We start from the raw sequence: 72,089 nt of genomic DNA, 5'->3' as shown, positions 1-72,089 counted from the left end.
TAACTCATAATATTCATAGTACATACAGAAGGACTGTTGCCCTCCTGGAACATAAATGCCTCCAGCTGGAACTGGATCTTGTCAACCTGGGACCGAGGCATGAAGCGGGAGCTGGAAGCTGTAGTTTTGGCATCCACAAAGCACCTGACGACAAATCACAACGAGCAACTCATGAATGTCAACTGCAGAGCATCAAGCAACTAGACTTTACCCATGATTCTGTGACAAAGTGGTTACAAAAAGCAATTTAAACAGTCCTACCGCATCAAGGGCCATGACCTTACCCATTATTCTCAATGAAGGAAAATCTCGGAAGAGCGTTCACATCAGGTACTTGAGTGGCCACACAGTGGTCCACAAACACACGCAGAGGCACATGATTGTACTGCTTCACAGATGCCTCGATGTTAATAACGCCACCCAGGAAATAGGTGTATGAAGGCCTCTGATAGGACCAGTCATCTACACACACAAAAAAAAAAAAAACATTTTAGGCACAGCCACAATAGCAAGGGTAAAGGTTCATTTTATTGAAAGAAAAAACCTGTACCAACCCATCATGATCTTCAGGTAGAAAAGCAAGACTTCTCCACCAGCCTCTGTTGAGGCATAAGGGACCCATGCTGGCCTCAAGGCATCACTGCTTACATTTTGGAGCCTGCAGTTCATGAAAGTACCCATTAAATTGTCTCCCAGTTTCACGAGAAAGTGCAGAAAGTCACAGAGATCACTTACCTTTGATAATGGCATTGAACACCAACAATTGCACCATCAACCCGGGTAATCGGAGTACCAGCAAGCGCCTCAGGGGTGTAGATAAGAGAGAAAGTGTAGACAAGCTCATCCTCATTCATCTGTAAAAAGATTGTGGTTACCAAGAGGGTCATCCCAAAGACTTTACATACACCAAGATAGTGCACTCATATTGCCATGAATGGGAGAAGGTGCACTCTGCAATATGGTGGAATTCCTAAACAGCAAAATCACCAATTAGTAAATTCTTCACATCAACACAGCTTCCCTCAGAAGCTCCAGTGTTGCCAAAGATAGTCAGTGTTTTGGAGACATGCACTTAGGATTGAATATGCATATTGACTGTTCCAGGGTAAAAAACTAGCTTGAACTATTAAGGCACAAGATTTATTGTTCTTGCTTCATACCATTTATGGGATGGTTTACATCAGATGTTGGTTTGAAGGGTTACGGCAAGTAGCTCTAAAATTCAGGACTTACCCATTCAAACAGATAGAACTTGGTCTTATCTGCCCTGGCATTGTAAAACCAAGTGAACTGACATTCATTGAAAGGTTCTCTGCCACAACAAATAACCCATTAAAATGTATGTGTTCTTACCATCAGCACACTGTTGCAGTCCTGTAATTCATACTCAAAGATGAGCACTCTTGACTCAGGATCCTGACCAACAACAGGACATCCACCTAAAGACAGACCCGTTGGCTGGATCAACTGACCATTGCTGAAGAGGTCCTGTTGGACCTCTACAAGAACCCGGTTCTCACCACATTGAACCGCTGCGCTGCTGGGAGTCACGGGTTGCCTCAACTGGAAGTCCACCGCCAACTCGCTCTGCACCTCGGGAGCGATGGGAAACCTCCAATCCAAAGGCTTCACTGGACCCTGCAACAGCTGCTTCTCCTGAGTGCCAAAAGGATCCTGTGCAAGGCTATTGGAGACGGGACCCAAAGGACTCTGAAACTGAGAAGCCACTTGCAAAGGGTTCCAGAGCTCTAGAGGAGAAAGGGCAGGACTTCTGGAAGCTGGATTTAATTTTGGCCCCATGCTTCTTGGACTTTGACCGGACCTCAAACTTCCCAAGACATCAGGCATATCAAATGTACAAATCACAACCACCACTAAGACAACTTTCAGGAACACCATTCTAACAAACTTTGTCACAAGCACCACAACACACACCAGTGCTTGGCTTTGCCATTTTGTACAGCTTTGAGTTAAGGTGGCTCCACCCCTTTTACCTTAATTGATTATCCTAGATTCTCCTCTGGACCTGTAAAGTGTATGCATCTTGGGGACGCACCACTCTGCACATTTTTAATGGGCCTGTCCAAATAACCGCACTTGACGTCTTTGTACTCAACCACTTGTCTACTTACATGACCTACAGTATTTCCGGTCTTTGATCAAAGTGTTCAAGGGGGCTTGAAGACCATAAGTGTGTGTAGAACTTTTGATTACCCAATGGGACACACTTTTAGTGTTGCAAAAATGCAAGTTTAGATAGCTTTATTTACACATTTTGATTTCAAGTACTTTCCATTTTAAAATAAACTTATACATGTCTGTTCAGTAATCCCTATGTTACAAAATACACCATTTAAAAATTGTGCTGCTTGTATTAAGTGAGGAAATGCAGTTGCAAATATTGTACAAAATATACTCTCACATCTTTGCACCAATAACATGTACTGCACTTTGTTTACTACCAAATGATGTGTCATTTCTCACTAATTTAACTTACAGTGGAATGTTTTCAGTTTCACTTTTTTTTTATGGTCCCTTTAACACATTCTGTTGACTCTATGTAACCCCATACAGAAAAAAAATATATTGAAAATATATTTCAAATATATTTCTTTTGTGTATGGGACGTTACACCTACATGGCTACTAACTCTCATTAGAGTGTTAGTACAGTATTCGTAGACAGGTAGGGTTATGGTTAGAATAAGTTGACATGTACTTGCAAAGTTACTTATAGTCATGCAAGTTCCCAAACACGATGCATGATGGGATACGCTTAGCCTCAAATACCACTCCGAAGCGGTATGGTGTGAGTTTAGTGTACGTTAAGGGCACTGAGCTTTGGCATTTTTAAGACGTGGGACAGTCTTGCGCACTTACTTGCTGTCACATGCACGTGTCGTCAAGACATCAAGTGTGGATTTTTGCACAGGCACTTTGTCTCTCTTATTACATTGAGGGGGCATTTACATTACACAATTTTCAACTAAAAACGTATGCATTGTTCTTTTATGTGACAAGAGCGTATACTTTTCAAAAACTTGTACTTTGAAATTTATTTTCAAAAGTTTGCTTATTGTCTCCGTGTACTCAGCAAAAACGTGAATTTGTGAAAAATGACGTAATGCGCATACATATTATGTGTTCAGACCAAGTCGCTGCTGGTTCCTTCAGGATTTTCCTATGATACTTTTCCGTTCTGTTCTTCAACATACACTACACAGACCACAAAAGGTGTTCTCTTGTTATTAAAAACATACATTGTCTAAACTGAACATGCTGCATCAATTTGCGCTAATAGGTGTGTAGAACAAAATGTCAAATTGAAAAACCCCAAAGGAAATTGTCAACTGAACCAGCAGCAAATTAGTCTTGAAAACGTGATCAAAGTTGATGTAAACATGTATCAAAATATGCACAGACAAGAGAACAGGAATATTGAAAGACAGACTCAATAACATCACAGTGCTTCATGGGACAAGGCGTTCCCTGCAGAGCTCATTGGAATGATGTATTTGCCAAATTAAGAGCACTGTCCTTCGGATGAGACGTTAAACTGAGGTCCTGACTCTCTGTGGTAATTAAAAATCCCATGGCACTTCTCGTAAAGAGTTGAGGTGTAACCCCGGTGTCCTGGCCAAATTCCCTCCATTGGCCCTTGCCAATCATGGCCTCCTAATAATCCCCTTCCATTGAATTGGCTCTATCACTTTCTTTCCTCTCCACCTATAGCTGGTGTGTGGTGAGTGCACTGTCTCCACCTATAGCTGGTGTGTGGTGAGAGCTCTGTCTCCACCTATAGCTGGTGTGTGGTGAGAGCACTGTCTCCACCTATAGCTGGTGTGTGGTGAGAGCTCTGTCTCCATCTATAGCTGGTGTGTGGTGAGAGCACTGTCTCCATCTATAGCTGGTGTGTGGTGAGAGCTCTGTCTCCATCTATAGCTGGTGTGTGGTGAGAGCACTGTCTCCACCTATAGCTGGTGTGTGGTGAGAGCACTGTCTCCATCTATAGCTGATGTGTGGTGAGAGCACTGTCTCCATCTATAGCTGGTGTGTGGTGAGAGCACTGTCTCCATCTATAGCTGGTGTGTGGTGAGAGCACTGTCTCCATCTATAGCTGATGTGTGGTGAGAGCACTGTCTCCACCTATAGCTGGTGTGTGGTGAGAGCACTGTCTCCATCTATAGCTGATGTGTGGTGAGAGCTCTGTCTCCACCTATAGCTGGTGTGTGGTGAGAGCACTGTCTCCATCTATAGCTGGTGTGTGGTGAGAGCTCTGTCTCCATCTATAGCTGGTGTGTGGTGAGAGCACTGTCTCCACCTATAGCTGGTGTGTGGTGAGAGCACTGTCTCCATCTATAGCTGGTGTGTGGTGAGAGCTCTGTCTCCATCTATAGCTGGTGTGTGGTGAGAGCACTGTCTCCACCTATAGCTGGTGTGTGGTGAGAGCACTGTCTCCACCTATAGCTGGTGTGTGGTGAGAGCTCTGTCTCCTCCTATAGCTGGTGTGTGGTGAGAGCACTGTCTCCTCCTATAGCTGGTGTGTCGTGAGAGCACTGTCTCCTCCTATAGCTGATGTGTGGTGAGCACACTGTGTCCACCTATAGCTGGTGTGTGGTGATCGCTCTGTCTCCACCTATAGCTGGTGTGTGGTGAGAGCACTGTCTCCTCCTATAGCTGATGTGTGGTGATCGCTCTGTCTCCACCTATAGCTGGTGTGCGGTGAGAGCACGGTCTCCACCTATAGCTAGTGTGTGGTGAGCGCTCTGTCTCCACCTATAGCTGGTGTGTGGTGAGAGCACTGTCTCCACCTATAGCTGGTGTGTGGTGAGAGCACTGTCTCCACCTATTGCTGGTGTGTGGTGAGAGCTCTGTCTCCACCTATAGCTGATGTGTGGTGAGAGCAGTGTCTCCACCTATAGCTGGTGTGTGGTGAGAGCAGTGTCTCCACCTATAGCTGATGTGTGGTGAGCGCTCTGTCTCCACCTATAGCTGGTGTGTGGTGAGAGCAGTGTCTCCACCTATAGCTGGTGTGTGGTGAACGCTCTGTCTCCACCTATAGCTGGTTTGTGGTGAGAGCACTGTCTCCACCTATAGCTGGTGTGTGGTGAGAGCTCTGTCTCCACCTATAGCTGGTGTGTGGTGAGAGCTCTGTCTCCACCTATAGCTGGTGTGTGGTGAGAGCACTGTCTCCACCTATAGCTGGTGTGTGGTGAGCGCTCTGTCTCCACCTATAGCTGGTGTGTGGTGAGAGCTCTGTCTCCTCCTATAGCTGATGTGTGGTGAGAGCACTGTCTCCACCTATAGCTGATGTGTGGTGAGAGCACTGTCTCCACCTATAGCTGGTGTGTGGTGAGAGCTCTGTCTCCACCTATAGCTGGTGTGTGGTGAGAGCTCTGTCTCCACCTATAGCTGGTGTGTGGTGAGAGCACTGTCTCCACCTATAGCTGGTGTGTGGTGATCGCTCTGTCTCCACCTATAGCTGGTGTGTGGTGAGAGCTCTGTCTCCACCTATAGCTGGTGTGTAGTGAGAGCTCGGTCTCCACCTATAACTGGTGTGTGGTGAGAGCTCTGTCTCCTCCTATAGCTGGTGTGTGGTGAGAGCACTGTCTCCTCCTATAGCTGATGTGTGGTGAGAGCACTGTCTCCACCTATAGCTGGTGTGTGGTGAGAGCTCTGTCTCCACCTATAGCTGGTGTGTGGTGAGAGCTCTGTCTCCACCTATAGCTGGTGTGTGGTGAGAGCACTGTCTCCACCTATAGCTGGTGTGTGGTGAGAGCTCTGTCTCCACCTATAGCTGGTGTGTGGTGAGAGCTCTGTCTCCTCCTATAGCTGGTTTGTGGTGAGAGCACTGTCTCCACCTATAGCTGGTGTGTGGTGAGAGCTCTGTCTCCACCTATAGCTGGTGTGTGGTGAGAGCTCTGTCTCCACCTATAGCTGGTGTGTGGTGAGAGCACTGTCTCCACCTATAGCTGGTGTGTGGTGAGCGCTCTGTCTCCACCTATAGCTGGTGTGTGGTGAGAGCTCTGTCTCCTCCTATAGCTGATGTGTGGTGAGAGCACTGTCTCCACCTATAGCTGATGTGTGGTGAGAGCACTGTCTCCACCTATAGCTGGTGTGTGGTGAGAGCTCTGTCTCCACCTATAGCTGGTGTGTGGTGAGAGCACTGTCTCCACCTATAGCTGGTGTGTGGTGATCGCTCTGTCTCCACCTATAGCTGGTGTGTGGTGAGAGCTCTGTCTCCACCTATAGCTGGTGTGTGGTGAGAGCTCTGTCTCCACCTATAACTGGTGTGTGGTGAGAGCTCTGTCTCCTCCTATAGCTAGTGTGTGGTGAGAGCACTGTCTCCTCCTATAGCTGGTGTGTGGTGAGAGCACTGTCTCCACCTATAGCTGGTGTGTGGTGAGCATTCTGTCTCCATCTATAGCTGGTGTGTGGTGAGCGCACTGTCTCCACCTATAGCTGGTGTGTGGTGAGAGCACTGTCTCCACCTATAGCTGATGTGTGGTGAGAGCACTGTCTCCACCTATAGCTGGTGTGTGGTGAGCGCTCTGTCTCCACCTACAGCTGGTGTGTGGTGAGAGCTCTGTCTCCACCTATAGCTGGTGTGTGGTGAGAGCTCTGTCTCCACCTATAGCTGATGTGTGGTGAGAGCTCTGTCTCCAGCTATAGCTGGTGTGTGGTGAGCGCACTGTCTCCACCTATAGCTGGTGTGTGTTATGAGAGCACTGTCTCCACCTATAGCTGGTGTGTGGTGAGAGCACTGTCTCCACCTATAGCTGGTGTGTGGTGAGAGCTCTGTCTCCACCTATAGCTGATGTATGGTGAGAGCAGTGTCTCCACCTATAGCTGGTGTGTGGTGAGAGCAGTGTCTCCACCTATAGCTGATGTGTGGTGAGCGCTCTGTCTCCACCTATAGCTGGTGTGTGGTGAGAGCAGTGTCTCCACCTATAGCTGGTGTGTGGTGAGCGCTCTGTCTCCACCTATAGCTGGTTTGTGGTGAGAGCACTGTCTCCACCTATAGCTGGTGTGTGGTGAGAGCTCTGTCTCCACCTATAGCTGGTGTGTGGTGAGAGCACTGTCTCCACCTATAGCTGGTGTGTGGTGAGAGCTCTGTCTCCACCTATAGCTGGTGTGTGGTGAGAGCTCTGTCTCCACCTATAGCTGGTGTGTGGTGAGAGCACTGTCTCCACCTATAGCTGGTGTGTGGTGATCGCTCTGTCTCCACCTATAGCTGGTGTGTGGTGAGAGCACTGTCTCCACCTATAGCTGATGTGTGGTGAGAGCACTGTCTCCACCTATAGCTGGTGTGTGGTGAGCGCTCTGTCTCCACCTATAGCTGGTGTGTGGTGATCGCTCTGTCTCCACCTATAGCTGGTGTGTGGTGAGAGCACTGTCTCCACCTATAGCTGGTGTGTGGTGAGAGCTCTGTCTCCTCCTATAGCTGGTGTGTGGTGAGAGCACTGTCTCCACCTATAGCTGATGTGTGGTGAGAGCACTGTCTCCACCTATAGCTGGTGTGTGGTGAGCGCTCTGTCTCCACCTATAGCTGGTGTGTGTTGAGAGCTCTGTCTCCACCTATAGCTGGTGTGTGGTGAGAGCACTGTCTCCACCTATAGCTGGTGTGTGGTGATCGCTCTGTCTCCACCTATAGCTGATGTGTGGTGAGAGCTCTGTCTCCACCTATAGCTGGTGTGTGGTGAGAGCTCTGTCTCCACCTATAGCTGATGTGTGGTGAGAGCACTGTCTCCACCTATAGCTAGTGTGTGGTGAGCGCTTTGTCTCCACCTATAGCTGGTGTGTGGTGAGAGCACTAGCTGGTGTGTGGTGAGAGCACTGTCTCCACCTATAGCTGGTGTGTGGTGAGCATTCTGTCTCCACCTATAGCTGGTGTGTGGTGAGAGCTCTGTCTCCACCTATAGCTGATGTGTGGTGAGAGCAGTGTCTCCACCTATAGCTGGTGTGTGGTGAGAGCAGTGTCTCCACCTATAGCTGATGTTTGGTGAGCGCTCTGTCTCCACCTATAGCTGGTTTGTGGTGAGAGCACTGTCTCCACCTATAGCTGGTGTGTGGTGAGAGCTCTGTCTCCACCTATAGCTGGTGTGTGGTGAGAGCTCTGTCTCCACCTATAGCTGGTGTGTGGTGAGAGCACTGTCTCCACCTATAGCTGGTGTGTGGTGATCGCTCTGTCTCCACCTATAGCTGGTGTGTGGTGAGAGAACTGTCTCCACCTATAGCTGATGTGTGGTGAGAGCACTGTCTCCACCTATAGCTGGTGTGTGGTGAGCGCTCTGTCTCCACCTATAGCTGGTGTGTGGTGATCGCTCTGTCTCCACCTATAGCTGGTGTGTGGTGAGAGCACTGTCTCCACCTATAGCTGGTGTGTGGTGAGAGCTCTGTCTCCTCCTATAGCTGATGTGTGGTGAGAGCACTGTCTCCACCTATAGCTGATGTGTGGTGAGAGCACTGTCTCCACCTATAGCTGGTGTGTGGTGAGAGCTCTGTCTCCTCCTATAGCTGATGTGTGGTGAGAGCACTGTCTCCACCTATAGCTGATGTGTGGTGAGAGCACTGTCTCCACCTATAGCTGGTGTGTGGTGAGAGCTCTGTCTCCACCTATAGCTGGTGTGTGGTGAGAGCTCTGTCTCCACCTATAGCTGGTGTGTGGTGAGAGCACTGTCTCCACCTATAGCTGGTGTGTGGTGAGAGCTCTGTCTCCACCTATAGCTGGTGTGTGGTGAGAGCTCTGTCTCCACCTATAGCTGGTGTGTGGTGAGAGCTCTGTCTCCTCCTATAGCTGGTGTGTGGTGAGAGCACTATCTCCTCCTATAGCTGGTGTGTGGTGAGAGCACTGTCTCCACCTATAGCTGGTGTGTGGTGAGCATTCTGTCTCCATCTATAGCTGGTGTGTGGTGAGCGCACTGTCTCCACCTATAGCTGGTGTGTGGTGAGAGCACTGTCTCCACCTATAGCTGATGTGTGGTGAGAGCACTGTCTCCACCTATAGCTGGTGTGTGGTGAGCGCTCTGTCTCCACCTATAGCTGGTGTGTGTTGAGAGCTCTGTCTCCACCTATAGCTGGTGTGTGGTGAGAGCTCTGTCTCCACCTATAGCTGGTGTGTGGTGAGAGCACTGTCTCCTCCTATAGCTGGTGTGTGGTGAGAGCACTGTCTCCACCTATAGCTGGTGTGTGGTGAGCATTCTGTCTCCATCTATAGCTGGTGTGTGGTGAGCGCACTGTCTCCACCTATAGCTGGTGTGTGTTATGAGAGCACTGTCTCCACCTATAGCTGGTGTGTGGTGAGAGCACTGTCTACACCTATAGCTGGTGTGTGGTGAGAGCTCTGTCTCCACCTATAGCTGATGTGTGGTGAGAGCAGTGTCTCCACCTATAGCTGGTGTGTGGTGAGAGCAGTGTCTCCACCTATAGCTGATGTGTGGTGAGCGCTCTGTCTCCACCTATAACTGGTGTGTGGTGAGAGCAGTGTCTCCACCTATAGCTGGTGTGTGGTGAGCGCTCTGTCTCCACCTATAGCTGGTTTGTGGTGAGAGCACTGTCTCCACCTATAGCTGGTGTGTGGTGAGAGCTCTGTCTCCACCTATAGCTGGTGTGTGGTGAGAGCTCTATCTCCACCTATAGCTGGTGTGTGGTGAGAGCACTGTCTCCACCTATAGCTGGTGTGTGGTGAGAGCACTGTCTCCACCTATAGCTGATGTGTGGTGAGAGCACTGTCTCCACCTATAGCTGGTGTGTGGTGAGCGCTCTGTCTCCACCTATAGCTGGTGTGTGGTGATCGCTCTGTCTCCACCTATAGCTGGTGTGTGGTGAGAGCACTGTCTCCACCTATAGCTGGTGTGTGGTGAGCGCTCTGTCTCCACCTATAGCTGGTGTGTGTTGAGAGCTCTGTCTCCACCTATAGCTGGTGTGTGGTGAGAGCACTGTCTCCACCTATAGCTGGTGTGTGTTGATCGCTCTGTCTCCACCTATAGCTGATGTGTGGTGAGAGCTCTGTCTCCACCTATAGCTGGTGTGTGGTGAGAGCTCTGTCTCCACCTATAGCTGATGTGTGGTGAGAGCTCTGTCTCCACCTATAGCTGATGTGTGGTGAGAGCACTGTCTCCACCTATAGCTGGTGTGTGGTGAGAGCTCTGTCTCCACCTATAGCTGGTGTGTGGTGAGAGCTCTGTCTCCACCTATAGCTGATGTGTGGTGAGAGCTCTGTCTCCACCTATAGCTGGTGTGTGGTGAGAGCACTGTCTCCACCTATAGCTGGTGTGTGGGGATCGCTCTGTCTCCACCTATAGCTGGTGTGTGGTGAGAGCACTGTCTCCACCTATAGCTGGTGTGTGGTGAGAGCACTGTCTCCACCTATAGCTGGTGTGTGGTGAGAGCTCTGTCTCCTCCTATAGCTGGTGTGTGGTGAGAGCTCTGTCTCCATCTATAGCTGGTGTGTGGTGAGAGCTCTGTCTCCTCCTATAGCTGGTGTGTGGTGATCGCTCTGTCTCCACCTATAGCTGGTGTGTGGTGAGAGCACTGTCTCCACCTATAGCTGATGTGTGGTGATCGCTCTGTCTCCACCTATAGCTGGTGTGTGGTGATCGCTCTGTCTCCACCTATAGCTGGTGTGTGGTGATCGCTCTGTCTCCACCTATAGCTGGTGTGTGGTGAGAGCACTGTCTCCACCTATAGCTGATGTGTGGTGAGAGCACTGTCTCCACCTATAGCTGGTGTGTGGTGAGCGCTCTGTCTCCACCTATAGCTGGTGTGTGGTGATCGCTCTGTCTCCACCTATAGCTGGTGTGTGGTGAGAGCACTGTCTTCACCTATAGCTGGTGTGTGGTGAGAGCTCTGTCTCCTCCTATAGCTGGTGTGTGGTTATCGCTCTGTCTCCACCTATAGCTGGTGTGTGGTGATCGCTCTGTCTCCACCTATAGCTGGTGTGTGGTGAGAGCACTGTCTCCACCTATAGCTGGTGTGTGGTGATCGCTCTGTCTCCACCTATAGCTGGTGTGTGGTGATCGCTCTGTCTCCACCTATAGCTGGTGTGTGGTGAGAGCACTGTCTCCACCTATAGCTGGTGTGTGGTGAGAGCACTGTCTCCACCTATAGCTGGTGTGTGGTGAGAGCACTGTCTCCACCTATAGCTGGTGTGTGGTGATCGCTCTGTCTCCACCTATAGCTGGTGTGTGGTGAGAGCACTGTCTCCACCTATAGCTGGTGTGTGGTGATCGCTCTGTCTCCACCTATAGCTGGTGTGTGGTGATCGCTCTGTCTCCACCTATAGCTGGTGTGTGGTGAGAGCACTGTCTCCACCTATAGCTGGTGTGTGGTGATCGCTCTGTCTCCACCTATAGCTGGTGTGTGGTGATCGCTCTGTCTCCACCTATAGCTGGTGTGTGGTGATCGCTATGTCTCCACCTATAGCTAGTGTGTGGTGAGAGCTCTGTCTTCACCTATCGCTGGTGTGTGGTTAGTCGCGTTTAAGGCCGTGCGATCCAGTTTGTTTCAGAAAATCCATTAACAATGAAAACAAATTTTTATTTATGCTGTAATATAATTGTCCCATAGCCTACACAAGGCATCTTAAAGGGTTAGTTCACCCAAAAATGAAAATTCTGTCAGTAATTACTCGCCTACATGTTGTTCCAACCCCGTAAGACTTTTTTTCATCTTCGGAACATAAATTAAGATATTTTTGATGAAATCTGAGAGCTGGCTCACTCCATAGGCTGCTAGGTAATCGATATCTGCGTTCTGACGTACAACCCAGAAGCGCTGCACTGTTACACATCCGAAGATGAACGAAGGTCTTACGGGGTTGGAACAACATGAGGGTGAGTAATTACTGACAGAATTTTCATTTTTGGGTTAACTAACCCTTTAAACAAAGCTCTTTGACTATGAGGGCTCCCCGTAACTTACTGTTGGGCCTTATGTGAATATGAAGACCCCAAAACCTCTTATAGAACTATTGTCCCATCCTGTTTAAAATTATATTTATTTGAACCACTTTTTGAGCTTCTTTCTTTGCATGAAAGGTATCTGAAAATATAAGAGCTCAAACCCCTGTTTAGTGTGCAAATGAAAAAAGAGTAAAAAGTCTTGTACCTGGATTTTAGTGGACTCAAACCTCTTTTTAGTTGTAATATAGTGTATCCATTACATCTACACTAGTTTTAGGAATCAAAGTATTTACAAGTATTTCTGAATGTCCCTGCACAGCCAGATCGAGGCGGCTGGTATAGTGGTGTTTGGCATCTCATAAACATAGAAAACACACAGCCAGGCTAAACATTATTAAAGGACTCACAAACAGAAACAGTTTAATTGCTTTCTTATTATGTGAATGAAAAATCTTGAAAATCTTGAAAAGTCTTTATATATATATATATATATATATATATATATATATATATATATATATATATATATATATATATATATATGTATATATATATATATATATATATATATATATATATATATATATATATATATATATATGTATATATATATATATATATATATATATATATATATATATATATATATATATATATATATATATATATATATATATATATATAAATAAACTTTCTCACTATATATGAAATTTGGGGGAATTTTCTTTTATTAATAATAATGTATTCTTTCCTTTTATTTGATATTAGTAAAACTAAATATAACATTTTCTAAGCCCAAAGAAAAGGTGGTGGAGTCAATGTTATCAATTACAAATAGTCAAATCTTTCCAAAATTTCCTAACATGAGCAAAATGAATGAAACAAGGTTTCAGCCAATGTATTGCAAAAAGAACAGTTCAAATCAATATCATTTTTAAATTTAACAAGAAATGTATTTACTGGGTAGTCTCTGTGTGATATGTTAAAACTTATTTCCTTAACTTTATTTACCAATAAATATTTGTTTGGTAAAGTCCAGGTGGCCTTCCATTATAAACCTTCCACCAGTCTATTCCAATAAACAACGCAGTTTGGCCTGGTAACAATGTCTTTTTGAGATAAAGAACGAATAGTTTTATTAACATTTAAAAATCTGGGACAATCAGCAGGTGGTGTAGTTTACAGCAGTGTTGACCAGACATGATACAAAATATGTATTTATTTTTATTTTATTTTTTATTGAGAAATAGACAAATTTACATACAAAATAGGCATTGTACAAACAATATTAACCGTTTTTAAAATGTATTTATTATGTCCACGGTGTTGACAGCTCTGCGTCTTTCAAAATGCGACAACCACGTGATCTGGCGTCATACATGTGCGCCAAGCAAGCGGCTCAGCCATCTTGTATTTTTATTTTATTAATAAACAGCTTTTTAAACCGCGATCGATTGGTCCGCTTGAAGGTGTGATATGATCTTTATAGACTCTAGTGTGTATCGAGAGAACGGGCAGAGATTTGACTGCGGTACATCCACACCATCTGTTTGTGGCAGGTCAGTAGGTATGTCTTTGTGTATTAAACTGGTTATTACCTTATCAAAATCACCATGGTAACCATAGTTTACACTGAAATGCCATAGTTATTGATCCTACTGTAAAATAAATGTATTAATTTTAAATGAACTGTAAGAAGCTTTCACAATCTTTAATTAAATTACAATTGGATAGTCTTTGGTGTTTGCTATTAATTCTATTTTATATGTATATATTTTAGGCTCTGGAAGTAAATAGTCATGACAGGTGAGTGTAATGCATTTAATAAAAACTTCTATAATAAGATGATGGTTCACAAGATTGACTGTAATTTTATTCAGATTCAAAACATGTATTATGAAGCTCTTATGTTTGTATTACTTTAGCAAAGGATGAGTATGCAATGCATATGAAGTATGTGTGTGTATATAGACTTCAAATGAGTTTGTTAATTTTGTAGTCCTAAAACTGAAGAAAATTTTCCATTGGCTCTCTCAAAAATTTCCTAATCTGGTTAACATTACTTTAGTAAACCGCAGTCTTGCCTCAAACATGAATTTTAAAGCTACTGCTGCACTGTTTTAAAAAGATAAGTTAATTTGGATGGTAAATGAGGAAACGGCAGCAAAAAGAAATATACATATTATTAATGCAACACAGTTTATTTTTTATCTTAAGCAACTTGTGGGAAACTTGATCCATATGCAGTTCTTAAAAGCTTGCATTTCATGTTGTTTTTGGCACTCTTTTTGTTCACAGAGAGAATATTTGTGTTTGTTGATGAAGAGGAGCTTTTCAGTGTGATGAAGGACCTCGACTGTCTCTACTGCAGGAATCCAGTTACTGCATCTAAACATCACCTCAAAAAAAGACATCTCAGATTTGCTATATACTATAAAGATTCTGGCATTGGTAATTGAGCATTTCCTCAGTAGTTGTGTTGCGCAGAGATGATGTTCTGCAGCTCTAACGCTGTCTGTTGTGTGTGACAGGGAAGTTCTCCATCCCCTGTTACTGTGCTGATGGAGGCCATGGCCGGAGCCACTGGCATTGCCCAATGTGCATGAAAATACTGCAAAGGACAAAGGATTACAAAATCCATATTACCAACCATGGTTTGTGCCTATTTAAATACATTTCGTATTGAATTATGCTATGAGAGTGGAATTACTGCCATTTTACTCGATATATTGTATGATTGAAAATCAAAACAAATGTTTCTATTTTGTTTTCATAAGTTTATCTGCTTGTTTATCATTACTGGTGTTGTCCCTATTATAGAATAAAAGCAAACTGTTTAAAATTTAAGTTTATCAACTACACTGGCCATCTCTGTCTAGATTCCAGCTCTGTTTGCTGTTGCTATCATTGCATTCTGGGATGGGTTTAAACATTATTGAATTGAGTTCAAATGGACACTGAAAGGATATTTTTCCTTCAATATACAGTCAAACCAACATGTATTCAGACATTTCTCACATTATCACAGTTTATTCGCTATAGTTTAGAAAATGGTAATAAAACATGACGAGATCAGTTGATATTTCACTGGTTTTGTCCATCCTTCTGTTAGACTGTCTCACAGATGAATTATGTTGAATATCTGTCAGCTGTTAAATTTAACTACACAATTAGATAATACCAATTTAGGTCAAACAATTACCAAGCATACTTCATTTTGTTCAGTCTCTGTGTGTAAAAAGGTTGAATTAGCAATTAAAGAAAAAACACTTCAGCAAAACATGGTCAAATCAAAGTGTCTGAATCATTTTTGGTCCCAAATTTTTATAAATGTTACTGGTAGTCACTGTATGAAGAATTTTTGGGTATAATATGTCACAGTTTACTTTATTTTGCTCTCCCTGCTTACATAGATGAACTATAGTGTCCTGCGCCCACTAGTAAAAAGCTAAAAAAAATTATACCTGGTGTCTGAATAATTTTTGGTTTGACTGTGTATAACTATAACTCCCTTGATTGTGACTGAGCTTTGTTTTTGTCATTTCTTTGTTCTGAGTAATAAGTGTGCAATTATTAACATCCTTCAATTCTAATCTGTTTCATGCAATTGCAGGTGTTGAGATGACAGACAAATCCACAGGTGAGAAATGGCATTTAATCATTTTCAGTGACGTTTATCCATTATTGAATTAATGGCTGTTTCCAAAACCACAGCAGCTGCTACTGTCGTTCAGTAGTGACTAAAAGTCGGCATTGAGCGGAAGTCTTTTCTTCTTAATTGACCCTTCGCAGGGAGTTTGATTGACAGGCGATCTGACCAATCATAATCCGCCATCTGCCGAATCCGCCATTTTTGTCCGACAAATCGGTCAGTAGAGTTAGTAGATTAACGTTGGAGGATTTGAACTTGTAAAACGGTGTGTACTGACGCCTTTCCACGGTTAAAACAACATTCCTTCTGATGTTCATTCATGTTTATTTGATGCTATAAATGAACTAGAAGGAAGAGATGATCGGTTCACGAGCAGCTTTAACTGAGGCACATTTTCTCGACACATTAAAGAGCCACAAAACGGTATTTATTGTTTAAATTTTGTTAAAAATTAACCAAATTTGTAAAAGTTGAGACTTTGTTTCATATAAAAAGTAACCCAAAAGTAACCTGGTCTGTCCTGTCTGTCGGCGCGTTGTCAGTGTCCTCTCTCCTCCGCGATGTGTGTTTCACTGCGTGAGAACATGTGTGTCAGGAGAGCGCTGTGGCTTGTCGGACATAGCAACAGTAACTAAAGGGGGCGGGTCTTTGCGAACGGTCAATTGTGCCATATATCCTTGAAACGGCTTCTGGAAGAAGAACAAATGTGGGCGGGGCTTGATTTTGTCCGTGGGGAATTGTTTGGACTGTTGTGGTTTGCTATTGGCTAATCTGATGTGAGTGACAGGTTGCCCCGCCCTCGTCATCAGAGAAGAGAAGAGATGCAAGAGGAAGTTATTTAGATTAGAGATTACAAGTCACATGAATTTTTCCCACACAGATTCAGGTTTAATAGATAGATTCATGCAAATTCAGTGCGTTGAGCAGAGGTGGACGAAGTGCACAACTTCCTTACTTGAGTTAAAGTATAGATACTACTGGTCAAATATTACTCCGTTACAAGTAAAAGTTGTAAAGACCTATTTTTACTTAAGTAAAAGTACAGAAGTACTTGTTTTTAAAAATACTTAAGTATCAAAAGTAAAAAGTAAATGTCAATGCATTGTTTTATTATTGTTGCATTGTTGTATGTAATACTTTAAGTACCGTATGCCTCTGAATCTATGCCTGCCTGCCCTCATATCAATATCAGATGTATTTCTAGAACACAGTTCCAGTAGTGGGATTGAATGTGAGATTGAATAAGTCACTCAATAACGCCCACAATGGTTTCGGACACCCAAATGGCTGTTCCCTCAAATATTGCCCTATTTAAAGTTTTTTGGCTTTTAGTATGAATATGTTAGCCTTACTGTTATCTATAAGCTGATGTGCTCCAAAAAAGTGACAAAAGTCACATATAGAAGACCAAACCCAACGTTGAAAATGAAAATCAGGTTTATGTCAGAATCCAATGTCAGATTGACGTTGATCTCCAACGTTGGACAGACGTTGTATTGTGGTTGAAAATGAAAATCGGGTTGACGTCAGAAACCAACATCAGTCGGGTTCTGACTAGGGATGTCAATTTTCACAAATTCCCATGATCGATCGTCGTTTAAATTAACGATCAATTAATCGATTAATCGTTAGCCTTAATACTGCGATATGCGTCAACTGCAGTGGCATATGGCCAACAGCATGACAGGGTCTGCAAATGCTAATGTTCCTCACCAAATCGATTAGAATGGTTTTAAATAAAAGGGCTAGTAGGATTGTAAAATGTTTCGATGTGATTTGATAATTAAATAAATTATTTAATAATCAAATATAACTACTAATACAACGCGTCACCAGTGCCGCCTCATATGCGCTAGAATGTGTGACTGTTGTGGACGCGCTCTTCCTGGAACAACTGCACGCGCTGAATGAATCTGCAACCGCTGGAGCACTTTGCTAGCACGTTATTTATCTAAAAGAAACGCATCCTATATGAGATTAATCATATATATTTAAAATAAACAATATTACAAATTATATCTGCACAAAATGACGCAAATTCATGCACAAGTGAACTTGAACTAAGTTACGTGCCATTCATTCAGAACTACTCCTTTTGTGGACGCGCTCTTCCTGAAGCAACGCGACACGGCAACTAAACCCAAATAATTCACAATGTTTTATTACAGTATTGTTCTCTTTATAATGTTATGTAATATTACAGTCCCAATAGTCATTATTAGTCGTGCACTGCCGTTTGAGCTGCGCGCGCTGAAGCTGACGCTTTACTACAGAGTTCTTTACCAAATGCATCCAATATGAGATAAATCAGATATAGATAGGCATACACAAAATAAACAGTATTACAACTTACATTTGAACAAAACAAAAGGCTGCGAATGCACACGCAAACTTACATGATGATGAAGGTGTAAAATGGTCCCAAACATAACTCCGGCGCGCGCGCTTTACATGTTTCGCGGTTGAGCAGCACGCCGCGAACCCGCATGAAGACCTGCTTAATCGATGATCGATAAGTTCTATCGATTAAATGTATTATCGACAATTAATCGATCGTCGATTAATAGTTGACATCCCTAGTTCTGACGTCAACCCGACTTTTATTTTCAATCAACATCCAACGTCAATCTGACGTCGGGTTCTGATGTCAATCGGATGCAGGGATCTGACATCAACCCGACTTTCATTTCCAACCAAAATGCAACCCCTGCAACCAAAATCATCCACTGACTGATGTTACTTTCTACCCAAGGACCTTGACAGAATTGTAGTGGAGTAAAAAGTACGATATTTGTCTTTCAAATGTAGTGAAGTTAATGTAAAAAGTTTCCAGAAAAAATTATACTCAAGTAAAGTACAGATACTCAAAAAGTGTACTTAAGTACAGTACTCAAGTAAATGTACTTTGTTACTGTCCACCTCTGGCGTTGAGCAACAGAAAGCTGCTGTCACAGAAAGTGACTTCTTGTGCTTCATACATTGCCACAATGGACCTTTTATTGCCTGTGACATTTGGCTAATGTGAATGACCGCAGCTTACACAGTGTCCACCACACCGGACGCGAGTGGTGCGATCTGACAAGACAACTGAACCCATTATAATCAGTGATGCTGTGCGGCAAGACAAATCCCCAACAGTAAACTAATGATCCGCTCTATTTCTGATGAACTTCAAGTGCTCAAGCAGCTTCTGAACAAATGGATTAGCAACGGCTTCCTTGTGGCGTCCAGTGTAGAGACTCGAGCTGTTGCTGCGCGGCCGCTTCCGGTGGGAGACACGCGTGGTTAAAGGCACACTATGTAAGATTTTTGGATCAAAATATCCAAAAACCACTACAACAGTGTTATATATTTGTGTACTTATATTATCCCAAATGTTTCCAAGAATGTTTAAATGTTTAAAAACAAGAAAACTAATCATTGTTATAAACTCAACACAGTTAGTTATATTGTTTAAATCTCATTCCCTGGATTTACCGCGAGTGCCATATTTACCAGGCCGGCGTCTGCACATCATACAAGCTCCACTGCTCTCGGCCTCGTTTCGCTCCAGGAGCTTCGTAACGTTAAACAAATCTCGAATACATTACCAGTCATCCATGAATATGATTTAGTTTTATCGTACTCTCCACAGGCTTTAGAGGTGAAGAAAACAACTCCCATGATCCCGCCAAATCACGGCGTCATCAAGCCTCGCCTTTGTTTTGAATAAACGACCTCTAGTGGTGAAAAGTTACACCGTGTGCCTTTAACCCCCTGGGGTTGACGGTATCGCCGGCGATACCAGCTCGCTTTTTTTCAGTTCAGTTCAAAAGAAATTAATTTTGCTCTGTGGACTTTGATATTACAAGCAAGTTTCATACATCAATCGATTCTGTTAAATGTGTATTATTTTTGTGTATACTCACAATAAAAACAATGTGTTGTGCTTTTTGCCAAATAAAGAAAAATAAACGTGATGCGAGTTCTGCCTTCTATCTGTCAGTGTAGTCCATTCTGAAACGCGTTCGAAAATGAACAATAACTCAGCGAATACTCAGTCAAACAGGCAAACAGACATACAGGCATGAAGCTTGAATTCTCTTCTCTTAAATGAAGTAATTTATATAAAAAAACAAATATTCTCATCTTGTGAAATCTGTATTAAAAGAGAGCGATTCCAGTCGACCTCATTACAACTAATTCAAATGTAATGTGACTCCGCCTACGGAGAGCGCGCGCTATTCAAACGCAAATGAATGAGGCAATCCGCGCAATCCTGTGAACGCCCCCATATCAGCACGAGAAACACAAGTTTATTCAGATCATTACTTTAACACCGTCTCGTAGCGCTGTGAGGAATAACAATAATGAAAAAAGTACCTCAGAAGTGCGGGTATATCGAGGAGCGAGCTGAGGAATACTGTAAGTTTTTTTTTTCTTCTCACATGAATCGGGTTTCTGTTTATGAATGAACGAACGGCAGAGATGCGCGCTGTTTACCACAGCTCGCAAAAAGACAGTTTAAATTTAAATTGCGTCTCTGTGTGAATGAATGATGATGTTTTAGCAAACTGTATTGCCGTACTGAGTTGAGTAAAAATCGACAGAAATATGTTGAAATAAAATGTAGGCTATTTGTATAAGCAACGTTTTAAACTGAAAATTAACATTTTTATGCCCTAATATTTCATAAAAACAACGTTACAGTCAGGCGTTTCTGTTTGTGTATGAATGTTTCGGTTTTAGCAAACTGTATTGCTACACTCAGTAAATATCAACTAAAATATGTTGAAATAAAATGTATTTGTATAAGCAACGTATTAAACTGCAAATTAACATTTATATTTCTTATAATAAAAATGAAAGACCTATGTTACAGACATATGAAAGACAACATTTCGTTGATTAGTTTTGGATAGATTATACATTTTTAATGTAAAATATCTGCCACCTCAAATAAGCTTCCAAATAAGTTTGCCAATATTTGCTTATGTTAAATATAATATGTTTTGTCAAAAATAAAGTTATCAAATAATCAATCAAATCCTTAACTTTGAAATATGTATGATAAAATGTATACTAGTTTTTACAAAGAAAGATTACACTTGAATTGTTGTAATTGTAACCTTTTTAATAAAAAAATATATTTATAAGGTAGATGTAAACAAACTATTAAAAGGTAAATATAAGCCTTTTCTTTAAATAACTTTTATTGTGTTTTATTATTGACAAATTTGGGGAGAGGATAAATATTCCAAAACTGAAAATACAGTATGAGAATTAACTGCACAATTACTAGACATGTTTTCCTTGGATATTATAGGCCAAATTGCAAGCTCAATTTGTGGAAAAATAAAAAAGAATTGAGATGCTTCCAACTGTTGCTCTTGCATTCTTGTGGCTCAGTGACTCACCTGAATGAATGGCTAATTAAGTATGCGGCCCCATTGTCTCCTCGGGTGTGAACCACTACATATACATGACCGTTGACGCCCACTCCGCATATGGCCTTTCCAAACAGAAAGTGCTTTGCAAAATTCAAATCAATGTATTGTGTTATGTGAATGATAAGGCAGGGTGATTTTCACTTCATTTTGAAGAAAAAACACTAGGCGATGACATCTTTTAGACAAAAGTCTTATTGGCACATATTTAGAATGTGTTTTATGGCCTTATTTCAGAAACTTTAGTTTTTAGTTTTTTCAATAACCACGCATAAACATTATTCTCTCAAAAATGCAGACATGTACATTCTTGTTGCTCACATTTCATGGTAGCCCTGTTTGTGCTAAATAGTGTGTAATTTTTTTTTTGCCATTAATATGTTTATAAGCAACTGAAAAAAGCAAAAATGTCAGGGCATGTCAGAACATCTCAAGGACCCCAAAAACACCTTAGACCCCAGAGGGTTAATGATACTGATTTCAGACCAGCTTTCAAGGCATTGTAATGATCTAGAGCAGATTCTTTGTAGAGATATCCAAGTGAATATTTAATCACTGCAAAGCTTATTTCTGAATAGGTTGGGGAGGAAAACAGATATTGACAGACCAGACGGAGGCATCGAGGTGGAGACGATGTTTTATTTAGACATGTCTTGATCCTCCCTCATCATACTGATCATCGAGCATTACTCTGCTTTCAGACACAGACATTCCCAAATTGCAATTCATCTAAGCCAGTGGTGCCCAAACTCAGTCCAGCAGAGTTTAGCTCCAGCTCGCCTCAACACATCTGCCTGAAGTCTCTAGTGAGCCTAGTAAGACCTTGATTGGCTGCTTCATTGGGGTGGGAGCTCAACTTTGCAGGACAGTGGGGCTGAATCCGAAATCGCCCCCTAAACCCTCATTCAACTATTCCCTAAGTTAGTCCACTAATTCTGTTCACTTGAAGGAGTGGATGAAAACGAGTGAGCGAATTCGGAAAATTCTTATGTTGGTCATACTTCCAAAAAGTATAATCTGTGATTGCGAATGACAGTATCCACACCGGCGGTGATTGACAGCCGCACATTCTCCTCAAAACATTGGATTCATCCGCGCTGTGCCGTGCCGAGGCACAACCCATGTAAAGTTGATAATTGCGAGAATAACTTTTAATAATAAATAATATAAGATGTATATTGTATATGTATACAGAGATGTATAATATAAATATTTTATATGAAAATAACAAGAGAGGGGAGGGGGAGGGGGAGGGGAGGTGATCATTATCATTTAAAGAGACATGCACCGAAACGGGTCGCTGTGAACAGAGCTGTTTTTGAGGAGGTAACAAGGGTGTTGTTTTACACAACCATTGAGGAACTTTAACCAAAGTATGTTACAAACATTACATGAAGACCCTAAAGAATCACACCAACTTGTGGAAAATGGGTACGAACGTATTGTGAATTAGGCGGAGATTTTTCGTGAGAAGTTCTCCTGTGCGTACAAATACGAAATAATCCAAGCAATTATTAGTGAATGAGACCCATTTTCCCTCCATAAGCAGGATTGGACAAGCACCCCTGGTCTAACCCATTTTCCCCTTTTTCCAGTTGAGCTACAACCCACAACAGTCCTGTTGGAGACCCTGCAAACAGACACTGACGACGGAATAACAGGGAACAAGTCATCGTGCCAGAAGTGTGGAGTCCACTTCACCACCACGTCGAACCTGAGGCGGCACGAGAGGCTCCAGCACTGCCAGGACCAGCAGCCCATGTTATGCGTAGATGCCAAAAACGCCATCTATGTCACACCCAAGGACCCGCATGGGCCACGAGTGCCCGTTCACGTCCGAAAGTCCTTCTCCTTACAGATTCTGCTCTGTGAGCTGGAGGAATGCTGGGATTTCATGAAAGCGCAGGCGCAGAGAGGAAACCCAGGGCGAGAGTGCCATCACCTGATGAGAACGAGCCACGCTCGACCCTACACCCCCCCTCCTCCGCTGTGTGTGCGCTCTCTGGAGGACATGACGCGCAGACACCTGCTGTCCAGCCCACACACACAGCAGTGCCAGGAGATACACACCAGGGCGGATTTGGACGGGGTCGATTGTGTGTACCCTGTTTTTTGGGGGGAGCACGAGCTCTCCGAGAGATGCGTGTACTTCTCCGTGTACACCGGCTTTAAGGACAAATGGTGTCAGTTTGGGAGGACACGCGTCTCGTTCGACACCAGGTCCGGCAGCTGGAAGTGTCTATGTGAATTCAGGAGAAGCCGCTGCGTACACAAGTGTTTGTCCATGTGGTGGCTGTTCCAGGAGCGTCCCGAGCTGTTGGGAAATGCCCTGGATATGAGCGCTGATGGTGTGGAGGTGCTGGAGGAGGAGGACGGGGTTAAACTGTGTCCAGAGGAGGGGGAGGACATCTGCTAATGTCTCCGTCAAAACTACACGACAGTCTCTGTGTCTTCAGCCAATTAAAGCACTGGCCATACCCTCGTATTTTGTTACGGTTGGTTCGTAAAAACTCTTGTACTGTGCTATGTTTATGAAGTTGCTACACTCATTTTCTTAAAGGGATAGTTCACCCAAAAATGAAAATTAGCCCATGATTTACTCACCCTGAAGCCATGCTAGGTGTATATGACTATATGATGGCTTGTATCTTCCAAGCTTTATAATGGGAGTGAATGGGTTTTTGTTTTTGGAAGTCCATCAAAGTGCATCTATCCATCATAAAAGTAATCCATACAAGTCCTGGGGGTTAATAACAGCCTTCTGACGCAAAGTGATGCGTTGGTGTAAGAAAAAAATATACATATTTATATCTTTATCGACTAAAATAACTATCTTCCGGCAGACAGCCGTACACAAGTCGACTCACACCACAAGAGTAAAGGTCCTTGCACACTGAGTCCGACATTTTCGCATGCGTTTTTTTCGTATTCGTGATCCGGTGGCTCTGAATTGTGAAAACACCATTCAAGATGCTTGCTACAGATGCGAAAAACGCAGGAATAGAGACAGTGTGTAAGCGTGATTGACATAACATGAGGTCTTTTTAACGCGCACAAATTTCGGATGAGAATTTCGGCCTCTGTGTGCAAGGACCTTAACACTTGAATTTGATGCACAGCGTAATGATGAGCGCGGTTGCCCAGCTCTGTGTGTTTGAACAGTGAGAGGCGTCAAAGCTTACGCTACTCCTACATCTACGTCATATATCGCCATCAAGTGTTACTCTTGAGGCGTGAGTCGTCTTGCGTACGGCCGTCTGACGGAAGATAGTTATTTTAGTCGATAAAGTTTTAAATATGGATATTTTTCTTACACGAACGCATCGCTTCACTTCAGAAGGCCTTTATTAACCCCCGCAGAGCTGTTTCGAGCACTTTTATCATGGATGGATAGATGTGCTCTGATGGACTTCCAAAAAAATATACCCATTCACTCCCACTATAAAGCTTGGAAGAGCCAGGACATTTTTTAATATAACTCTGATTGTATTCGTCTATAAGAAGAAAGTCATTTACACCTAGGATGGCTTCAGGGTGAGTAAATCATGGGCTAGTTTTCATTTTTGGATGAACTATCCCTTTAATATATGTTATATTTGTGGTTAAAAAGGTTTTTATGAGATTTAAAACCCTGACATTTAACCACTGAAATGTGTGGTCATACTTTCAAGGCCAAGTCCAATAACAATTTGAGTGAACTTCAAATCAAGAGCACTGGCCATATACCCTTTATATTGGCTCATGTCCTGTGCTGTTTATGACGTTGCTACACTCGTTTCCTTACACTACCAGTCAAAAGTTTTGGATCAGTAAGATGTTTAATGTTTTAAAAGAAGTCTCTTCTGCTCACCAAGGCTGCATTTATTTGATTAAACATACAAAAACAAAACTGTTCTATTTTAATATATTTTAAACTGTAATTTATTCCTGTGATCAAAGCTGAATTTTCAGCATCATTACTCCAGTCTTCAGTGTCACGTGATCCTTCAGAAATCATTGATTCGATGCTCAAAAAACATTCATTATTATTATCAATATTGAAAATCATTGTGCAATTTTAAAAACATAAAAAATATCGTACCAATCCAAACCTTTTGACTGATAGTGTATGTTATATTTGTGGTGAAAAAGGTTTTTATGAGATTTACTCAGATCAAACCCTAATGACATTTAAATCTGATTACACACAATTTGTGTGAGCGAAATGTGTGGTCATACTTTCAAGGCCAAGGTCCAATAACAATATCAGTAAACTTCAAATCTCGGCCTTGTAAATCCTGAGCATTATGTGACATAATCTCATGCGACAGATTTAACGAGCGATTTATACAAAGCAAAGATGCGCTGAACTTTGGTGAGTTTATAAATGCCCTGGTTGTGTTTGGTCAGGTTTTACACTACTATATGTAAATGATGTTCAGTATTAAGATTTTACTTTGCATGTTTATCTATATTTGGACAGCAAAGTCAATAATAAAGACATTGAAGGAGTACAGGCTCAGTGGATGCTCAAGTTTATGCAGTATATTCTTCTGGGTCAAGGTAAGTTCAAAAGCAGGATCAGGATGGAGAACGGATCACGAATCAACACCCACTAAGAGAACATTTGAGTTGTGTCGATTTAACTTTGTTTCTCATTCACGTGATGTCTGAAGATATTTTACTTTTCCACTTCTAGGTAACAATCGCTTAATTAAAACAAGAAATCATGTCTGTTAAATGGCAATTCAGTGACAGAGAAGGTTATTTATTTACTTTTATGTATAGTTGAATATATTTCAGGAATTTACTAAATTGGTGCAAAGTCTGTCTTTTGTAATGTTATTAATTTCATACAGTCAAAACAAAAATTCGTCACCAGATCCAGATATTATTTGTTTGTTTGTTTTTTACTAGTGGGCGCAGGACACTATAGTTCATCTATGTAAGCGAGGAGAGCAAAATTAAGTAAACTGTGACATATACCCAAATATTCTTCATACAGTGACTACCAGTAAAATGTATACAAATTTGGGACCAAAAATGATTCAGACACTTTGACTTGACCATGTTTTGCTGAAGAGTTTTTTTTTTTTTTCTTTAATTGCTAATTCAACCTTTTTACACACAGTCTGAACAAAATGAAGCATTGCTTGGTAATTGTTTGAGCTAAACTGGTATCATCTAATTGTGTAGTTAAATTTAACAGCTGACAGATATTCAACATAATTCATCTGTGAGACAGTCTAACAGAAGGATGGACAAAACCAGTGAAATATCAACTGATCTTGTCATATTTTATTACCATTTTCAAAACTATGGCGAATAAACTGTGATAATGTGAGAAATGTTGAAGGTGTCTAAATATATTTTGGTTTGACTGTATGAGGCAAACGGTTTTTGTTTTGTTTTTAACTAATCCTTTACAAAAAGATAAAATGTTTTAAAGATGTTTTTAGATTAGTGTTGAGTAGAATCAGCACTAGAGATGTGACACACACACACACACACACACACACTATCGCGTGTGAAATGGTGTAGAATGCAACACTTTCAAACATCAGAGGATTGTGCGCTTATGATGCGCGCATGCGCAGATCATATTCCTCCCGAGCAAGACCAGCACTGGTGAGAATAAATTCATTATCTTATCGCCTTCACATTACGCACAATTCATGTCATGCTATTAAGACACGATCGAAATATAAAAATGTTGCTTGGCATACATATATGGACACTTATAATAACGCGCGATTTATCGCATTTTCCTTAATAAAATGATTAAATAGCCCCTTATAATTAGCAATTAAGCTGATGTTGCCATGAAATTAAAACACTATTTCAACAGTGCGCATCTGTCTTTTCCTCCTAAATGCTCGGGGATCGGATGCTCCTCATAAAGCGAGATCGGGATGGAGTAATGAATGGTTCAATGGTTCTCCTACTTTAGTTCACTGACCACAGCGCCATTTTACACTGTTGGAGTCAAGACTATTTTGGGAGCTGAGAGGATGCGCTGGAAATTATGCTTTTTGAATGGGAATTGATTATTCCATCACATCCCTACCACTATCTCTTTATGGTTTGAGCATCATCACCATCAGTTTATGCATTATGCCTAATCATCCCCTTCATCATCATCACCATCGGTTTATTTGTTGAGCATTAACACCATCACTTATGCTTCATCATCATCATCATCACCACCATTATGGATATTGCATGATCAACACTGTCAGATTATGGATTATGCATCTCTATCATAATAACCATCAGTTAATTGTCTTGTGCATCAATTTGGCTGAGCATCATCATCATTTGTGCTTCATCTTTGTTTTCATGTTTCACTTTTGTGAAGAAAAGACAGAAATATCATTTTAAATGACTCATCGTATTCCTATTAACACTTCTGATAAACAGCAGCATTTTAATTATGTACTGTCATAACTATTAAAATCATTTGTAAAAAAATAAATAAATTAAAAACTAAGAAATTAATAACAGTAAATTAAAAAACGTTTCCCTTGGAAAAAGGAAAGTAATGGATTACTCTTAATTTTTCTGTAATTTAATTACTTCGTTTTAATTGAGTTACTTCTGATGCAATTGCATTAAATGTAAAGACATATAATAATTCTATATAAAACAATAGTGGATTTAACATCAAAATTTAACATCTAATGTTAAAATGTATGTTTTTAATCTAACCTTCTCCCTTTAAATACTTTGGTCCGTTCAAGAATAATTTATGCAATTTTATATTATTTATTTGAAAGAATTAAAAGAGCCGTTTCATATACTTCAGATGAATATGGGATTTAGGATGTAATTAGTGAGTAATGCAATTTTAGAGAGAGTAATTAGTACAGTAATCTAATTATACCGTTGAAGATAATTTATTGTTTTTTTTTAGAGTAACTTACCGAACACTGCATACCCAACATACATACCGTTGCTAAATAACTACATGATGTCCTTATTTCTCTTTGGTTAGTGGTACTGAGGAGAGTCTTGCTATGAGTGCCAAAGCAGAGCTGGACGTCCCGCCACACGACGCAGATGCTCCTCCTGAAAGCAGCGTCCCTCACGCTCACAACGACAGCTCCTCGCATCGCCTCAAACCCCACGATACTACCGCTATCATTTTTCCAGGTACTTAGATCATTAACATAATTGATTAATGACATTAAAGCTATCTAAAACTTTTAAAAAATATTGTTTTGAATATGTTTTCTCTTTTAAAACATGTCCAAAGTAGAGGGTTTGAGCTTGAGAATTGATCAGCTGTTTATATTTTCTTGCAGTTTGATTGACAGAATTAAATCTTACTAAACTATTGTTTAGAACTCTAAATAAAAGAGTTAAACATTGTAGATGAAACTGGCAATGAACATAACATCTATTTTCAGGCCTACTTTTAGAGCAATGTTATTTTTCCCCATAGCTTCTGCTCATTCGTTGCCAAAAGTGGAGCTGCCTCAAAATGCAATCAGGGCGATTAAAGGCAGTGAACTGGAGGCCGCATCACTTCCTGCTCAGGTTGGAGGGACTATTGTCCATGTTCTGGGCTGGAAGGAGGGAGTCGCGATCCTCCCTGGGAGCAATCTGAAGGTAAACTTGTTTTAAGACTCCGGAAAGCTGTCTTCAGTCAGTTTGAGGGTCATGTGCTCAAGGGTTTGAAGTGACGTGCTGATCAGCATCTTGGAGGATCTTCTGGTTTACCACAGTGTGTGAAGGCGTCTCATAACTGGTCTTGCAGGGCCTTTCTAGTAGCCTTTGTGTAATGCCAGTACACAAAATTTCATTAAGCTTGGAGAGAAATCCATCCATGTTGATCTTGACGGCAACAAGCTTTTGAGTTATTCATGTTCAAAAACCAGCCCTGAAGTGCAAAGCAGTCACATCTGAGCTTAATGGTAGAGGTGATGTTACAGTACCTGGGTGCTGGTCTGTATGTTTGTTACAGAACGAAGAGCTAGTCGGATCAGATTACAACATTTTCTCCACATGTGACAAAATCAATGATATTTATTTGAAATTAAGATGTTTATTGCTGAAGATAATTGTGAAACAGCACCAAACTCAGAGTGAACACTTACAGAGTACAGAACTATTTAATTTCTAATAAAATGTGATAGATGTCCAAATACATGAATTAATTTAGCAGATGATTTTATGCAAAGCAACTTACAAATGAGGACTGCTGCAACGTAAGCATTTCAGACTAAGAATGCAGTAAAATGGAAGTTTTTTTTCCAACAGATTTCAAATGATAAGTCAAATGCCCATGAAATGACCTCCTAAATGATTAAAATCTGATACTAAAACAATAAATCAAATGTGAAAAATTATAGCTAATTATAGATTTCATTTACACACGTTTTAGGTGTTGAAGATGGTACTGGTTACATCCATGGCATTCTCATTGTTGTTGATATTTTTTTATTAAAGCAACTTGAATTCTTGTTAGCAGGTCCTCAACTCAAACACACACTCGACACTTCACCACAATGGACCCATAAAAAAAAAACAAAAAAAACAATGACATAACAGAAACTCTTTTAAATACCACAATAAAAGTAAGTCTCCCTGTTTGCTCATCTTGCTAAACATGCAGAAAATAACACTTTATTTCAACATTTACTCTCCCTCTCCAGCCCTGTACAAAGCATGATGGGAAGTGGAAATCCGGTTTACTTAATTGGAACATGTTCTTTCAACATGAAAACACCAAGTTAAGCCAAAGAGTAACTGTTTTAAGTCAGTTTAACATAAAGCAATCATGTCTGAACAAGTAACCTGATACAATGGTGTTAAATCAAACTAAGGGAATTATTTAAATAAAGTGAAAAGCACCAACATTTGTTTATGATAACAAGGCGCATGAATTTTGTTGACTTGACTGAAATGGATGGCATTATAAAAAGAGTGAGCTGAAGATGAGGTTCTTCCTACCAGGCATACACAGGTGTGTTGTCACCATAACAGTGAAACCATGTGCTTGGATAGGACCCCGTGATTTTGAGTATATTGAGAAATGGGAGGGGGCCAAACACCGAACCCTGAGGCACCCCATAGGTTAGCCAAACTGATTTAGACACTGTTCGCCTCCAAGATACCCTAAAGGATCTGTCTGTCCTAGTACCAAACCAGTGGAGTGCCGTTCCCATGATGACCAATGTGGAGAGGGTAGATCTTGTGATTTAAATTGTCAAAAGCTGCAGACAGATCCAGAAGAAGAATAAAGAATAATCTGGAGGTCACTCTCTCACCAGTTGAAGAATTTCAGTGATGGCTAGTCTTTTGTTTTTATCACTAGAGTGGAAAAAATATTATTTTTACTTTATATACACATAATCATTTAGTGTGTCGAATGCTTCCTGAAGGCACAGTATATTACTTCTTATTACTGAATAAGAGTAACACTATTCTACTTTTTGCAGCTATGTGTTAGTGATACTGGTTCGCTGGAAGTGATCAGTGAAGGGAAAATAGGCTCTGCTAACCTGACCACCGGAGGAGTTCAGACAAAATCAGCTGATATGGAGCTCAAACAGGGTGAAAAATCAGGTAATTATTCATTAGATGCCTCTGGATTATTACATCTTTAGCTCATGGCTTTATGATGTTTTGAAGTCTGGCTGTCAATTGTAGATTTTTATTAATGGAAGTATAGTCAGTCAGGCCCCATAACTAACACTATCAAGGAGCCAAAAATGAATACAAATTGGGTTTGACAAATATATAAAATTTAGCTACTTAACAGTTGGCTATAGTTTCTTTATTAGGACCCACAACCAAACACACAAGTTTCCATCCAAGGAAGTTTTTCAATTTGACATGAAATAAGCAGAAACTATAAAACTGCACCTTTATTTGTTTTTTCACAAGAGCTTGGATTGATTTTAGTTTTTATCGTTTTTAGGTTCAGGGGTAGTAAATGGAAAAACAGTTTGATCATTCGTTTTCACATGTGGGCTGGAACAAAATGTCCATTTCCACTGATTGGTCAACCAAATATCAACCTGTGCCGTCATTGTGCAACAGAATAAAATATCCTAAATCATCCTCTGCAATATTTGTTCATATTCTTAAAGCGTTAATTACAGTACTATGCAAAAGTTTTAGGCACGTTAATACCCCCCCCCCCCCCCTTAAAAAAATGGTTTTTAGTCAGTTATTTATATCTTTTGCTGTAGTGTGTCAGTAGGAAATACCAGTTTACATTTCCAAACATTCTTTTTGCCATTAATTGTAATAATCCAGTGAGATTTGTGTATGCACAAGGAGTCTGACAACAGCCGGTATGATCTGATCTCACCATCATCGAGTCCCTCTGTGATTACATGAAGAAACAGAAAAAACTGAGACAGACTAAATCCAGAAGAACTGCGGGAACGTGTCCGAGATGCTTGAAGAAACCTTCCTGCAAAGCTACAGTACGGTGAAAAGTACTGGCACTTGTGTTAAAATGCTGTAAAGTGAGAATGCTTTCAAAAATAAAATCATAAATTGAATTTATTTATGATTTAACTTCTATTAACTAATTCAAATCAATATATGGTGTAACGACCCTTTGCGTTTAAAACGGCTTTTGTCCAGGTACACTTGCTCATAGTTTTTCAGGTATCTTTTTAGGAAGGTTTCTTCAAGCGTCTCGGAGACGTTCCCGCAGTTCTTCTGGATTTCAGTTTCTTCTGTTTCTTCATGTAATCACAGAGGGACTCGATGATGGTGAGATCAGATCATACCGGCTGTTGTCAGACTCCTTGTGCATACACAAATCTCACTGGATTATTACAATTAATGGCAAAAAGAATGTTTGGAAATGAAAACTGATATTTCCTACTGACACACTACAGCAAAAGATATAGATAACTGACTTAAAAAACTTTTCTTTTTTTGGAGGGGGGGGGGGGGGTATTAGCATGCCTAAGACTTTTGCACAGTACTGTACATACAGTATAATCTCTCACTTATCAAACAACTGGACCAAGGAATGCCTTGACACAAATATACTTGGCAGCGCCTAGACAGGGCTTTCTTCTTGAAACAGTTGAAACGGTTAAACCGTGTGCGCATCCAGCACTCAGGCACAGCACTGACGAACTCGCTTGGCACTTTCGCCACTCTATTGAAGCGATAAACAACACAAGTCGCTTGACTCGTTTGAATTCGAGACAAGTGCAACATGAGGTAAACTGTACATCATTTTAAAAGCGTTTCAGTACACACAGCACCAACACTATAAAAATTACCATGCAGTTACTAAAGCTGTAGAAAATTACAATGTGGTATTTATTGTTAATGTTACTATTATTAGCCTTACATTAAATATTGACTAAAATAAGGGCAAACAAGTTTGTTTTATAAAGGTTGTTTTATAGTGTATAAGATGTTTTTCATTACGAATATCATAGTTTGTTATCCGTAATATAGAAATCATAAAACCATGGTAATGAGGAGCTTGATTTGCTCTGTGTCATGATCTTACAGTTAAACTCTAAGCAAGTTCTTGATCCTATGCAAGAACTGTGGAAACTATGGTAACTTTTCAGGATTAAGCTTTTTTTTCTTCTCTGCATATGTTCTGTTCTAATAAACTTTAACTGCAAAAAAAATCAATACAATAAATGCGGGCCTTGCAATATTATTAATCAACAATTAATATTGTTAAACACATTTGCAGTATATTCAAAAATAGCTATTATTTTTTTCTGTCCTTTATTTATTCATTAATTTGTTTATTTATTCCAATTTAAAGGGCTTACCCCAGCAAAACATAAATGGGAAAATGTGTGGCGGGCTGAAGTTTAGCCTCAGTCCAGCCCTGATGATTCTCCTCTTCTAGAGCCAGAAAGAAGACCCTCTAATGATAAAACTGTTTAAAGTAAACTCCTTAAGGCAGTTGTATCCCTGGGAACCTGTTTGTGTTGATTTCACATTTGGTGTAAATGCATTTATGCTTTTAATGTGTTGTAGCCTGGAATCTTTTTAACATTTGATATAGAGATCCAATACATTGTATCTCTGTGTGTTATATGTATATGTAGATGTATATGTAGATGTATACTGTATGTAGATGTAGATATAACTTGTAGAAAACATTGTGACACCAAGATAGGCTACTAAAAAGGGTCCCTTAGGTTTGCTACAATGTAGTTGTGTAGCTCCGATAGGAAGGGCCCAATCTTCCTAATGTTATAAGCAAATCTGCTGGATTGGGCAGTTCTAGCAATGTGGTTTGCGAAGTTCAGTTGATCATCAATCACAGCTCCAAGGTTCCTGGCTGTCCTGGAAGGAGTTATGGTTGACAAACCCAACTGAATGGAGAAGTTGTGGTGTAGTGTTGGGTTGGCCGAAACCACAAGCAGCTCTGTCTTGGCACGGTTGAGTTGAGTTGAAGGTGATGGTCCTTCATCCAGCAAGTCTGTCAGGCAGGCTGAGATGTGAGCAAGGATCAGCATCATCTGGATGGAATGAGAAGTAGAGTTGTGTGTCGTCAGCATAGCAGTGAAAGGTAAATCCATGTTTCTGAATGACAGAGCCTAGTGACGACATATAGATAGAGAAGAGAAGTGGGCCCAGCACTGAGCTCTGATGCACCCCAGTAGCTAGATGTTGCGACTTATTCCCTTCGTCTTGAGGATTGACAGGAGGATCTGGTGGTTAACTCTAAAAAGCAGTAGATAGATCCTGCAAGATGAGAACTGCGGATTTAGAAGCTGCTCTTGCCAGTCTCAGAGCTTCAGTGGCCGAGAGCAGGGCAGTCTCAGTTGAGTGACCGTGTTTGAAGCCAGTCTGGTTGTTGTCCAGGAGGTTGTTCTGTGTGAGAAAGGCAGAGACTTGGTTGAACAGGACTTGCTCAAGTGCTTTTGCATTGAATGGAAAAAGAGATACCAGTCTGTAGTTTTCTAAAAGTGCTGGGACTAGAGTATATACACAAAATTACACTTCGCACACCTTTTTATTGGTAAAAGGGACAATTGTATGGAAACAGGCTGGAGTCAGCAAATTTCACTAACTTTTTAAAAACTTTTTTACAATTACAGAACAGTGCAAAAAGTGGATGTAAGCTTGATTACAGTTAAACTCGAGCTGGAAGAACATCAGTTCAATGACATGTTCAGAATCATTTTGTGACCATTGGACATTTTTTAATTGGCAGGTGTGAAAAAGATAATTCAGGAGCCTGTAATCAGTATAAATCTAACGTGTCAAATCTTGTCTTTCCAATGGAACCATCTCAAACAGTAATGTTTTATTCCAGGCGTCTCAGCAGGTGGGAATAGCAGGCCAGCTGTCTTTGTGGAGACCGACAGACTTCAGAGAGGACATATGGAAGTTCAAGACAATCCAGTTCATAGCAAGTGCAGTGAGATATCGGCCAAACAGACTTACCTACATGAAGAACCAATCTCTAAAAAGTAAATGAACTTCTAAACTTGCACATCTATTCTACTCATGCAATATACAAATACAGTGTGTGTTATTTGTGTGAGATTTCTTGTATTTCTTGTATTCTGAAAAGTCTTGTACTTGTTGCAAATTCTGTATGGATGCTTTAGTCTTGCAGGAATTGAAGAAGCACAGGTGGTCTATCATGAGCATGAAATGTTGAAGCCTATGAAGAAGAGAAAGAGGAGAGAATACAACAGCCCATCAGAGGAGGAGTCTGATGCTGAACCAATGGTGCAGTTCTTTCAATTAATTTAATTGCTGTGTTCGATGTGTATTTTTACATTATCTTGTATTTCATATGGAGTTCTAATGCAAGGAAATGCACTTTTGTCATTAAAGGAGGACAAAATTGAGGTTTTAAAAATTGATGGCAGACACAACAAAGCAGGTACTTAATCACACTCCTAGAAAACACAGTATTACTTCATGAAATCATCACAAATTAAATCAAAAGTTAGATTTCACACACTTGCACTGTGCATCCACACACATGTCAATCAGTGCTTCAATGATGTTGCCCAAACTGCAGGAATGCAGGTTTTGTGTTCCTAACCAATGCAATCTCATTAGTATTTGCAGGTATTCGATTGTAAAGTGATAGACGCTGATATGAACGATACCAATGCATGGACAGCTTCCAAAATGTAAGCTTGCCTTTACATATGCTTACAACATTAGAGATGTACAAATGTTTAAAATGTGATGTAATTGTTATGCTTGTGAAATGTTTGTATAAACCAGGGATTTGCATGCATATTGATATTGTTTGTATCAGTGTCTATCCCAAAAGAAAAATACTTTAAATACACATAAGAACACATAATGAGATGACATCAGAACAGTGTGCTTTGCATATGTGAATGTGTAACACCTGTCTGTGGGTACGACAGAGGCAAAACTGGAGTTGTGGTCCTGGCCCTGGTACCTAGAGCAACAGAAAGCTGTGGCCGCTCCAGCCAGACTCTTCCAGGAGGTTTGACTTCTTTATTTCACCTCAGGAAGGGAAGAATGCCTCTTTGCTAGTGATTTTAATCTAAAACTCCTTCCTTCAATGACATTTTTATGATGCAGCTGTGATGTGTTATCATAGCAAAGAATATTAATTTGATTTATTTCAATACAGAGTAGAGATTACAAACAGTTCATAGTTCAATTATGGATTTTTCTTCTTTTTTCAATATTAATATGTATCCATGTAACCGCTCTAGACCCAAAGGGTTCCCATGATTAAGAACAACTTTCGACAGGGTATGAAGTTAGAAGGCATTGACCCCCAGCATCCCTCTATGTATTTCGTCCTGACGGTGGCTGAGGTACATTGTGACGGCTCTTCATATTTGACTGTTATGACTATAATCAATGTGGAGAAAGTCACTCTCTTGAAATGCTTGTCTCTAGGTGTGTGGCTTCAGATTACGCCTTCATTTTGATGGCTATTCCGACTGCCATGACTTCTGGGTCAACGCCAACTGCCCTGATATTCACCCAGCTGGATGGTGTGAGAGCACAGGACACAAGTTATACACACCAAAAGGTGAATTATAAATTTGAAATCTGTTCGGGTGAGAAAAATAGGTCAAATAGGTGATACACACACACAAGTGACCAAATTCTGTATTTAATTGTATTAACCCTTGTGCATCAATTTAAAAAAGTTACTCATAGGTCCAAAGAGGACAAAAATGTCCATGTCAAAAAACGGTCATAAAAAGTTGAAGCTTGGGAGCACAGACTTAACTTTGGTATCATTTTAAAGAATACCCTTGCCAGATTATTGCTGATGTTAAATTTTTTTTATAAGTAAATCCAAAAAAAAGTTATATAGGTTTAAGTTTATGAAAATTATTTATGAATATTATTTTATATAAAATATATATTTTATGAAACAAGTTGAACTCTAAAACGGCTAGAAAATCAAAGCCATAAATCTAAATAAGTTGTGTTCCAAATTTGAGGTTGATATCTCAAAAAATGAGCTTTCAGTAAGATTTTGTTTGGGCGCAGTACCAAACTGTCCCCATTGGATCCCAGCAAAACTCCTCTGGTCACACAGTGATTGGCTTTGTTATTTGCAGTTGAGTTTTTCTCTCTCAATACTACAAACACACACATGCACACAAACACCTTTTTTTTTTATAACACACATACCAACCACACTCTGACATCCATACCAACACACCCACACAATTATCATTGCATAATTTATCCAACTGGCTCTATAATAGCTCAAAATTCATGCAGTTAACAGTAACAAAAAAACAAAAACTTACTCATAGGTCCAAAAGGGACAAAAATGTCCAAGTCAAAAAACTCTCATAAAAATGTTATGCTTGGGAGCAAATACTTAAGTTTGGTCTCATTTTAAAGAAAACCCTTGGCAGATTGTTGTTGAAGTGAAAAAAGTGAAAAACGTGCAACCAATTTTTTTTTATAGAAGTTTAAGTTTATGAAAAATATTTATGAACATTATAATCAATATTTTATATAAAATATATATAAGTATTTTGTGTAACTAGTGCAACATTTTTTTTTTCAAATGAAATGGGGGTGAAATAGTAAAATTACAATAAAAATAGACACCTGTGCCAAAATTAATGCAGTTAACATAAAAAAATAAAAAAAACTTACTCATAGGTCCAAAAGGGACAAAAATGTCCAAGTCAAAAAACTCTCATAAAAATGTTATGCTTGGGAGCAAATACTTAAGTTTGGTCTCATTTTAAAGAAGACCCTTGGCAGATTGTTGTTGAAGTGAAAAAATTGAAAAAAAGTGCAACCAAAAAAATGTTATAGAAGTTTAAGTTTATGAAAAATATTTATGAACATTATAATCAATATTTTATATAAAATATATATTTTATGAAACATTTGGAACTCTAAAACTGATATAAATTCAAAGCCATAAATCTAAACAGGTTGTGTTCCGAATTTGAGGATGATATCTCAAAAAATGAGCTTTCAGTAAGATTTTGTTTGGGCGCAGTACCAGACTTTCCCCATTGGATGCCAGCAAAACTCCACTGGTGAACACAGTGATTGAATTTTCGATTTGCAGTTGAGTTTTTCTCTCTCAAATATTACAAGCACACACATGCACACAAACACATTTTTTTTTTATAACACACATACCAACCACACTTAGACATCCATACCAACAAACCCACACAATTATCGTTGCATAATTTATCCAATTGGCTCTATAATATGCCGAAGCAGAAAACAGGAATAAAGCGAGTATTTGCTTTATAGGCCTAACCTGAAAAAATGGCACCATCTGATAAAAAATGGTAAAAATGTCAATTTTGAAGCCTTGCCAACAGAATGAAAGCCTATTAAAAAAGATTGCATCATTTTATAGTTAAACGGCACAGGGATTAAAAAACGCAGTTTTAATGGGTTTCAATGGGGACATTTTTGTCCTTAAGGTCCTAAGAGGAAGTATTTTGTGTAACTAGTGCAAAATAGATTTTTTAAAGAAAATGATGATGAAATAGTAAAATTCCAATAAAAATACACACCCGTGCCAAATTTTATGCAGTTAGCATTAACACAGGCAAAGTGATCAAAAAAACAAAACTGAAAAAGCCAAAAATGTCCTCAAGGATGCACAAGGGTTAAAGGGATAGTTCACCCAAAAATGAAAATTACCCCCCTGGTTTACTCACCTTCAAGCCATCCTAGGTGTATATGACTTTCTTCTTTCAGAAGTTATATTAAATAATATCCTGGCTTTTCCAAGCTTTATAATGGCAGTGAATGGAGGATGAGATTTTGAAGCTCCGGGGGTTTATAAAGGCCTTCTGAAGCGAAGCCATGTGTATGTGTAAGAAAAATATCCATATTTAAAACTTTGAAAACTAAAATAACTAGCATAAGTGTTACTCTTTCACCCTAAACCAATGCGTAGGCCGTCTGTTGGAAGCTAGATATTTTAGTTGATAAAGTAATAAATATGGATATTTTTCTTACACAAATGCATGGCTTCACTTCAGAAGGCCTGCTGTGGAGGGTTAATAGCCTTGTGGAGCACTTTTATCATGGATAGATGCACTTTTTGGGCTTCAAAATCTCATCCTCCATTCACTGCCATTATAAAGCTGGGAAGAGCCAGGATATGTTTTAATATATCTCCAATTGTGTTCATCCGATATATGAAAGTCATATACACCTAGGAAGGCTTGAGGGTAAGTAAAGCATGGGGTAATTTTTCATTTTTGGGTGAAGTAACTTTTCTACATTTTCACCTACAGTTGGCTAATAAACTATATTATTTCCTTTAAAAGGTTTCTGTGTATTAATAATGATATTTCTTGAATATTGCTGTGAGGTTACAGTGATTTTACCATGTCAAGAAAAACCCTTAAAAATCATTTAATTGTGGGAAAATCACTGTGACACTTGACAAAAAAAGGATCTATGTTAAAAAGATCTATGATGTATCTTAATTGCTATCAATTTCCAATCTAGATTAGAATTCTAATCTACTAACATACAATTATATTGTAAATTCTCATATGTTATAGTTTGTGTAAAGGTTCTTTAACTTTACTACCATTCAACACTCTTCCCTTTCAGGATGTAAAGAAGAAGAGTTTTCTTGGTCCAACTACCTAAAAATCACCAGATCACAAGCCGCACCGAAAGAGTTGTTTTCTAGCTCAATCAAAGTAAGTCATAAAACCGTTGATTGAATCTGTATTGCAATTCCCTACAAAACAAACAACGGTCTGAACAAAGGCCTTGTTTTCTCATTGTGCAGTCTGAGACAGACTGTGGGTTTGAGGTGGGGATGAAGTTGGAGGCTGTCGACCGCATGAATCCCTCTCTCATCTGTGTTGCAACAGTAACAGACAAAGTGGGCAACCGTTTTCTGGTTCATTTTGATAACTGGGATGACACGTATGACTACTGGTGAGTTACAACGACTCCTCAAGTCTTTGGGCCCTATTTTACCGATCTAAGCTCATGGCTCAAGCGCACGGCACAAGTGCACTTATGGCATGTCCGAATCCACTTTTGCTATTTTAACGATGGGGAAAATGGTCGGCGCACCCGGCGCATGGTCTAAAAGGGTTGTCTCTATTCTCTCAATAAGTAATGGGTGTGTTTTTTGGGCGTAACATGCAATAAACCAATCAGAGTCTCATCTCCCATTCCCTTTAAAAGCCAGTTGTGCTCGAGCCATTGCAGATTCGCTATTTACATGGAGGAATTTGCAAGCGGAAAGACTGAAATCTTCTCTAGCGAGGAAATGGATTTGCTCGTGCGCGAGGTTAAAGCAAGCAGAACATCTACGGGACAAAGTGTGTTGTGGACCCGCCTATAGGCACACATAACTATCACGCTCTTTAAATAACAAGAAATATATATAATATTGCGCTATTGACTTTAGACCAGGTTTTTGTTGGTCAATGGCTCAGTCTATTTCAGTTTCCTTAAAATAGCAACGCATCAACAATGGGCCCGAACACACTTCGTTTTCAGACCAGCAGCCCATGGGTGAAAAGATGGGCACAAATGTATTTGCTATTTAAACAACGTGGTGCAGGACGTGAAAATGATAACTGCGTCAGGCTGAAACTAGAAAAAAAACACTTGCGCCACGCCTGGTGCTGCATTGTGCCGGGTGTACGATAGGGCCCAAGATATTATAGTCCTGTGTGAAATTAATAGGTTTGTTATTCAAAATTAAGTTGTAATATTTTGAGTTTCCTCATGTCGTAGGTGTGATGCCCGCAGCCCGTACATTCATCCCACTGGCTGGTGTCACGAGAGAAACCTTCCCCTGACGCCCCCGCAGGGTAACTCACAGAGACATCACACCCATCATATCCATCATACCCATCATACCCATCATATCCATCATACCCATCATACCCATCATATCCATTATACCATCACACCCATCATACCCATCACACCCATCATATCCATCATACCCATCACACCCATCACATCCATCATACCCATCATACACATCACACCCATCATATCCATCATACCCATCACACCCATCATATCCATCATACCCATCACACCCATCACACCCATCATATCCATCATACCCATCACACCCATCATATCCATCATATCCATCACACCCATCACACCCATCATATCATTACACCCATCATATCCATCATACCCATCACACCCATCACATCCATCATACCCATCATACACATCACACCCATCATATCCATCATACCCATCACACCCATCATATCCATCATACCCATCACACCCATCATATCCATCATACCCATCACACCCATCACACCCATCATATCCATCATACCCATCACACCCATCACACCCATCATATCCATCATACCCATCACACCCATCATATCCATCATATCATTACACCCATCATATCCATCATACCCATCACATATCCATCATATCCATCATATCCATCACACCCATCATATCCATCATATCCATTATACCCATCATATCCATCATACCCATCACACCCATCACATCCATCATACCCATCATACCCATCATACCATCACACCCATCACTTCCATCATACCCATCACACCCATCATATCATTATACCCATCATATCCATCACACCCATCATATCCATCACACCCATCACAACCTCAGTGTTGGGGTTAGGGATATACAATTTGTTTCACAATAGTAATGTTTTTACTGTTTGTTTGTTTGATCAAATAAATGCAGCCTTGATAAGCATAAAAGACTTCTTTCATAAACATAACAAATCTTACCGACCCCAATCTTTCAACCTGTAATACTCAAGTCTTTTTATATAACACTGGCTCAATGTGTTCTTCTCCCGGCAGATTATCCTGACCCTGACAGGTTCTCGTGGGAGAGATATTTGGAGGAGACCGGCTCAACGGCGGTCGCTGCTGAAGCATTCAGAGTGGTGTGTTAAATCTCTCAATCCTTTAAAAGAGTATCAAATTATCTTTGGTTTTCATCTATGTCAGTCAATAAATGAAAGGGGTTATGACATGAGAAATCAGGTTTGCCTTGCACTTTTGACATGTAAGAGGTCTTTAAAATATAGTTTAAAATGTCTTCCTCATTATAAATAAAGGATTTATTTAGTCAAGCTCCATAAACAGCTCGTTTTGACGTTGCTTTGATCTGTGACGTCATACGGGTAAATGCATTTGCATATGACTGCCTCCAGAGCAAGACATCGACATCATCGCACCATAAGCCCCGCCCACTGCCATTCAGTCACTTACAGGTGCAGTGAGCGATTTCTGAGAAATGCTGTTGATAGTTGATAGAATCGAGCCAAACACACACACCCCTCCCTGTCATTGCTCCGCTCCAAAAAAAAACATGAACACGCAATGCAAGAGTGGATGTCTTTTTATCATAGCTGAAGCGAAGCAAAATAATGCTTCATTGACACTCAAAACTGTCCTGTTACAATAGCTAACATAACAATAACAGCTTATCTTGGTTCTGTGAAACAAACCAAAACCAATGTTTCTCACGTATGGAGCAGAAACAACTAGGGTTCCCAGCTTCAGTGTGGCACTCAAGATCCCAAGGCCAAGGTCAGGATTTCCATTAAATAATACATTACATTTCTGGTTTGTTTTATCTTATACCTCCAGAACATGTGGAATATACGACATGTGTTGCTTGAGATCATTCTGTGACACTTTTTTTAAAGCTTGATGCTGGTCACTATCCACTGCCAATACAGTATATGGACAAGTGGGACATTTTTTTTTTTAATTCTCCTTTTGTGTGAGGAAGAAAGAAGACGGGGTCAGCTGACTGAAACTTGTGTGTTTTATTAAAGTAATTCAAAGAAATCACAAACATTGTGATTGAGCTCTGCGCAAATAAAAATAAATAAACTCTTTCACTGAAGCACTTGGGTTTCCAGTCACACAAATTTGATTTTGATTTTCAGAGTTTGTTTTACTCACGCTCTCTCTCCTCGCTGAACCACCCCCCCCTCGCCACAGTGAACCTCAAGGAAAAAACTCTATGTCATGACCCCTTTAATTGTTAGGTTAGGTCAGACTTGATGAAATCTAAAAATTTGTCTGATTGAAACTATCGTATTCTGTTACAAAGTACACTGAAAGTAAACTGTATTTAAACCATTTCCTTCAGCAAAATAAAGCCAGGCTTAGGATTGCATTGGAAAGATGACTCCTCTTGTATGTTTGCGTAGCGTCCTTCCCACAGCTTCCAGTTGCAGATGAAGCTGGAGGCGGTGGATAAGAGGTGTCCGGGCCTGATCCGTGTGGCTACGGTGGAGGAAGTGGACACTTACAGAATAAAGGTGTGTGAGAAACTGCTTGTGTAGATAAACGCCAGCTTACAGCTATGCTGCTTTAATCAAATAACTGAAGTTAATCGAGGACATTATCTTTTTTTCATTTAATGTCTCATACAAAACCCAGTAGAAGCACACTGTCCCGTTGAGAAGTTTGGGGTCAGTAAGATTTTTTAGCGATTGTAAAATAAGTTTTTTTGCTCATCAAAGCGGCATTTATTTGATCAGAAATATGGTAAAACCAGTGAAATATTATTACAATAAGATAACAAACTTCTATGTGAATATATAGGATAATTTATTCCTGTGATCAAAGCTGTATTTTCAGCATCATTACTCCAGTCTTCAGTGTTACATTATCCTTCAGAAATCATTCTAATATGATGATTTAATGCTCAAGAAACATTTATGATTATCATCATTGCTGAAAACAGTTGTGCTGCTTTATATTTTTGTGGAAACGTTATAAATGTCTTTACTGTCATTGCCGATCAAATGAAGGCATCCTTGCTGAATAAAAAGAAGACATTTATCTCCAAAAGAAATCTTACTGACCCTTGACTTTTAAATGGCAATTTATGTAAACCAAACGACTATTTAAAGTATGACAAATATAAGTTAAAAGAGTAAATACTGTAACTTTTGCTGAAGCATTGTCTATCCACACACCAGCAAATTGTAACAATTGTGCTAACAGAGTATGTGATGCCACATGACATTCATTTATAGTGGTGCTCCAGCTAACAACTCACTCACTGAATCACACAGTTATTACCTTGTTTTACATCAGAAATATTACACATTCTCCACACAAGATTTTTGAGAGCAAAATTGAGTACAATAGTAGGACATGTTTCCAGAGAATTTATCCACCTTTTTTCTACGCTCCATGAGGCTTTGCGCAAATTATGTGTGTAACTTCGATTAAATAGTAAACAATCAGTGAAAGGTTCACTCTATGAACGCAGTAATAAGCATTTTTTTTAAACTGGGTACAACGAGATGACATTATTCTTCTCACCCTTCAAACATCAAACATTAAAAGCATTAACCAATTACTTCCACAGACCATGAATAACCCCCGAATATTTCCGCAGCAATAATTACTGATGCGTAAATAGGCCTATTACTGTAGTAATATACTGTATGTCTCTTTTATGTAACATATTGACCTTATCAAAAATGCTTATTAACTGGAACATTGATTTCCGTCATTTTGACAGATTTACCTCTTTTAGAAACATTCCAGTAAACATTGCTAACAGGGATTAGAAGTGAAAATGGGCGACAATTACATTTTAAAGCATTCAAGTGAAAACAAACCTGGAAAGAGACGTGAGGATTTGGGGAGAAAAACAAGATATTCTCAGTGCATTCCAGTGAATTGTTCATGGGATATCATAAATAAAATCTGGAGAGCAGGCCACAAATGTTGTCTTTTTCATACAAAGGGGGAAACAAAGAAAATAATCAGGAGGAAAAGAATAAGCGTCTGAAAAGAGCTCTGGCCTCAGATATTCTTGTTATACCCCGTCACATTAAAATACCATGCGTTACGTTATTCTCTTCTGAACAGGAGAACATGAAGGAAAGTTTACAGCTCGTTCAGTCAAACTGACAGATAAGGATTATTTATAGCACAACCTTATGATGGCAAATTATTTGTTTCAGTCTTTTTGAGTGGGACTTCCTCAAACCGGAAGGCTTGAAGACCACAGTAGTAAAAAGGTGGATATTTTTAAGCTTGTTTCTCTTACCAAACTGACAAATAGTTTTTCACTACATTTTGTTACTAGATTTGTAAAAAAAAAAAAAAAAAAAAAAATATTTAAAGTAAATGTTTTAGTTCTGGGCAACATCCAAAATAAAAGTTTGTTTACATAATATATGTGTGTGTTCTGTGTATAATTATTTTGTATATATAAATACACACATATGCATGTATATATTTAAGAAGATGTGTTATTTATATATAAAATATTTATATTTATATATATTATAAATTATGTATAAATATATATACAGTATATACATGCTAATATTTCTTAAATATATACATGCATATGTGTGTATTTATATATACAAAAGAATTATACACCATACACACACATATATTATGTAAACACAAACTTTTATTGTGGATGCAATTAATCGCAATTAATCGTTGCCCAGCACAATTTTTTGTTTTGCTAGTCAGAGGACTTACTGACTCACTAGTCAGAACCATAACAACTCTTCAAAAATAATGCTAACTTACATGAAACCACATGATAAACGGAAATTTACACTAACTTTATTAGTTTGAAATTAACATGAATAGAAAAAAACACATCCAGCAAAGACATCCAAAGACAAGCAGGCCCACACAATCACCCGTTACGAGACAAAACTGTTATCTGAGCATTTCAGTGGTGCATGGATGAATGTGGTCGAGTGACGTGTCCTAGTGAAGGTGTGTTAGCCTCATCTGTTGTCCTCAGATTCATTTTGATGGTTGGAGCCACTTGTATGACGAGTGGATGGACTCAGACCATCCGGACGTCCACCCTGCAGGCTGGTGTGAAAGCACAGGACACCCCCTCAAACCTCCACCCTGCCAACCCATCGCCCAGAAACCTGGTGAGATTCCTCCAGATTAATCTCTTTCCTCAATCATCTGACTCGTATGTGCTCATGTAGCAAATACTCTGTCAATTCAGAGTAATATGTGTCTTTTAGGTCCCAGGGAGACCCTGACAGCCCGACAGCCCAACTTCTCCTTGTCTTATAAAAGTCTGCCTCAGCCACGCAATCCCTCCAAATACAGCTTCCACCACAGGTCATTCCTTCATGTGCCCTTTCAGTGCAAAATACCCAAACTGTCAATTTGTGTTTTGTCTTCTGAAGGATTAGTTCACTTCAGAATGAAAAATGTCCTGATAATTTACTCTCCCCCACGTCATCCAAGATATTCATGTCTTTCTCTCTTCAGTCGAAAAGAAATTAAGGTTTTTGAGGAAAACATTCCAGGTTTTTTCTCTATATAGTGACTTCAATGGGGTCCAACATTTGGGTTCAAATGTGAGTTTCAGTGCAGCTTCAAAGTCTCGACCCGATCCCAGCCGAGGAATAAGAGTCTTATCTAGACAAACTATCGGTCATTTTCTTACAAAAATAAACATTGATATACTTTTTTAACCACAAATGCTCGTCTTGCATGTCCACGACTTCACGCATTACGTAATCATGTTGAATGGTCAGGCGTGTTCCAGTTAAAAAATATAGGGTAAGGCGAATCTCATTTTCTCCTCCAACTTCAAAATCGTCCAACGTCTTTTTTTTGTAAATGCCGTTTTAATTTAGTCTTTGCATGTTGGCTTTGTAAACACTAGGTCGGTACTTCCGCCTGCGTGACCTTTCAACATGATTACGTAATGTGTGGCTGCGTGGCTCATCACAGAGCCAGTGCAAGACAAGCATTTGTGGTTAAAAAGTATATATATATTTATTTATTTATTTATTTTTTAGAAAATGGCCGATCGTTTCACTAGATAAGACTCTTATTCCTCGGCTGGGATCGTGTCGAGACTTTGAAGCTGCACTGAAACTGACATTTGGACCTTTATCCCGTTGGACCCCATTGAAGTCACTATATGGAGAAAAATCCTGGAAAGTTTTCCTCAAAAACCTTCATTTCTTTTCGACTGAAGAAAGAAAGACATGAATATCTTGGATGACGTGGGGGGGGGGGGGGTAAATTATCAGGAAATTTTAATTCTGGTGCGAACTAATCCTTAAAATTGTCTTGAGGTTGAGGGACAGTTTATTAAAAACAAATGACTGCAGATTTGAGAACAGACCCGTTGTTTGTCAAACAGAAAGTGCCCTACTCCGGGATGTGACGGGTCAGGTCATGTGACCGGGCGTTTTACGGCGCATCACTGTTTATCTGGCTGTCCGTTGGCTGAGAGGAACCAGGGTCGGCTCAAGGCGGATCTCTCTGATACAGAAGGATCCAGGCGTAACCTGCTGGTCTTCGGCCAGAGAGCAAAAAAGTCACGATATCACGGCAGGCAAGACAATATTCACATCTGTTGTGTTAATCAAGTATATCACTGCAAAAAAAAGGCTTTTCTTACTTAGTATTGTAACAAAGTTAAAGCTCAGCTCACCAGCGAACGTTCATCGGAACTTTAATATCAAAATAAACAAACAACAAAACGAAAGTAAAGCAGCAGCCCCTCAATGACGACTGCCGCACATAAACATGATAAAAACACAGCAGAAATAGTCCAGACCGGGGGCCTGTACCATGATGGTAGTTGAACAAACTCAGGGTTGCAGGATTAGTTTCGAGTTGACAAAACCAAACCAATCCAACCAGCCTTTGTTGGTACCATGATCATCAACTTTCTCTGTCAACTCAGGCTTTATACTGAGTTTAGGAGTTTAGGTGTGACATCAGTAGCGAACAGTCAATCACGTGCCAAGAAAGAGTGAAACTGCGAGAAGCAGCGCAATTCACTTTTTTACATAAAATTATTAAAATATTAAGAATTTAAACAAATTTACACAGCAAGAATAAAATAGCTGTCTATGAAAAAGGGATAACTAAAATAAAAGTTGTGAAGTTAGTTTATACAGTTGATAAAGGTATAGAGAGAATTTAACATTTAAGCTCACATGTAGTCATTTTATAGCTTCATCTATTGATTCTAAAGCGTATTTATATTACCTTTATATATTTATTCATTTAAACTCTGCGTAATAATAATTGATGAACTAAAATTGTACACTTGTGTCACTTTGCTCACAGCTGATTGGTCCAAGTTCAGTTTGCAAACTCTTATGTGGAACATAACCTGCCCCGGACCAGGTTAGCCGTGGAGCGTGAGTTACTATGGCGATGAACTCTGCTAAAAGCCAAACCACTTTCATGGTGCCTAAAACCCAGGGCTGGTGCAAACTAAACTGAAACATACCTGGATAGCCACCTAAACCGGCTTCATGGTACAGGCCCCTGGTCCTCTCTCATCCTTCACTGTCATCACTCCTCCTTTGATCATTACTCACTCCATTCCCACAGCTCTCGGCCCCGCTCTGCTTGCCACAAGTATTTTTGTCTTGTTTCCAGTCCAAATATGTAAAAGTGAATAAGTAAAATGAGATATTATGACTTGTTTTCTAAAAAAATAATAATAATAATAATAAAGTGAGTTTCTGCATGAAACAAGCAAACTTATCTGACAATGGGGTAAGAAATATAATCTTAATTCAAACGGAAACAAGATTATTATTTTTTGGTACCCTATTGGCAGATAATTTTGCTTGTTTTCACTTTTTTTTATTTTATTTTTTTTTTTTCAGAAAACAAGACATAATATCTTATGTCATTTTACTTGGCTAGTAAATGCATCTTGATTTAAGAATTTTTAGATATTTGGACTGGAAACAAGACAAACATACTTAGTAAGAAAAGCATTTTTTGCAGTGAATTGCATATTTGTAAAATTAACAAAATTGCGGTTATGTAAACATTAAATTAAAAGTCACCTTTCTTTCCTCTCTGCAGGATCGGTCGCCCCCCTAAATATCGTAAAAGTCAGCAAAGAAATTGTCAGAGTGAGTTTTACTTTCTTACATTTTCTATATTTGAAAGTTGAACATTTTCACACATTTTTATCAGTTACTGTTTTTAAATATACAAGTATATATTTTTTTTAAATGTGTGTTCCGACTCCGATAATGTGTGTACACTATATTGCCAAAAGTATTGGGACATGAATTCAGGTGTCCCAATCACTTCCATGGCCACAGGTGTATAAAATCAAGCACCTAGGCATGCAAATGCTTCTACAAACATTTATAAAAGAATGGGTCTCAGATAGGTTGCCACCTGTGCAATAAGTCCATTCATGAAATTTCCTCACTAATAAATATTCCACGGTCAACAATATTTATGTTGCCACGGTTAGTGGTATTATAACAAAGTGGTAGCAATTGGGAACAACAGCAACTCAGCCAAAAAGTTGTTGGCCACGTGTGGTAGGTAGGTAAGCCATGGTGGTAGGCCATGAATTTAACAATTCATGATGTTTTATAAACAAAGTTCGGGAGGAGCACGTTCAAATAAGCAATCCAATCTACTCGTCATCAAACAATTATGTCTACCCTAATCAGCATGACAAGAAGTATATATATATCCACACTGTCAACTCACCTAATATTCCTTGACAGTTTTTCAGCATCCCTCCACCACCCCGACTCCTCACTCTTGGCTTAATCTTTACAGCCAGGAATACGGGGGGAGTACTCTGGGTTCGGGCCGAATACCGAGCCCGGAGCCCTCTCCTCGGACACCACGCCAAATACGCATTTATTCTATCTAACTTATTTGTAAGTGTGAACTAGTGAAATATTGTTAAAAGCGCTATATAAATGAAGGTGACTTGACTTGACGTAAAATCACAGAGCGGGGTCAGCGCATGCTGAGGCGCACAGTGCGCAGAAGTCGACAACTTTCTGCAGAGTCAATAGCTACAGACCTCCAAACTTTGTGTGGCCTTCAGATTAGCACAAGAACAGTGCGTAGAGCTTCATTGAATGGGTTTCCATGGCCGAGCAGCTGCAGCCTAGCCTTACATCACCAAGTGCAATGCAAAGAGTGGGATGCAGTGGTGTAAAGCGTGGGATGCAGTGGTGTAAAGCGTGGGATGCAGTGGTGTAAAGCGTGGAATGCAGTGGTGTAAAACGTGAGATACAGTAGTGTAAAGCGTGAGATGCAGTGGTGTAAAGAGTGGGATGCAGTGGTGTAAAGCGTGAGATACAGTGGTGTAAAGCGTGAGATGCAGTGGAGTAAAGTGTGAGATGCAGTGGTGTAAAGCATGAGATGCAGTGGGGTAAAGCGTGAGATGCAGTGGTGTAAAGCGTGGGATGCTGTGGTGTAAAGCGTGGGATGCAGTGGTGTAAAGCATGGGATGCAGTGGTGTAAAGCGTGAGATGCAGTGGTGTAAAACGTGAGATGCAGTGGTGTAAAGCGTGGAATGCAGTGGTGTAAAACGTGAGATACAGTAGTGTAAAGCGTGAGATGCAGTGGTGTAAAGAGTGGGATGCAGTGGTGTAAAGCGTGAGATACAGTGGTGTAAAGCGTGAGATGCAGTGGTGTAAAGCATGAGATGCAGTGGTGTAAAGCGTGAGATGCAGTGGTGTAAAGCGTGAGATGCAGTGGTGTAAAGCGTGAGATGCAGTGGTGTAAAGCGTGGGATGCAGTGGTGTGAAGCGTGAGATGCAGTGGTGTAAAGCGTGGGATGCAGTGGTGTAAAGCATGGGATGCAGTGGTGTAAAGCGTGGGATGCAGTTGTGTAATGCATGGGATGCAGTGGTGTGAAGCGTGGGATGCAGTGGTGTAAAGTGTGGGATGCAGTGGTGTAAAGCGTGAGATGCAGTGGTGTAAAGCGTGGGATGCAGTGGTGTGAAGCGTGAGATGCAGTGGTGTAAAGCGTGGGATGCAGTGGTGTAAAGCATGGGATGCAGTGGTGTAAAGCGTGGGATGCAGTTGTGTAATGCATGGGATGCAGTGGTGTGAAGCGTGGGATGCAGTGGTGTAAAGCGTGGGATGCAGTGGTGTGAAGCGTGGGGTGCAGTGGTGTAAAGCGTGGGATGCAGTTGTGTAATGCATGGGATGCAGTGGTGTAAAGCGTGGGATGCAGTTGTGTAATGCATGGGATGCAGTGGTGTAAAGCGTGGGATGCAGTGGTGTAAAGTGTGGGATGCAGTGGTGTAAAGCGTGGGATGCAGTGGTGTGAAGCGTGGGGTGCAGTGGTGTAAAGCGTGGGATGCAGTGGTGTAAAGCATGGGATGCAGTGGTGTAAAGCGTGAGATACAGTGGTGTGAAGCGTGGGATGCAGTGGTGTAAAGCGTGTGATGCAGTGGTGTAAAGCGTGAGATACAGTGGTGTGAAGCGTGAGATACAGTGGTGTAAAGCGTGGGATGCAGTGGTGGGACGAATCACGCTTTTCTGTCTAGTAATCCGATGGACGAGTCTGGGTTTGGCATTTGCCAGGAGAACGGTACTTGCCTGATTGCATTGTGCCAAGAGTAAAGTTTGGTGGAGGGCTGATTATGGTGTGGGGTTGTTTTTCAGCGGTTGGGCTTGGCCCCTTAGTTCCAGAGAAAGGAACTCTTAGTGCTTCAGTATACCAAGTAGAGCTGAACGATTAATCGCACTTTACATGTAATCGCACTTAAATCGAGATGGCTTATCGCGATTTTAAAATCGCAAAGGCTGCGATTTTTTATGCGCAGCTTGTCATTGATGTATGGCTCTGTAAACGCTGCTCCATCTGACAGCACTGTGAGTTTGAGTCACTTGTAACGTGCATTTGAAAAAACAACACGCGTCAAACATCTTTCCAAAACATGAGAAGCATTTATGAACCTCTTGTCCAACAACAGACAACATTTAATAACATGCATTTACTCCAAACTCACTTCATTACGACAGTTGAGCTCATACTTCTGTGAGATGATGTGCCTTCTTACACAGAATAAGGCAGTCGTGTATTTATAAGTCATGTTTAATCAAAGCGTTTCAATCTTCTGTTTATTCAGCTAGAGCGATAGGGATTTCCTGGAATGATGCACATTATTGTACTTTTGCGGCGGGGCATATTTATCGTGTTTGCATGAGAGCGCCCTCTGGTGTTCAAATGGGGGCAGTATTTACTACTAATCAGCCGCACTCCACTGACAAGTTGTGCATAAAATAATCGCAGCCTTTGCCAAATCGCGTGCGGTTTTATTGCAATTAATTGTTCAGCCCTAATACCAAGACATTTTGGACAATTTCATGCTGGGAACAGTTTGGGGATGTTCCTGTTCCAACATGACTACTCAGCAGTGCACAAAGCAAGGTCCATAAAGACATGGATGAGCGAGTTTGGTGTGGAGGAACTTGACTGGCCTGCACCTCAACCTGATAGAACAGCTTTGGGATGAATTAGATCAGAGACTGTGAGCCAGGCCTTCTCGTCCAACATCAGTGCCTGGCCTCACAAATGCACTTCTAGAAGAATGGCCAAAAATTCCCATAAACACACTCCTAAACCTTGTGGAAACCCTTCCCAGAAGAGTTGAAGCTGTTATAGCTGCAAATGGTGGGCCAACTCCATATTAAACCCTACGGATTAGGAATGGGATGTCATTAAAGTTCATGTGCATGTAAAGGCAGACATCCCAAAACTTTTGGCAATATAGTGTATCATGTTAACTAGATTACCATAATCAACTAATGCAATATTTATGTTTACTAATAATATGACAGATGCTGTGTGTCTGTAATCCTTTTTGGCCCAGGAAAACTTACTCAGAATTTCCAAACTAAATGATTTATACTGTCAATTACTGTGCAAAATCACAAATATTACAGAATATAGTCAATAGCTATGTTTCCATCCAAATGTGCAAATTTAATGTTGCATAAAACATTTGCGAATATAGCACCGCTTCCATCCAGTGAGACAAAGTAACAAAATCGTCTCTTCCTGATAATCTGCCACCAAATATCACTAAGAAAAAATTAATTTGCTGTATTAGAAGCCACTGTGTCGTACAGTATATAATAAATGACTTGCGCCTCAGAGTTTGCAGACGAAACACGGTCATGTTATATTGCTTTCAGATGCCTGCTGTTTGAGAACGCAGTCATGTAGGACAGCTATGGGAGGTAATTATACCAAACCACTTTGATGACAGATTTTGGCTAAGGGATTTTAGAATCACCAAAACAGCATTTCAGATGCTGCGCAACGAGATCGGTCCGCTGGTTAGTCCACTTATGCCATGCCATCGCGCAAAGTCACAGCACTTTTTTGATGCGTATCAAGGAATTTATTCGGTAAATGTGTTTCCATCGTAGTTTATGCGCATGTTTTCTTATCAGATAAAACATTTATCTGCCTCAACTGAGCGCATATGGTTTTATGTGCATCTTGGCATTTCAATCCAGCATTTTTATTTTTTTTTGCCGTTATCCCACAATGTGCATTAAAAAGGGGTATTGAAACATAGCTAGTGACAATGCAAAAAGGAGTATTTCAGTTGTTGTCAAGTATGTAAATCTCTTTTAAGGTTAAAAATGACCTCTCACCAGAATATGGACCTTAAATGGTCATGTAGATGTAAATGTGGTGATTGTGTCTGCGTTTCAGATATGACGGCGGAAGGGATGTACCCTTCTCTCTTCATGACGGCATTTACTGCCAATTCTGATCGAACCCTGTCTCTCTGCTGGGAGCAGCACTGTAAACTACTGCCTGGTGTTGCAGGAGTTCATGCCAGTCAAGTAGCTTCCTGGACTATAGAGGAGGTAATATTCACTTCATTCAACTGTTGATATCCCTTGGTTTACAAGTTAAATTAATGGGTGCATTTTAGAGTTAACGTCCAGTTACTATTATTCTGTATATCACTAAATCACTTATATGTTTATAATGAATTTATTTTGGTAACGTTAAAATGTTCATTAGTTAACATTAGTTAACTTCATTAGTTAGCACAAACTAATAATGAACTGCACTTATACAACATTTATTAATATTTGTTCATGTTAATTTCGATATTTACTAACACTTTATTAAAATCTTGTTAACATTAGTTAATGCACTTGAAATAACATGAACAAACAATGAACAGCTTTATTTTTTATTAACTAACATTAAAAAAGATTAACAAACAGTAACAAATGTATTGTTCATGATTAGTTCATGGTAGTTAATACATTAACTAATGTTAACTAATGAAACTTATTGTAACATTTTTTCCTTTATTTTACATTAATAATAGGATATAAGATAAACATTAATAATAGGCAGTAAGATAGGCTGAAAACTCAAGAATACAGCTGCACAGTTCTGAACTTCTGGATATTAAAATGATGTCTGAACGCAGCAACCAAACAGCCGCTAGAATGATGGCTCTATTCATTTATATCTCTGTTTGATTTCCAGGTCTTTGGATTTGTTAATAATCTTATTGGTTGTGAGGAGCAGGCCCAAATTTTCAAAGATGAAGTAAGTACATTTCTATTAATAATTAAATAGTGTTAACTCAGTGCACCCCTGCGAACACAACACATTGAACACATTTACATAAAATATGTTTTCAATTCACATGTGGAAATAAAATAAAGATCAGTAATAAGCCAACAAATATCTCATTTGAAATCTTTTAAATAATCATATCATTATTCTAATCAAAAACATTATTTGTCTTCTTAGCTGTATTATATCATGTAAATTGAATTTATTTTAACTAAAAAAGTTGAAAACATAGTGCGAATGTCATTAAAGCCTATAAATATCGGCCTGTGCAATCGGCTGATCTATGTCAGCTTTCATCTCCGCAGAGAGGCATCTGTGGATGAACCTTACAGGCATCAGAGACAAATAAGGATTATGCACTGCAGACTTCGTTCCATTTCTATTCGGCTCAGACCCTGGTTCCTCACCTTGGGTCCCACTTTAGGTGCATGTTGTTGTCACAAGATAGTCAAACAGATTTGGGAAATATTTTAACAAGTAGAGGTGGACCTCTTTGCCTCTCAAAAGACAGAGCAATGTCCCCTCTACTTCTCTCTGAGTCACATAGACCCCCGCGTCTGTATGGGTTTCCACCGATCGCACTGCTCCTGGGAGTCCTGGCCAATGTCCGTCAAAAAGGGTCTTGCGTCTTGTAGTGATTTTACTTTTGCCCATTCAAGGACGCTAAGTAATGTAGTGATTGGTATTCACGTCACCGCTGATTTTTGGATCACTCATAAGGTGTGGTTATGAGTTCATCAGATGACCACCTTCCCCCTTTCTTAGTTTGAGGCACCAGTTGAGGTCTTTTACCTTGGCAGTATGAGAACACTCCCAACAGGAGGCCGTTTAATCATTTAGAAATAATGTAAAGTGGAGGGAATTGGTCTGATTTATCTGAAAGATTGGTGAGATTGCTCCTTCCACAAGGAAGACACTGGTGTAATAAAATACATTTTATTAACAGAAGATAAACAAGAATAACTAACACAACTAGAATGTACATTACCTGAAGAAAATGTGAGTGGTGCTTGCAATGGCAAAACTCTGCACTCAATTTCTAGGGTGTTGTACATGTTTGCATTCGAGCCAACAACCATGTCTGTACGATATTGCAGAGCTGAAATATGGCTTCTATATGTTGAAATATGGTTGCTAGGTGGCTCTAAACGGTTGCTAGTGTGTGGGTGTGGCTACAGTTACCATGGTGATATTAACAGACCGGTTCTCAACCAAAACAAAAGAGCCCACCCCCATGTCTGTACGATGATCTGGTCCTAAGATATAGCTTATTCATGTGTTTGTATGGTCGCTAGGGTTATTTATATGGTTGCTAGGGAGTGATTATACAGTTTATGGGATGATATTTAAAGACTAGTTGACAGTCTGAGTCAAAATAGCCCAAATCCATGTTTCTACAATTTTCTGGAGCTGAAATATGGCTTGTAAATGTTGTTTTATGGTTGCTAGGGTTCCCAATGTGGTTTCTATGAAGTTGTTATGTCACTACTTATTGGCTGCTTGATAGGCCGAGTCAAAAGTGCCTCAAGACCTCAAAACCTCAAGCCTCTATGACCTCTATGATCCAAAGATATGATCTCACAAATTTTGTGCCAATGTTAAGTCTATGGGACTTTTTTTTTTCAGCCGATTTATCGCCCGCCGGGCGAACATCGTACACCCGATCGCTTAAAAAAGACATAGCACACCTCTCCTCAATAAACCGGTCGATTTGACACCTCATTCATGGGTCTACGAGAAACGTTGCGGGAGGAGTAGTGTGCCAAAGTTTTTAAGTATGAGCAATAACAATAGTGATGCCTTGCCTTTGGCAAGCACCACTAACTACTAAATGAATACCATGAATGATAAAGGAATAAAGTGCGTAAGATGCATAAAATACAAGTGATTAAGTTGACTGTGGCTATGGAAGAGTTACATTAACTTATGTAAAGATAAACTGTTGTTTCTCTGAAGCAAATAAGGTGAAGAGCCTTATTATGCTTCAAACAATTAAATGAATGGTTATTTGTTATTAACTATCATCAGCTATACTACCTCTAATGTAACTTGGAAAATCATATACTGATAATATACAACAATGCCAAGGTCTCTGGAAAGTTGGTGAAGTGATATTTACTATTTCTGGAACACGCAGATGAAGGAAACTTGAAGTGAAGGTTTGCTCTCCGGAGCTTTATCTTGTTGCAAATGTCTGTTTGTCTTCTGCCTCTCTGGGCCAGACATTCAGACTTTGGTTTGGACTTTGGTTTCCCCTGTGGAGCTCATTTGCATAAAGCCCTGTCCTTCCCAGGCTTGGTACTAGAGATCTTCTTCTTGGCCTCTAAGAGGCGTCTGGCTGTTGTCCTAGCATCTTTATCTGATGCCGTTGGACAATTTGTTTGTGTTAGTCCACCAAGATCCAATCAAAATGTAGCAAACCTTTGTCCACTGTTACGGACAGGGTGGGGGGTTCCGGTAGGTGGGAGAAATTGTGATATGCCTTCACAAGCTCCCATAAGAGCTGTGATTGTGATGTTTGAGATGGGGGAGGCATGACGAGCGAAAACATTTGTCCCAAAAGCAAAAAAATAAATTCACAATTGCGTTTCTATGACTTTTCAAAAGAATGAAAATTATCAAGAGATTGATATTACGTTGCTCAGAAGAAGGGAGAAAGAGAACAAAGTTTGCCATCACTCCTTCAGCCGTTGTATTAGAAACACTCTTGCATTGACCAGTTTTCTGTAATTTAATGACAAGGTAATTAAACACAAAATATATAAACATAAATGTACATTACATTTTAAAAATTAAAAAACGTAAAAGCTAGATTTACAATGATAAAGGGATAGTTGAAAATGCTTCTGTCATCACTCACGCTCATGTCGTTCTTTTGTCAAGACTTTTGTTTATATTTGAAACACCTGTGGTGGAAATAAAGCTTTTAATGTTGTTTATATGTCTATGTGGTGTTTTTAATATGCTTTAAGACAAACCATGTGTAAATTCATAAATCGACAGCAACTTAAAACTGCAGTGAACCAAAGACAGTCTCAAAAACACGGTCTGAAATCGCTGGTGTTTCTGACGTCACAAACTACCTTGTAACCAATCAGATCAACGTGTGATCGTCAACGAGTGGATCTCTGAGCTGAGTGGAGGCGGGGCTCATTTGCATATTCATAGAATCTCCACGTATAGTAAATTAGGCAAGGGTGTAGAGTTACATTCAAGCTATTTTAACACATGAAGAATTTTTATTCAAGGAAAAGACATTTAAATGTGTCACTTTGGTGATCAAAGATGAGTTTTTAGGCATAATATGATTGACTACAGGGGGACTTTAATAAAATTGAGAGATTTCTGTCCCTCCATTAAAAAGTCTAATTACCCAAAACTCTGATGCTTCAAAACATTCATAAAGAGAATGTCAATAAAGCGGTTAAACCCAAATACATCATTACAATTACAATCATTACACAATGACGATCGCTCTGATTTGTTTTAGGTCTATCCAATTGTGCCCAGAGGCATTTGAGCGACGTCCGTTAGTGAAGCGCCCCAAATTTTAAATGCATTATTATATTCAAATTGCAAACACATGAGGACAGTCTCCATGAAAGACCCACTGGCAGATGAATGTGCTACTACATTTCTCTCCAAAACGGTAGGAAATTAAATTAGATTTAATAGAGGATTTTAACTCTGACAAGATGATTGACCGGGCAGTTTACGTGATAGGATGCACGTGACAGATCCGTCCCATAAAGATGACGAAGTAGTATGTCCCAAAGCTTGCCTACTTTTTTGCTACACATTCAAAAGTAAATACCTTTTCTTGACAAAAAGAGTACATACTTTTATGGTGTAGTGTAACTTAGGCGAATTGGGACGCAGCATATGGCTGCTTTACACAATGACGATAGCTCTAATTGGTTTTAGGTCTATCCAATTGTGCCCAGAGGCATTTGAGCGACATCCGTTGGTGACGCCCCTTTGGAAATGAGTTATTAATGAAGCTTTAACAGACCATAACTCAGTTACTACTGAGAATGGTCTGGTTTTAACCAGGCTAATAAAACCGGGAAACGAATTGCATTTTAGCACTTCCGGTTCCATCGTCTCAAAGTCAGTTGTTTTTTTTGGATGGGCTTTTTATTTAAATGCCTAAAATAAGGTCGGTGGTGAACACAAGCTCGAGATATTTTCACTTTTTTTTCTACAACATAAAATGCATAAGTAATACCCCTCTCATGATGTTATTAAAGCTTTTACTTGTCTTGAAAAAGGCGGTTGTTAACAAGTGGCTAAATAGCACTACAGATGTTGTCGGAGACATTAATCATCATCACACGGAACAGGTAAACTCATCTACTCACTAGTCACTTTCACAGCATCGTTGTGTTTATAATCACGCTCTTGAAAACTATTATAACTCAAACTTCAATGGAAAGTGTTTTAAAATAAAGACTGAAAGAGTTTGTATTTATGCTTTAAAATTCATAAAAGTTTTTCAATTGTGAAGATTATCACGATGGACAAAACATGTAAGAATCAATAAGCTTTTTTTGTCCACAGAACTTATTTTTTTTCAATAATCCAAAAGCCAATGGAAAAATCCTATTGGTTTTTGTCAAGGGAACCAGGGTGATGCTGACATACGGGTTGGCCTAAAAAAATATGTCATCACTGCAGCGCTTAATTGGTCAACGGAAGCTCAACCATAGATGTTTGATATGCGAGAACAAATCTCATTGGTTTTTGCAGAAGCATGACACGCAGGAATGAACCTCATCGGTTCGCCAACAAGCATGCTTGAGCTTCAGTTTGCCAAATTTGAATGCATACATTCGCTGATCAATGTTGATTATAGAACAGAATAGAATTTATAATAGAATTTAGATGCAGAATAGCCTAGCAACAACACTCTGGACAGCATTGCAATTATGCTTAGCAACACCCTGGCAACCAGCCAACACAATACAATACCACTCACATTTTCTTAGAAAAATGTTTCTATATATTATATTACATTTTAAGAAATAAAATCCAAACTATAAACTTATACAAAGATTTCAGGTATATCATTGAGTGGTGTTGTGTAACATGTCGTTTGAAATTTCTTGTTCCAGCTGGTCACTGATACTGCGTCACTTTTCTCTGCAGATGATCGATGGAGAGGCCTTCCTTCTTCTGACTCAGAATGATATTGTGAAGATCATGAATATAAAGCTAGGACCAGCGCTGAAGATTCACAACGCCATTTTAGTGTTCAAGAGCACAGACGAAGGCCTGAAGTGAACAACTTATCTTCAAGCTCCTCATGCCATAACGATCCATTCAGAATCCGACATCTAATCACGTGTTTGGTGTTTAACGTCTGAACCCACTAGAGAGAGAGAGAGAGAGAGAGAGAGAGAGAAAACCAGAGCAGGATGAACTAAACAACAGCCAAGCTGAGCTTCGATGCTGCTTTCTTTCAAAAGCGAAATGACACGTTCTGATAAAGAACAACCTGATCTGAAAACACCTTGCAGGATATTTTGTATTTGGAGTGTTAACTGAAATCTACATTTGTTCTCAGTATGTGAAGTGAAATTGGTGCAGAGAAAAATCAGGGCAGATTTCAGTTGATTGGTGCTACTGTCCCCTTTATTAGAGCCCTGATGATGTTTATGCACTTTACCTGAGGAGCCACCAGAGGGAGCTGTCCTTTAGACAATCTGAGCCAACTAAACCAATTGTTTGGGGACCATTAACTATATTTGCCCTCAATAACAAAGTGCTACTGACATTGTGGTGTTAAATGAGATTAAATGAGCTATTTTACCGAGTTTGGATTGTCATGTCATTGTTGTTATTTTTGTATGAATGGAAACCCCGAGGGGTAAATAGTAACCGTGGAAGGTTTTAGGTGATCTATGTTTCTCTCTCTGATGGGAAATTTTAATAATGTACAGTTGAGTAACAATGTCGTTCAGTTCATCAACATGAATAAATGTTTAATTCAAGTCTGGTTTCTGCTTTTGTTTAGTGGTGTTTGTGCGAATGAAACATGAAGTCTTGCTGCTTGTAGAAGAGTAGTGCTATTTCTAAACGACTGATTTTCATCTGCCAGACAAATAAAACAGGAAACAAGTACTAAGATCATCTTAGCAACAGCATGGCTGGTTAACGCTTTATTTTGATAGTCCACTTTTACTAACTTTAAGTAAATTTGTAACTTCACGTATTAGAGTAACTTAGAGTTTTAGACTGCTTAATATCTGCTAACACTTTATTTTGATGCTCCATCAAAAGACATTATACTGACTATAAGCAACGGTCTACTAAAATCTTCCATCAGTGGGTGATTTAGGCTACTTATTAAAATGCCCAAATATCTGATACCTTTTTTTTTTACTCAATATCTTCTATATGTTCTTTATAAAGTCTGTCAACAGGCATTAAATTACTTTAGTTTTGATTGACTGAGGGGCCAGATGCATTTCAAAATAAATTTCAAGCTTCCAAAATAACAGGAACCGGTTTCTCGTCTTTTAAATAAACAGGTGCCAGATGACTGATTAGAAAAGTGTGTTCTGCCTCTACCCTGAACATCTACACTTCGAGTTATAAAAAAATATTGAGAGACTCAGCAACCAACAAAAACCAAATGGGGATCACAAACCGGGGAGAAACGCCATTCTCCAAAGACAGATCGCTATTAATATTTATATTTATAAAATGTTTGAAATATGAAGTTGAACCCAATCCCACCCTATGCAAAGATTCATACATAAACACACGTTCAACCTTATCGAAGGTCTTATAAAAGTCTAAAACAAAATAGCTGGTGTCAGATTTATGTTCAGTTTGTTTGTGTTTTAGTTTGGTTGTGTTCTGTTCCTGTTTGCCTGTGTTTCTGAACACAATTTGTTTCCATAGTTACTGATCGGTTTGTTTGCCCTGTGTATTTATAACCTCTGTTTTAGTTACTTGTTCGGTTCGGTTCTAGTTAATATATGGTGTCATTATTGTTCCTGAGTTTATTCTAGTGTTTGTTCTGAGATTGTAAAGCTAAATAAAGACTGTTATTTTGGTCTCCTTCATCTTTATCGTGCACCGCCACCACACAAAGCATGACAGTTAGTTGACTGATTAATCTAATATATCCAACACAAGGCTAATATTATTTGCTACATTCCTACATCTCATAAAGCCAGATTGGGAAACAGAGATAGCCTAGTTTATTTTAAGCATGTTTTCAATCTATTTGCATAAAGGGAGGCAAAAAGTGCACTGTAGTAAACGTTTAAATGTTGTGTTTGCTGGCAGGTTGCATGTAAACTTCCTAACAGCCTGAGCTATCTATAGTTTCATGACTGAACTCATGTTCTTGTTACTATATGACATGTGTACTTCATGTTTAAATAGAATATAAGCAAGCTAACATGCAGCACAATTTTGTTCCATATATATTTCATTTTAGTGTTTAAAGAAAGTTCAGTTTCTGAAGTGTGCTGTTGTAGTGTGTGTCCTGTTGGGTTGCAGGTAGACTGGGTGAACCCAGCCCGATCCGCCGGCAATTTGATTTCGCCCTGCACCTCAGGCTGGACACCTGTACGTTCTTCTATCCTGCTTCCATTACAAATCTGCGGGGACCAATCACAAACTGGCTCATCCACCTGGCGCGCTATTGGCGGGTTTAACACCCAATCCAATTCCATTTAACCTCTCAACAATGCTCAATGGCTTCTTTAGATTAGCAAACAAATCGCTCGAGTGGGTGTAAATACCACTCGATTTCATGTTTGTTTGTTTTTTGCACAACGTGCAAAAATCGCTCGATGCCATCGCTGCTTCTGCAAACAGCTGATCAATGCTCCAAACCAACACGTTTGTTGACACGTTTCCTGCCTGGAGTTCCCTTACGAGAACGTTCTCTCGTACTGCGTTGCAAACGCTATGGGAAAACTCCTTTTCTCGAGAATATTGAAGCCTTTATTTTAAAACGCATTTGCTACAGCACAGGCTAGAGCATCAGACTCACGTGAGTGAGCTGATAGGCTGTGCTGTGGGCAACTGCACGAACCAATGGCGGATAGACAGAAGCGCGCGAGCCAATCAGGGCGCTTGGCGCTCTGTCACTGTCAAGCGCGCGAAACTACACGTGACCATAACATATAAATACAGATAGAATCCGCCATTTGACAGATTTAATCTCCTTCAGCTCGACTCACCTCGTCGCTGATTTTCTCCGGTCGTAAGAAGCCCTCGTCGTGGAAAAGCCGTCCAGCGGAACAGCTTCGCATCCCGGCATCTCGCCAGCTGAGCGTTTCCCTGTGGCATCCGACGAAAAATTATATCCTTTTCATTGCATATTTATCTAAAAGAGCAAACCGCTGTTTTCACAGCGCGGCATAATGCCTCTCTCCATCTGTGAGAGCTGCGGGGTCTCCCTGCATGCATCCGACGGACACACCCAGTGTGCGGCCTGCCTCGGCCCTGAGCACGCCGAGGCAGCGCTCATGAAAGGCGGCTGCCAATTCTGCGACGGGATGCCTGTCTCCGTTCTCCGTTCAAGGCTGTCTTCGACGGTGACCGATTCCGCCCACCTTCCGTCTTCGGCGCCCCACGAGCCCCGTAGGAAGAAGCGGCGCGATCAGAGGCGTCCTGAGCGCGGTGAGTTTAGCGAGTGCACGCCGGGCCTTTCTCCTCGTGCCTCGCCCACGCCTTCTTCGCCTGTCCTGTTCTCTCGGAGCGAGCAGCGCCCCTCGTCTGAAGCGGCTGGACTCGTCTCTTTCGGCGCATCTCCGGATGACGTCGATGACGCACTTTCTATGGCGGCATCTGAGAGCGAGGATTGGTCGGGCTCCGCGGACCCCGCCCCCCCCTCTCAGCTAGAGTTTTCTGATACTCGAGCGAGCATTGACGCCGAACTTCTCCGTGTCATGTCTCGCGCTGTTGACGAGTTGGGACTCGATTGGCTTTCTCCAGCTGAGCCCGCCAGAAGCCGCCTCGATGAATGGTACCTGCCGGGGCGCCAGCAGGCCCCTCGTCAGCGCGCCGCTCCATTTATGCCGGAGGTTCACGAAGAGCTCACAAAATGCTGGCGCGCGCCCTTTTCAGCGCGAACGCGCTCATCCGCCTCTTCTACGCTCTCCACTGTTGACGGCGCTGAAGAGAAAGGATATGTGTCTCTCCCCCCACTGGAGGAAGCGGTCGCTGCACACTTATGCCCCCCCACTGCAGGTAGTTGGAGGTCTAAGACGGTGCACCCTTCTAAGCCGTGCAGAACTACTTCGGCCATTGCCAGCCGCGCATACGCTGCCGCCGGTCAAGCCGCCTCTGCACTTCACGCCATGGCGACGCTTCAAGCCTTCCAGGCCAAACTTCTCCGTTCCATGGATGAGTCAGGCCCGGACCCAGACACATTTAAAGACCTCAGGAGTGCCACGGATCTGGCACTGAGGGCCACGAAGACCACCGCTCAAGCCCTGGGCCGCAATATGGCCAGCCTAGTGGTAATGGAGCGCCACCTCTGGCTAAACTTAACCGAGATCAGGGACGCGGATAAATCTGCCTTCCTCGACTCGCCCGTCACAGCCTCAGGTCTCTTCGGCCCATCTGTCAGCGGCTTCGCCGATCGCTTCACTGAAGCTCAGAAGGCTTCCAGCGCCATGAGACACTTTCTACCAAAGCGCTCCAGCTCAGTCCAACGGCGCCCCAAGAGCACGCCGCGACCTGAGAAAGTGGTGTCCCAGGTCCTCCAGCCCCGCCCAGCGGCTGAGACCAGTAAGCACATGAAGCCAGCGAAACGGTTCCCGTTCCCTAAGCGCCAGGGCCCGCGGCCGAAGCTGACGCTCGATCACGAGCCCAAGAAGCCGTCCTAACCGGCACAAAGAGGGGTCACTGTCCCGCTGCGGCCGGACCAGCCCCAAAAATCGCTCGACTACTGCTCACGGCTCCCTCTTCAGTTCAGGCGGCTGCAGCAGTTCTAAATGCAGTTCATGGGCCCGTCACATGTCACGCACCCCTGCAAACAAACGCTGTTTTAACAGCGACCCACACAAAGCACAAATCGAGCATAATTTCTCACATGCATACATGTCAGTCCGAGCCCCCCACTCTGGGTGTTCCAGATATGATAATGCCTCTAGCTCTGCGGGCTCTGGCTTGGCAAGCTATCCCCGGAGTTTCAGTATGGGTGATGAACATCATAAAGCATGGTTACTCGCTTCAGTTCGCCCGCAGACCACCGCGTTTTCGCACGGTTATACAAACCACGGTAAGGGGCACATTGAGTCATGTCCTCCGCACCGAAGTGTTAAGTCTGCTGGCGAAAGGGGCCATCGAGAAGATCCCCCTTCTCTGAGCGAGTCAGGTTTTTACAGCCGATACTTTCTTGTTCCAAAGAAAGACGGCGGCCTGAGACCCATTTTAGATCTCAGACATCTGAACAAGGCTCTCATGTCACGGCCGTTCAGAATGCTCACGACCAGACATATCCTGGCGCAGATTCGCCCAGGCGACTGGTTTTTCTCAGTAGATCTGAAAGACGCTTACTTTCACATTCAAGTGAACCCCCACCACAGGCCATTCTTGAGATTCGCCTTCGAGGGGCAGACATACCAGTACACAGTTCTTCCATTTGGACTGGCACTAGCGCCTCGTACATTCACGAAGTGCATGGATGCAGCTCTCTCCCCCCTGAGACAGCGGGGAATGCGCATCCTAAACTACCTCGACGACTGGCTCATACTGACCCAGTCAGAGGCGGAGTCACATACTCACAAAGCCTGGCTCCTCAGCCATCTAGAATGTCTAGGGCTCAGGGTCAATGTTGCAAAGAGTGTTCTGTTGCCCAGCCAACGTATCACGTTCCTGGGAACAGTTCTCGACTCCGTACTTATGAGAGCATGGCCCACACCGGCCCGTGCTCTAACGATTCAGCAGCTCACGGCATCGTTCATAGAGGGCTCTCTTGTACCCCTCAGAACGTTTCAGAGGATCCTTGGCCTGATGGCCTCTGCATCATCAGTACTCCAACTAGGCCTACTGCGTATGCGTCCTCTTCAGCTGTGGCTGGCTCCTCTGGTGCCACCCCACGCCTGGCATTCAGGCCACTTGATTATCAAGGTGGACCAGCGCTGTGTTCAAGCCCTGGCCCCTTGGAAAAACGCCAGCTGGTACCAGCAGGGCGTAAGCATGGGGGTAGTTTCAGAGAGGAGGATGATTTCAACAGACGCCTCCAACTCCGGTTGGGGAGCTCTGTACGAGGGCAGGCCTGCCTCCGGCCTCTGGTCGAGCTCGGAGAAACGCCTACACATAAACTGCCTCGAAATGAGAGCAGTTTTTCTAGCCCTAAAAACATTCCTCCCATACCTGGCGGGACACCACGTGTTGGTACGGACGGACAACATGTCGGTGGTCTCTTACATAAATCGCCAGGGCGGCCTCAGGTCCCGCAACCTGTTTGCCATAGCCTCACAGCTCTTGCTATGGGCTCACACCAATCTGCGCTCGCTCAGGGCAGCTCACGTGCCAGGCACGTTGAATACAGGAGCAGACATGCTCTCTCGGGGCAGAGTTCCCCCAGAGGAATGGTCTCTCCACCCTCAGACAGTTCTCCTACTCTGGGAGGTCTTCGGGAAGGCAGAAGTAGATCTTTTCGCCTCAAAAGACAACTGTCAATGCCCAATCTTTTTCTCAAAGAGCAGGGATGCGTTGGCCCACGACTGGCCCAACCTTCCTCTCTATGCGTTCCCCCCGGTCTCGATGCTCCCTCAGGTCATCGAACGGATCAGGAACACGAAAAGCGCAGTGCTATTAGTAGCTCCTCTCTGGCGGACCCAGGTTTGGTTCCCAGAGTTGATGCAGCTGTCTGTAGCAGACCCGTGGCCAATCCCAGTGAGGCGCGACCTCCTGACTCAGGCCAACAGGACAATCTGGCATCCCCGTCCCGACTTATGGGCCCTACATGTATGGCCACTCAACGGGTACCCCAGAACCTCCCAGAGGGCGTCCTGAATACTATAAAGGAAGCTAGAGCTCCGTCTACCAGACGCCTCTATCTCAGTAAATGGTCAGTGTTTTCCAGCTGGTGTTTAGCTCGAGACCTCGACCCATACACTTGTGAAGTACCAAGAGTACTGTCTTTTCTACAGGAGATGTTGGACGCGGGTCGCTCCCCCTCCACTCTCAAAGTGTACGTGGCAGCCATTGCTGCTTTTCACGTATTGGAAGCCGGGGCCTCCTTAGGAAAAAGCGACCTTATAGTTCGCTTCCTCAGGGGCGCCAGGAGGCTTAACCCGCCTCGGCCACCGTCTGTTCCGGCCTGGGACCTCTCCTTGGTCCTGCGGGCTCTTAAGGGACCTCCCTTTGAACCACTTCAGTCAGCTGATCCTAAGTCTCTCTCTCTGAAAACCGCCCTGCTTCTAGCACTGGCGTCAGTAAAGAGAATAGGGGATTTACAGGCGCTGTCTACCAGCGCTTCCTGTCTGGAGTTTGGTCCTAATGACTCCAAGGTCATTCTTAGGCCAAGACATGGATATGTTCCTAAGGTGCTCTCAACTCCGTTCAGAGCCCAGGTTATTTCTCTGTCAGCTCTCCCCTCCTCCTCCGAGGATAGCGATTCTCTCATGCTTTGCCCAGTCAGAGCTTTGAGAATTTATCTGGAGCGTTCGGCCTCTTTCAGACAGTCTGAACAGCTCTTTGTGTGTTTCGGGGGCCGATCCAAGGGCCTCCCGGTCACTAAAACCACACTGTCCAGATGGATAGTTGACGCCATTGCCCTGGCTTACACCTCACTGGGCCTCTCTTGTCCCATAGGTGTTAGAGCTCATTCCACGAGAGGTGTTGCCTCTTCGTGGGCTTGGTCAAGTGGTATTCCCATTGAAGACATTTGTGCGGCGGCCGGCTGGTCCGCTCCGTCCACATTTGTGAGATTCTATAAGCTGGATGTCCCTGCTCTGCAGACATGCGTTCTTTCTGTCTAGACTCTGGCTCTGTGGATCCAGACTAGTTTTGAACCATGGTCACTTGGGTATTCCCATCTATAGCATATGTGCGGCGGCCGGATATCCGCTCCGTCCACATTGTTGAATTATAGCTTTAATGCCCTTGCTTGTAGCTACAGTTCTTCTGTCTAGACACTGGCTCTGTGACCCAGTCTAGTTGATATTGAACACACGGTTTTCACTTTGTGGGCTAAGTGACTGGCTCTGGCCAGATCCGATGAATTATAACTTTAATGTCCCTGCTTTGCAGTTACAGTCTTTTCAGTCTAGACTCTGGCTCTGCTGACCCAGGCTAGTTTGATATTAAACACACGGCTATCACCTTGTGGGTTAAATGACTGGCTCTGGCCAGTCTTTATTACGGATAATTGATGGGCCCGATGTTCGGTCTCTTTTTATCCTGGCTATTCTGTACTTCCCGGAACTCTGGTGAGTCAGAGTGGCCAAAAGATTAATAGCACGGCGTTTTAAATGGAAACGTTCCCATAGCGTTTGCAACGCAGTACGAGAGAACGTTCTCGTAAGGGAACGTACTGGTTACTTTCGTAACCTCGGTTCCCTTAGAGATAAGGGAACGAGTACTGCGTTGCCTTGCCGTGCTATTTTTCTTATGGCAGGTTTGTCGCTTCAGTCGATTATACCTGTCAAATGGCGGATTCTATCTGTATTTATATGTTATGGTCACGTGTAGTTTCGCGCGCTTGACAGTGACAGAGCGCCAAGCGCCCTGATTGGCTCGCGCGCTTCTGTCTATCCGCCATTGGTTCGTGCAGTTGCCCACAGCACAGCCTATCAGCTCACTCACGTGGGTCTGATGCTCTAGCCTGTGCTGTAGCAAATGCGTTTTAAAATAAAGGCTTCAATATTCTCGAGAAAAGGAGTTTTCCCATAGCGTTTGCAACGCAGTACTCGTTCCCTTATCTCTAAGGGAACCGAGGTTACGAAAGTAACCAGTACGTTTTCGCTGCAAAGTACGTCACCCGGATCGTTGGTCTGATTGGTTGAAGGACTATCCAATTGCGTACAGAGTAATTTGAACTATGTCCGTTGATCACGCCTCTTGTGCAGTGGAAAATACAGAGCAGACTCCCCAGACTAATGGTGCCTTCACGTGCTATGGTAATTATGGTAAATACCAAAAGCCGACTTGGAAAATGCACATGAACACCCCCTCATGTGGTATTTTCTACTGGGCAGCTCGTAGAATATTTTGATGCACGAGTTGCCGAGATGAGATAACCTTTGACCTTTTCAAAATGGCGGAGAGCAACGCAAGAGTCGTGAATACCATAGACATAATAAATACTATGTCTATGGTGAATACTGTTAGCGGATAGTTTTTGTAGCATTTACAATGTTGTGTCATTAATATAATGCGCTAACACTCAATTTTCAACTTGGCCGCAATTTCCTTGGTTTATATTTAATCATTTTATGTCGTTTTATTTTTTTTTAAATTATTAATTATGTTTTAATCATCAGAAAGCACAACATTTACGTTTTTTTTTTTTTTTTTGTAAAGATAAACAAGATACTCTACTGACACAGACCTTGCGGGTACTACATTACGACAACAAAAGCACTTGAACACAACACACTGGTAAATACCAGTTCACAAGTGGAAAATATCATCTTTTCCATAGCACGTGAAGGCAGCATAATGTTCAATCTTAAAAGACTGAGCTTGGTCTGGTGATTGCCAGACTCGGTCGCAGGGACAATGACTATAAATTATTGCTAGGTGTATCTATCCTGCATCTTGTCTCTAATAGAAACTATAAAGACCATTAACCAATCTAATTTAAATTTTGTATGGAGAAAATGTGTGCACTAATTTTGATTTTATATTTCCAGAGATATATTTAGAAAATAAGGTGGAATTGATTTCCTACTGAGATGTGATTTTACTCTTTCCAGACTGCCAATCATATTATCTCCCTTTCACCAACTATCACATATTGTGGGGTAGAGGCACAAGATGAAGATGAAGGAAATAACAATAACAGTCTTTATTAAGCTTTACAACTCAGGACAAACACTAGAATAAACTCAGGAACAATAATGACACCATATATTAGTGAGAACTGACCAGGAATAACAAAAACACAGGTTATAAATGCACAGGACAAACAAAGAGAGCTAAATGAAATGCAGGTGAAACTAATCAGTAACAAGTATGGAAACTAACTAGGGCATGAACAGTATCTAGAATTGGGATAACAGGCAAACAGGAACTCAACAAAACCAAACTCAAGCACAAATAATCTAAACAATCGTGCTGTAGCTAATACAGTCCAAAAGCAGAGGGTTTGGAGGAGTGCGCAGAGGAAGACAGATGGAAGATGGGAGAAGGAGGCGGAAGGAAACATCACGGATGGATGAAGGAGCCAGATGATGACCGGAGCAGAGCCAGGACAAGGGCCCACAGCGGAGCCGATGGTGTGAGGAGCCAGGGAGGAGTCAGAAACCTGACCAATGAAACGTTAGATCCTGAAAGTGTGTGGAGTGATCCTCGAACTGCTGGAAAATCCATTTAGCTTGGGTCGGTTCCTCTGTCACGTATTGTGTGGTAGTGGCACACTATGAAGATAAAGGAGATCACAATAACAGTCTTTATTAAACTTTACAATCTCAGAACAAACGCTTGTGGAGTTTTGGTCCCTTGTCACTGTCGCCTTTTATGCCTTTTTTCACCTTTTTTGCCATTGGCTTAGTTGGGGACATTTAATTTAATATTCAGCAATATTATTGATCTGCCTGCATTGACATTATCATATGAGAACTGAACTGAGCTGGACTATGGCATCACTGTTTTCTCCAGAGCGGCTGTATATATATAAATGAACTAAATTAATAACTTTTTTACAATAAAAATGAGCCATCACTGAACTTACTTAAGTAGGACTGTGACTATTCTCTTCTAGAAACAAACTTTGTTGCATTATTTTCCTCTTATCTCTGTAAAGCTGCTTTGAAACAATCAAACAAGCTATATCAATAAAGGTGACTTGACTTGACTAGAATAAACTCAGGAACAATAATGACACCACACATTAATGAGAACTGACCAGGAATAACCAAAACACAGGGTATAAACACACAGGGCAAACAAAGGGAGCTAAATGAAGCGCAGGTGAAACTTAATTTTTGATTATCAATTTATCATTATAATATAAAGTTTAATCCTTAAAAAGGTCATCATATTTGACTTGTGAAGACATTCGGCCCTCGCAAACCTGTACACACACACGTTATCTTCTATTGTTTTTATATGCAGTTAATAAATACTGATTAACCGAAAGCCACACCCTAACAGTTCTACATTTTCAGAATAAAATCATATACAAAAGATTATTTAGGCCTACTTTATTTATTGTTTTTACAAATGAGAATGTCCCCAGATGGAAGTTTTGTCAGATTTAAGTCATTTCTGGGGACATATTTGTGTCCAGGGCATAACAAATTGCACACACACACACACCCACACACACACATACACACACACACATTGCTGTCCTGCGGGCTCGAGCTCTCATATCTAGTGTCATGCACACATGGGTTGATCATTCACCCGGGCCTTCAGCCAAACACAGCTGCGTAACGCAATGCTTCTGAGACACGGGCAGAAAATGATGCACTTCAACAACACTTTATCTGCAAAACTTCATAAACTATATATTTAACGCTGACAGGTAAGTTGTTTCTCAGAACTGTTTAATTTTTAACAAATTATTTTAAATGCATGTTTTTGTCTGACAACATATTTACACTCTGTGGTCACACTTTATTTTAAGGTGTCATTGTTACAGTATAATTATATATTTAAGTACTGAGTAATATTAATGAACTACATGTACTTACTATAGGGTTAGGATTAGGATTTGGTTGAGGATTAGTTGCATGTAATTATGCATAATTTACTGTTATTATTATGGTAAGTACATGTAACATATGTAACAAGGACACTGTAAGCTTGTCAGTGCATATAATATATTTTATTATTATGTGAGTTATTATTATTATTATTATTATTATTAAAGGTCATAATTTCCATCCAATGAACAGTTGAATAAGATGAATAAAAACATGAATAACTTCATGATTATGATTATCACTTACAAAGTGATCTTTTTGCTTTACTCCATTGTGTCTATCAAACAAACAACACATTTAGTCAATCCTGTACACTAACAAGTGGAGATGACCTTTTTGAACACAGGGTTTATTCATAGTCCCAATTTGCAGGAGAATTGCAAAGCTGTATTTACTGTGTAAACTCGTTAATGCTGAGTTACCAAACGTCCTTCATGGGTCTGTGTCACCAAAACCTGAACATCCAGTTTTCTGCAGCCGGACCAGCATAAGAGCTCAGTGCTGGTGGACACATCAAATCTCTACATTCAGGACAGTCACGGCTGCGAGTGAGACTCTCCACTGAAAACACTGCGGGAACAGAAGATGGCTCATTATAATCCAGTAAGAACTTTTTATTCTTCACCGTTACATCTTCAGGTTCTAGATTAGCCATGCCGTTTAACACATTTCAATGTCCCCCTTCAGCCATTAACATCGTCTCCATCCGACGAGGTCAATCTGGGTGTGTCTGTCAATCCTCAGTAAGATGTCCCTGTTTTATCAGTCATTTGTCAAAAGATTCCTGTAAACCTTTCATATATGCAAATGAACACAGTTAATGGATTTATGTGCATAGAAAGTGATTGTGATGCAGTACCGTAACTAGACTGTTGACTTTTATTGTGTCTTGTGTGCTTCAGTGCCAAACCCACTGACTTTGACTTTCTGGCTGTGATTGGTAAAGGGACATTTGGGAAGGTGAGGCGCGTCCGACGCCACTATCTGATTAACAAGTGTACTTTATGACTTCACTAATGATTAACACTTCAGAAGGAAGCCTAGTAAGGTTACCTTGATGAAAGTTGTGTTTTGTTTTCCACTGGGCATAAGTGACCTACAAGAGAAAAAGTTACAGAAATGCTATTTTATCCAAAACAATATCTGAGATACCATGTGGGTTGCAGGTGCTCTTAGCAAAACTGAAAGCAGATGGAAAATTCTATGCAGTGAAGGTTCTGCAAAAGAAGGTTATATTGAAGAAAAAAGAGGTTTGCATTTCTTTTCTTTTTTTTAGCTGGTTTGTCCATATAACCTCATTGCTCTGATAATGATAGAATCTAATCTAATCTACCTTTTACTCTGTCCTTTGTACCATGCTAATCTGTTACACTACTTGCTGGCCAAAAGACTGGCTTTTTATTTACTACAGTAGTTGTAGCAGTGACTAATATGTACCACTTGTT

The 72,089-nt window shown here is 41.0% G+C and overlaps 4 protein-coding genes across 8 annotated transcripts in view; 3 read left to right on the top strand and 1 right to left on the bottom strand.

Annotated features, from left to right (window-relative positions):
- LOC308703333 (zona pellucida sperm-binding protein 3-like) overlaps positions 1-1,958 on the bottom strand; it is a 2,661-nt gene extending 703 nt beyond the window's left edge. The window contains exons 1-5 of the mRNA XM_081386731.1: positions 1,354-1,958; positions 736-854; positions 555-658; positions 285-462; positions 27-144 (exon numbers count right to left, since the gene is read on the bottom strand). Coding sequence (XP_081242857.1) covers positions 27-144; positions 285-462; positions 555-658; positions 736-854; positions 1,354-1,899 — 1,065 coding nt within the window. The 5' untranslated portion in view covers positions 1,900-1,958. The remainder of the gene's footprint in view (positions 1-26; positions 145-284; positions 463-554; positions 659-735; positions 855-1,353) is intronic.
- An 11,319-nt stretch (positions 1,959-13,277) lies between these two features.
- LOC308703335 (uncharacterized protein) lies at positions 13,278-25,654 on the top strand. 4 transcript variants are annotated; one of them, XM_081386734.1, is made up of 6 exons: positions 13,278-13,461; positions 13,683-13,708; positions 14,201-14,353; positions 14,434-14,556; positions 15,516-15,542; positions 22,576-25,654. In XM_081386734.1, exons 2-6 carry the CDS (start codon positions 13,702-13,704, stop codon positions 23,394-23,396), a joined length of 1,131 nt encoding a protein of 376 aa, XP_081242860.1. In that variant the 5' UTR covers positions 13,278-13,461; positions 13,683-13,701; the 3' UTR covers positions 23,397-25,654. The 4 variants fall into 4 exon arrangements, with proteins under 4 accessions (XP_081242860.1, XP_081242862.1, XP_081242861.1 ...); XM_081386735.1 differs by having other exon boundaries at positions 13,290-13,469; XM_081386736.1 differs by lacking the exon at positions 13,683-13,708.
- A 2,309-nt stretch (positions 25,655-27,963) lies between these two features.
- On the top strand, positions 27,964-59,071 carry l3mbtl1 (L3MBTL histone methyl-lysine binding protein 1; the record flags this gene model as incomplete). Its single annotated transcript, XM_081386488.1, has 20 exons — positions 27,964-28,111; positions 28,404-28,570; positions 30,403-30,529; positions 34,230-34,386; positions 34,528-34,651; positions 35,289-35,393; positions 35,629-35,733; positions 35,819-35,954; positions 38,996-39,087; positions 39,180-39,331; positions 40,145-40,221; positions 41,239-41,324; positions 42,606-42,716; positions 45,191-45,329; positions 45,429-45,528; positions 46,568-46,762; positions 48,262-48,311; positions 52,898-53,055; positions 53,696-53,758; positions 58,937-59,071. The coding sequence occupies exons 1-20, from the start codon at positions 27,976-27,978 to the stop codon at positions 59,069-59,071; spliced, it is 2,415 nt and encodes an 804-aa protein (XP_081242614.1). The 5' UTR covers positions 27,964-27,975.
- An 11,167-nt stretch (positions 59,072-70,238) lies between these two features.
- sgk2a (serum/glucocorticoid regulated kinase 2a) overlaps positions 70,239-72,089 on the top strand; it is a 9,765-nt gene continuing 7,914 nt past the window's right edge. Inside the window, exons 1-5 of one of the 2 annotated variants that reach the window (XM_081386737.1) lie at positions 70,239-70,463; positions 71,122-71,247; positions 71,332-71,387; positions 71,547-71,604; positions 71,811-71,894. In XM_081386737.1, the coding sequence (XP_081242863.1) occupies positions 71,230-71,247; positions 71,332-71,387; positions 71,547-71,604; positions 71,811-71,894 (216 nt within the window). In that variant the 5' untranslated portion in view covers positions 70,239-70,463; positions 71,122-71,229. Of the gene's footprint in view, positions 70,464-71,111; positions 71,248-71,331; positions 71,388-71,546; positions 71,605-71,810; positions 71,895-72,089 lie in introns of both variants that reach the window. The other variant, XM_081386738.1, reaches the window with a different exon arrangement.

This window comes from Scardinius erythrophthalmus (assembly GCF_964197995.2).
Source record: "Scardinius erythrophthalmus genome assembly, chromosome: 15".
In the NCBI taxonomy this organism is placed as follows: domain Eukaryota; kingdom Metazoa; phylum Chordata; class Actinopteri; order Cypriniformes; family Leuciscidae; genus Scardinius; species Scardinius erythrophthalmus.
The sequence above is the reverse complement of the archived record's forward strand: the minus strand, read 5'-3'. Positions and strand labels throughout refer to the sequence as shown.

Bases quoted from the DNA above. Each gene is read 5' to 3' on its own strand.
- LOC308703335 (XM_081386733.1), top strand. From the start codon at position 14,170: ATGTTGTTTTTGGCACTCTTTTTGTTCACAGAGAGAATATTTGTGTTT. The intron at 14,557-15,515 runs GTTTGTGCCTAT...ATGCAATTGCAG, and splicing joins AATCCATATTACCAACCATG to GTGTTGAGATGACAGACAAA. The intron at 15,543-22,575 runs GTGAGAAATGGC...CCCTTTTTCCAG, and splicing joins GATGACAGACAAATCCACAG to TTGAGCTACAACCCACAACA.